The sequence below is a fragment of the Lucilia sericata genome, unplaced genomic scaffold (assembly GCF_015586225.1).
Source record: "Lucilia sericata isolate MDLA Ls3-8-SP2 unplaced genomic scaffold, ASM1558622v1 Contig001331F_arrow, whole genome shotgun sequence".
In the NCBI taxonomy this organism is placed as follows: Eukaryota; Metazoa; Arthropoda; class Insecta; order Diptera; family Calliphoridae; genus Lucilia; species Lucilia sericata.
Genome location: NW_023995276.1, coordinates 22,353 through 94,441, shown reverse-complemented (window position 1 = coordinate 94,441; position 72,089 = coordinate 22,353). Strand labels below are relative to the sequence as shown.

Sequence of the window (72,089 nt, the reverse complement as noted above, 5' to 3'; positions counted from 1 at the left end):
TTATATGGTGGATAGGGTGGATAGGGACCGATTCTCATACAATTCTGAGAGATTTGTGCTCGTAAGAAACTTACTTATATCGAATTCCATCTTATTATTAAGCCGGTATTGAGCGTTAAAGTAATTTTCTTTACGGGACCTTATATGGGGGGTAGGACCGATCCTCTGTTCGGTAGATAGATTATTGCTTGTAAGAAACTTATATCGAATTTCAGCGCTAGTAATGGGCGTTAAGGTAATTTTTTGGAAGGGACCCTATATGAGGGGTAGAGTCAATTATGAACCGATTCTCATAAAATTCGTTAGAGAGAATTTGACTCATATGCAACTTATTTATGTTGAATTTCGCATTTTTAAAACTGCTATGACTGTTAAAGCTGTTTTTTGGGAGGCCACTTGTATTATGGGGGCTTTTCGCATAGCCCCCATACAATGGACCAATATTTCCCAAACTTTACTATAAGAAATATTTGTGGAACATTTTAACCCTCTAGCTCTTTCCGTTCGGACTTTAACGTGCTTTCAACAGACAGACGGACGGACATGTCTTAGATCGTCTTAGAATTTAATAAGGACCCAGAATATATATACTTTTGAGGGTCTATGATCAATATTGATTTTTAATTTTATTTATAAAGTATTCAGCTAGTTTAATTAAAACAAAAATTGTATACATTTACACATGAATTATTTTGCTAGCATTTGGAGTGCATTTTACATTTTACGCATAATTACAAATCGAAAGGAAAATGTTACATTAAAATGATGATATATAAACTTTTGTTACAATATTTTTTTGGGACATAAATTCCAGTAGTACACAATTCCCTATTTAAATACATATCGACATGATTATGCAGTAAACCGGCAACAAAAAATTTATTTGGAAAATATTTTCAATGATCTTAAATAAGTTTTTTTTTTCACAAATTGTAAGATCTGCAACTAAATATACTTTATATCCAGAATATCGTTATATTGAATGTTAATATGTTAGTAATTTATCTATTTATACCCTACACCTCTATAGTGGGGAGGGTATTATGCGTTTGTGCTGATATTTGTAACACCCAAAAATATTGTCCATGTAAACTTTGTGCGCACTCTAGATAATTTGATGAAATTTGGCACATACTATTCTCTTGGCCCAAGGATAATAATTGAAAATGGTTAAAATCGGTCCATTATTTCGTATATCTCCCATACAATCGTACCCCCCAAAACTTAGTTTTATATAAGTTTTAATGATACTACTGATTTTCGTAATGATCAGGCCTCATTTGACCCTATCCTTATAAACACTATACTCTATATTCTAACTTGTTTTAATTAACCTTTTTGCTAAATTGTTTAAATTCTGAAATTCAGTACGAATTGAACTCGATTCAAGCCCATTTTGGTGTTAAATTAGGTTTTTACTTTCTTAAATAAATCTTATTTTTATCCCAAATCCCAAGTATGCATTTGAGATTGAATCAAACCGAAAATTTTCAATATAGTTATAATCACCTTGATCGAAACAAAGCTTAAATAAGGTTTTTCGTATTTAAACAATCCGTACTTGAAACAAGTATTTCGTACTTGATTTAAGTAAAACCGCATTTACCGTACTTCTGAAACCATTCTGGACTTTACTATTCGGCAGGCATGGCGGTAATGATTACACAAAGTAATTCACTACATGGTCAATTACAATTACTTGTAATGTGTAATTGAGAAATAACCAATTACAATTATTTGTAATTGTAATTGAAGTTTTTCCAATTACTTGTAATGTGTAATTAACAAACAATTACTTGTAATTGAAGTATTGCCAATTACAATTACTTGTAATTGCAATTAAAGTTTCCAATTAAAATTACTTGTAATTGTAATTTAGGTATTACTAATTACAAGATTACATGTAATTATAAAGAACAAAATTTACAATTACAAGTAATTGTAACTGGAAATTTTTCAATTACAATTAAAAGTAATTGGCAAAACTTCAATAACAATTACAAGAAATTGCGATTGGCGAAAATTCAATTAGAATTACAAATAATTATAATTGAATAAACTTCAATTACAATTACAAGTAATTGTAATTGGTGAATCTTCAATTACAATTACTTCAAATGTAATTATAATTTAAAATGTAGTCATTACTCCTCATGCCTGCTATTAGGGGTTTTTTAATGTATTGACAAGTCTATGGTCTAGTGACTAGACTCTAGTCTATGAACCAGTCTATTTACAAGACTTTGTTCCAGACTATTGATTTGTCTAGTCTATTGATTTGAAATATGGCTTGAAGAACTTTGAATATGAGTCCAAATTTATACATTATTTGATTCTAGATGAAAGAAATTTTCGATGTACCAATCTAATGTACATATGTAACCTACATGTTAGGTTTACAAAATTATTAAAAAAAAAAAAACTATCGACATAATTTCTCTACCACTAATGATGGCTTTTGAAAAGAATATAGTAGGTTATGGCAAAAACATGCTGTTGCATGAAATGAAAATAAAAAATTCTATAGAGCCATTCAAAAATAAAAGGAAAAAATCCGAAAAAATAATGAAAAATAATTTTTCAGAACTTCTTTGTTGTGGATGTAACGTTTTATGTGGGAAAGTGGGTGAATTCGAATATTAAAAAGTAATTAAATTCTTGGAAATACAAAACTGACATTATTATGATAACACACACATACATCTATACACATTTTATAACATATACTTATGAAAGTTAGTTTGTCATCTTGTTTTCTTATATAAAGTATAAAATATTTTTTTTCATAAATTTGAACAAATGTTGCCATAGTTTTTATTATACTATGATTACATTTATGTAATTGCTTTTGAATTATTCATTATAAAATTGATTTTGTTTAAGTAGTTTTGTTTTATGTAGAAATTAGAGAAGAACAATTTTAAAACAATTTGTTATTGTTTTATAACTACCTACAGATTTTGCAATAAATTATATTTGTCTTCAATAATGTTATTGAAATATTTCATTCAAATTTATGTAAAATATATGTACATAAGTGTTTATACAATTAATTGGTTTTTTTTAAAGGTAGAACAAAATTTACTATTTTATTTTAATGAGTTTTGTCTTATAGTCAATTAAAATAATTTAACAGTAATATCCATCTGTCAATTTACAACTGAACTATTCAATGTCATTGTCAAAGGCAGAGTTTTACTGACACTATAAAGGAGTGTAAAATAGAATAGCAAATATGATAGATCATTTATAGCTATAATCGTTTTATTTGTCATGGTAGGATTTACAACGTTGCGTTGTCAACATTACATAGTGTTGTATTACGTATGTATATACTTTGACAACGGATGATATTGAAAAATTATAAACAGTTTGGTGTCAATTTAGTACCAGGCGTGTATATTTCTTTTTCCCTCTGTGTAGTTGAGTTATTAATAAGTTGAGTTTTTTTTAGTACATAAGCAAGATCACTTTGACCCAAAAAAGGATTAAGTTAGGTTTTTTAAACTTAATGGATCCGTATTTGAATCAAGGAAAATCATACTTATCGTACATCTGATTAAGTACGGATTACTATAATGAATATTGAACCATGGACTATTCTATTTTCAAGCAAAACTCGTTTGTCGCAAAGCAAATCAGTTGAAAGGGATTTAGCGGATCCCAACCCCAGGTAAGATTTTGGCACTAAACTTAAAACTGTTTACTTTAATGCTAGCTCATCCATTAGCTAATATTTTCAGCATTTTTACCATGTAGATGAATTTCAAACAGACTGGGAGATGAACTCGATGGGAGATCTTTCCTCCAAGAAATGATTGCATTCTGTTCGCCATTTTGGCGAGAGTAAAATTGCTTTTGGTGTCGTTAACTTCTTTTCTCGATTAATGTATATCGAGCTTTCTGAATGATCGATCTATACGAGTTGTTGGAATCTAATCAAACGAGTTCAAGATTAAATCATGGATACCACATGGTTCTGTATTTTCTCCCACTCTATTAATTATATTTCTGAATGACCTTCGAGGTAAGACTTTTCTTTAAACCTTCAGGGAATTGCAGCAATAACTGTGGAAGTGCGAATAGAAACGGCTTTAATGTCAGCACGGGCCACGCGATGGCATACAGAAGAGGGTAAAGACACTTATCGGTGACAGTAGGGCATCCAACTTCGCTAGATCATCGTCAAAATATGTTTCACTGTTCTATCGGTTTTACAATAGGATGTGTTCCTTCAAAATTTTGGGAATGTGTTCCCCATACTCTCAGATTTAGACACAACATTCGTCTTTCTTCAAGAAGACTACCGTTTGTAGTTGATTGGCCAGTGGATTGTAGATGTTACTTGTAGTGACATCATTTCTATTTCATGAGTAGTGTTCTTTCCCTAAAAGCTGGTGTGAAAGAAAACAATCTATGGTACAGTCTATAGTAGAGGTTAAATTGAATTGATCAGTCTGTAAACTAGTATATAGACTAGACAATGATATATTCATTTGACTAATCTATGGTGAAGCTTATGGTCAACTCTATTGACTAATCATTGATCAGTCTATGAAGTAGTTTCTTGACATGTCTATAAACTAGGCTAAAGACTCTTTAGTCTAAAGTGTATGGAGACAAGTTTATTGACTGATAAATAGACAGTCCATGCGATTCTCACAGATTTAAACACAACACTTCAAGAAGACTCCTATTTGTAGTTGATTAGCCAGTGGATCGCAGATGTCACTTGCGAATGTTCACAAATACTACTTGCTCTATCCATCCCTCCCATAATCTAGTGACATCACAATCTACTGCATAAGTAGGAATTATTATTAAAATTAAAAGGACTAAGGATTAGTCTATAGTAGTGTTTAAGTTGAATTGATTAGTCTGTGAGTCATTGGACTATTCTATGGTCGATGGGTAACTCTATACACTATAGTCTATAGAGTTGACAAACGACTCTGGTATACAAACTAATCTATTAATCAATCTATGAACTAGACCATGGAATAGTCTAAAGACTCTATTGTCTAAAGTGTATGGAGACAAGTTCATAGACTGCTAAAAAGGCTAGTCCATATACTAAATAAATTAATTCTATGGACTAGGTTATGTTAGGTTCGATTGAAATTTAGATGTAATACACTTAATCCATTATTGGATCTATTGTGTGCTCCTCCACATGAGAAATGTTGGTAGAAACCACTTCTTGTGCCCTACGAAGGTATTATAGCCCGATAATTTAATTTCGACTAAAGCCTACAAATGAAAAAGATAGTGTTCAGAGTTCAGTGGCTTATCGTCCTCCTCTCGTTAGGGTCAAGCCATCTATATATATTAAAATCAATGTATGTATGTTTGTTTATTTGTTTGTACCTTATAGGAGGCTCAACGACTGAAGCAATCTTCTTGATATTTTCAGTGTATGTATGTTGAAATTTCAAGTGGGAATATCTCGGAACTTGGTACAACTAGAGTCCTCAAACTTTTTATGGGCAATTTTGACATACATATGATTATTTGGTGAAAAAATTGGAGGACTAGCAATAGGGGGCACCCCCATCTATATAAAAATGAATGTGTGTTTGTTTGGACTTTATAGACAGTTAAACGGCTGGACCGGTTTTTCTGAAATGTTTATAGTGTCTTCCTATATGTCTAGAAGGAACTATAGGCAACTTTTTACTTCAAAATTTCAAGTGGGTGCCACGCCCACATTCAAATTAAGCATATCTCAGAAACTGCAAGAATTGTAGTCCTCAAATTTTGTATGGACAACTTTGACATCCATAAGAATATTTTTGGATAAAATGGGCGGAATGGCACCTTTCATATAAAGAAAATCTTAAATCAGTATATCTGAGAAAATATAACAGATAGAGTCCTCAAATTTTGTCGGATCCACTTTAAGGTCAATATGATTATTTAAGGAAAAAGGGGGCGTATTATCAGTAGGGGCGTGGCACCCCCCATATGAATTAAATTGCTTATCTGGAAAACTATTAGAGTTAGAACCTTCAAATTTTGCACGAAGAACTTTAGCATCCATGTAAAAATTTTGTGTAAAAAATGGGCGGACGACCAATGTGGGCGTTGCTCCTCCCATATGAATAAAATATACAAAAAATCGTTTATCTGGGAAACTAATGGGCCCGCGTTACGTCGAACGGTTTTGTATTCGTCTTTTCTTTATAGCAAGTAGAGAGCTTGGTACCCAGCTTTCTATACAAATTAATGCGGTCTATTGTCTGTTTATCTTCTTATCTCCAGCTTTTGAAAATCTTAAACATTTTTATGGCATTTTATCAAAATGTTTGCTGTGTTGCACCTGCAATCTGACGTTTGATTATATTTAGAACATATTTAAATACAAATTCATAAATTCATGACTTAAGTAATATAAGATATAATGAATTTCACACAACTTTCTTTGTTTATTTAATTTTTTTATTTTAAAAATAAATTTATCTTATTTAAGTTACGTTGTGGGGTATTTAAAGTTAAAAGGGTGTTTGTTTTTGAGGTGACATGCAAAGATTTGGTAAATTTTGATAGTACTTTATTAAAGCATTTTAATTTTTTTAACTAGACAAAAATTACCCTTTACCTATTGACGTCATGTCATCACTGTAATATATTTTTATAGCGTTTTTTCTTTATTTTAATATTTATATTTATATTTAAATTCATTGTTTTTTTGTGTTTACACTTGTATTTACATATTTTAATTTACTATTTAAAATATTGTTTCAATTGTGTTTATATTGAGTTTATTTATTTGTTTTAATCAAACTATTTTAATACGTGGTCGTTAATACAATTCATTTTTATTTATCTATCAATTTGTTTTTTTCTCCTTTCATTACAGGTAAATAAAATCCAACTAACAAATGTAAAAAGTCCATATAAATTGTTTATATAAAAAAATTAAATTTTAATAAACTTTTACTCAGGTAATTGAAATTCAATTTGCATGATTAAATAATCAAATTTTATTTGTTTATTTTCTTTTACATTTAATAACAACAAATTTTAAATAAAATATTAATTGCTGTGTAGTAAATATTTAAATTACTACTAAATAACTCTTGAAAAAAATATGTAAAGTCTAGAAAAAAGTTAAATAAATTAATGTTGCATTTTTTATAAATAATAATAATCATAAAATAGTGGTCAGCATTTAAAGGTTTACATTGACAGCCATAATATGATTACATTAGAAGATGTAGTTTGAATCATAATATGATTACTTTGAATCATAGTATGGTTGTTTAAGATCAAGAAAGCAAGAAGATAGGTAAAGAGGATAGATGAATGGAAAACGGGTCTATTCCCAAGGGTATACAACCAAGAATATTTGTATAGTTCTCACCCTAAGGAATAAATAAGACAGAAAATCCCCCTATAAAGCCCAGTCAAAGAAGTGACTAATTCCCTTGACAAAACCTAGTAGACTGAGAGGGTTAAGTCCCGAAATTTCTACCAGTTCGCCGTGGAACCTATTACCTAGCCATTTCAGCTTGAGATTCTTTACCCTAGGACATTGGCAGATAATATGCTTCGTCGTCTCTACTTCCTCCTGAAATAGTCCAGTATACTATGGTCTCACTTACAAGGGTTCTAACTGAGCAATGCCCAGTTAAAATCCCTTGCAGAACCTTTAGACTGCGTCTATCCAGTCCTATAAGTATTTTGGTAGCATCCATATCAAGATTTGGCCAAAGGACCTTTTGTAATTCAATCTGCTATTCCAGGACTGGTTGATGATATCACGTATACTCTCCTATTATAGTGACAAATGGTTTTACCATCTTTCCCTGTCCTCTATATCAAGGTTCAAACCTAAACTATCTAGTTCGTCCGCAACCATTTTACCATGCACATTACGGTGCCTTGGCACCCAACACAATATGACGACAAACAGTCTCAGTCTAATGTTCCTAAGGACATTCCTATAAACTGCAACCAGGTACGAATGCACCGTGTATCAACAACATAGAGTCTGAAAGACCGTTCTATGTTGATATCAGCGATATAGACACCGGCACCCGTACCGGTATTCATCTTGTACGCCCACAAAACAGTCTGCACCGTGTATCAACAACATAGAGTCTGAAAGACCGTTCTATGTTGATATCAGCGATATAGAAACCGGCACCCGTACCGGTATTCATCTTGTACGCCCACAAAACAGTCTATCGGATACAAGCCAATCATCCCTAGTTGGAAATTATATCAAAGGTGTTTTCCCGAAATCTAAAGTCGTAATATCATAATCCGTAATTCCGCGAAGGGAATTACCCTGATCAAGTAGACCTACTTCGTACAAAATTTTTGTATGATTGTCGAGCTCCTAGCCGCCACAACCGCTACAAAATGTTCTATAGGTGACAGGCTCCGAATGATGTCTAAAGCCGCTTGTGCAGTACTTCTAATGGCACCAGTAATGCCAATAGAGGCATACCTTTGAGTTTTATTGAGCAACTTTCTGTAACTGACCTTTCTCAATGCCCTCCCACCAGACAATGCAACCATAAATAAGAATAGGCCTGACAACCGTTGTTTAAATCCAATTTACCATATCTGGTTGCAGACCCCAATTCTTTGCTATGGAATTATTTCATGTGTAGAAGGCATTGATTCATTCTTTCCTGAGTATTCTCCTTCCATGACAGCTTGCCATTAAGGAAAGTTCCTAAACACTTAGATCCTCTAGTTAAACTAAATTCGACGCCATCCAACTTTGGCAATCTGAAATTGTCTACCTTATGCGAGAAAGATTAAAAGAAGTAAATTTAGAGAGAGCTGAAGTGTCCGAAGTCTCACGCAAACTCTATTAAGGTGAAAATCACGCTTGATAAGCCAATTAAAGTACCTATAGGTATATATAGGCGTTGAGACAATCTAGACTAATGTCGAATAGCTGTAGGCATAAATAGAACCTTAAAATCAGCAGGTGTTATAATCATAATCAAGTTCATCACTACATATTTGATAATCCAAAACGTATTAGAGGTATTTACTTAATAATTTCTGTTTAAACACAATGTTATCTAAATTCAAAATTTGCGTAATTAACAAACTATTATATTTCATAAAATGCATTAAATCCAAAAAGAAAATGTATCTTCATATTTATGAGATTATTTAATATTAATTAGAACTCGTGTATCACTCATGTACGTCATGTCCATCCATATCACTTGTTTGCACAAATAATTCTCGGTAAATTTAAATGATAAAGAGAATGATTATGAAAATAAACAAAAAAAAAACGAAATCCAGTAAACATCCTTTTAGATAAAAATCTGGGAAAAAATGAACATAACCAGAATAACATTTTATTTAAAACCACAAACGCTATAATGTTATTGTCATTGTTGTTTTTGTTTTATAATTATTTTTGTGTTTTTTGTTATGGAACATATATGCACGTAAATAAATACAAATAAAAATTTGTTTGTCTATCTGTTCCCAGCAGTTCGGAGAGGACAGTCCCGAACAAGCAATACAACTTAATCATCACTCTATAGATTATATACTATCAGCAAGCTTGAGTAAAGGAGTCAATACATGGTAATGACCCTTCGTTTAAGTTTTAGGTGTATATTATCTAGATTACTTGGTGACAATGAAGTCTTCGCTCCTCATTTTCAAAAACTTCATTCGTGACTTAAGACAAAGTGGGAATGACTGTAATGCATTGACTCTATGTCATTGTTTCGACATTACCTTATCACTTTGTTAGCCATTGTTTTTTGTTTGAAATTGTAACATTCTGAACTGGTTTCTGGAAACATTATAAATAAATAAAGTAGGCGTGGTCATATCACCGCCCACATTTTTGTAGTGTTATAATTAACTTTATATCAAGTATGTGCATTAGATTAAAGATAACATCTTTAAAATTTAAAATACATTTTATCAACAAGGACTACACCCTACTATAATGGTGAGGGTATTATGTGTTTATGCTAATTGGATGGTACCATTTTGAACACCTCAAACGAAGCCAAATATCTTGGCGTAATCTTAGACTCTAAACTCACGTGGAAACGTAATGCTGAGATTCGAATGAAGAAGGCATTATGGGCCTTCTATATATGTAAGAAAACTTTTGGGAAAAGATGGGGTCTTAAACCATACATTGTGCACTGGATGTACACCGCGGTCATAAGACCTATTTTGAGCAACAGAGCTCTTGTTTCGTGGAGAGCGGTGGTTACCAAGACTTATCTCTCTCTATTCTAAACAAGGTACAAAAATTAGCATGTCTTGCAATCACCGGCTGTTTGAGCTCCACCCCTCAGGCTAGTCTAGAGACGGTGCTAAACATAACTCCCATCAAATGCATTTCTGCTAAATCTGCTCTACGACTAAAACAGTCGAACGGATTGAAGCACGACCGCATTGGTCATGGCACCATCCTACAAAAGATAGGCAGGTCAATCATGGGGCAGGAAACAGACTACATTCTATCTATACTGAATTTTATTAGGTCATTCAAGACCATAATACCGACAAGTGATGATTGGGCCGCAAATGCTGTCCTAAGGGACGACGTCATCTCAATCTATACTGATGGCTCAAAGACAGAAAGGGGCACGAGATCGGGAATCTTCTCCGAAAAACTAAATCTTCTACTGTCTCTTCGACTACCTGACACCTGCACGGTCCTTCAGCCAGAGATATATTAGAGATATACATATATATATCGACTATACATATATATTTGGTCAGCCTTGCATCAATCAAGGCTCTTAACTCCAATGTTATTAAGTCAAAATGTCTTCTCAATTGTATTCAATCATTGGCACAACTGACACAACATCACCTTGAGTTGATATGGGCTCCAGGACATGAGGACATCCGGGGAAATGAAATATCTGATGAATGCGCAACCAGAGGGTCGTTCCTGGATATTCACACTCCCTTGACGACCCTATCAAAACTGATAGATGAATGGGCTCTGAGTGAGACGGAACTCAGGTGGTCAAATATCAACAATTGTAGAATATCGGAACTGCTCTGGCTCACTCTGACAACAGATAGGACTAGGACTCTTTTGTCTCTTAGTAAGAACTCGATTAGGCTTCTAACTGGTATAATTACTGGGCACTGTATGATTGGACATATGTCGGAACGTATGGGCTACCCAAATCATAGCTACTGTAGAATCTGCTTAGACGAAGAAGAAATGGAATCGGTACAACACCTTCTATGTGACTGCCCAGCTTTACAAGAGCACAGACTACTCTATCTTGATAGAGCTCTTTTCCGTGATCTAGACTGTCTCAGAGATGCGTCACTAATAAACATGATAGGTTTTATTAAAAGCACCGGCTGGTTTACACGGACACCGAACGAACCGAGTAGTCAACGAAACTAGGGAACGAAACCATTCTATCAATATTAGGGAATGGTAATTATAAGGGTATCACAATGGGCCGCAAGGCCTCCTAGTGAACTCGCTTGCTAGCGAGCAACCCACGTAACCTAACCTATGCTAATATATCTGTAACCAACTTTAATTGGGAGGGCATTATTGCTCATGTTTCTAAGTATACCATATGACTTATACTCACTTTCTGATTTGATTAAGACGCGGCCGTCTCTCTGTCTGTATTATTTCACTTAGTCTCCATACAAGCGGCCTCTGAAAACTGTACTGCAAACCTCTAGCCCTAGCTGCTCTTAGAAAATAACTGGTACGCCCAGTCTTGCTATCAGATACTTATGTATGTCTCATTTTCAAACACTAATCTAGTTCCATTATTGGCAGGGTTATTACCGTAGTTTCTATGAATTTAATTTAATATTCCTAAACAAACATTATGTATGAGAAGATTTGTTTCATTTATTTGTTGCCCAATTCCAGTTGTGAATATTTATACTTGAAAAATATACTGCTACTCCTGCACAAACATATTTAAACATGCCCTATAATAAAGCTAAGAGCCATAACAGCTGTGGCAACTACAATAACGTCGACAACAACAACGACAACACCTGTATGATTTTTTTTTTGAAATCCTGCCTCGTGTTTCCTTCCTGTTTCATTATAAAAATGTTGAACAGGATATTTAGAAATTGTGAGTAGTTATACTACCACTACATAGTACATATTGTATATCTACTGCTGGCACCGCTTCTGACGTCGATTTATGCATTATAAATTGTGTACTCTATGTGGGTAAATAAATTTGTTAAATGCCACCACACTTGTATTTTATTGTTTTAAAAAATATTTATTTATTTATTTAGATGGTTAAATTTAGTAGTTTAAAAAAAGTATTTAAAATTTATTTATTTAGATTGTTAAATTGTTTAAAAAAGTATTTAAAAGTGGTTACTTTGAGCAATTATGTTGTTTAAACAAAATATTAAGTGGACATCTTATGAAGTAAGAAGATCTTTATTATAAATGTTCTAACTATGGTTACTTCTCTAGTCCATAGTAAGGCAACTAGTAGACTATCAATTGATATAAAAGTTTTCTAAAAGATATAATTCTCTTTTTCTCTAGTTTATTGTTAGTGATATTTATTAATATTGTGATAAATAGTAGTAGTGATAAATAAGTTTATTATGCGGAACCTTTTCTATATATTGATGCAAATTTGCCAACGCTTGCATTCGCATAAATATATCTTTGCAGCTGAAAATGTTCCGATGTTTGCGTGTAATTTAAACGTTTCTGTTTGAAATAAAGAAATAACCTGACTTTACAATATTTTTAGTCAAGTAAATGTTTTAATTTATTTGAGAAAGTTGGCAAAATTTTAGGGCATCTCGTTTCGTAAAAAATTTCTTTGCAAAATAAGATCATTTAGTCAGATAATAATATATATTTCTAAATTAAAACACACCTAAACTTATGTTAAGCATGCGCACGATACCGCATGATTATTGAAATTGAAGTTCGAACAGGTTCAGCTACAACTGAGTTCAAAAAGAAGCAAACAATTCAATTCAATATTGACTTCTCTTAGCGGTACCGATCTGTATATATATTTACAGCCTGTTGTTAGAATCTCATGATATCCTCATACATTAAACTCTGCTGCAATCGTAGTTTATTTTATTCAGTATTTTTAAAGAACATAGAAGTATTTCCCTTTCTTTATCTGATTTTCGAAACTTCTCAAAAGTTAAGGAGTCACAACAACAGAACTATATATTATTAGTTTTAAATCACAATACTATTCCCAATTAATACTGTTTTTACAAAAATTTCCTTTGGGTTATATTCTATCTAACTATGCCAGCGCGTCTGTCCTTCTGTTGAAAACGCAAAAAAGCAAAAACGAAAAATATTTTGAATTAATGCAATCCTTTTGGTGTTTTAAATGGTCAATATCGGTCGACGATTTCCCTTCAAACACAACTTTAACATTGACAACTGGCTTGAAAATATAACGATCAAATTCGAAATAAACACATTTTCTAACACTCTACGGAATTTCATCGGTTCCAAATGGACCCAACTCCGTCGGTTAATTAGTTTGAAAGGAGAATGTATATACATATGTACATCAAATCTTAGGCCTCTTTTGGGCCTGTTGTGCGCTCCTTTGGATCAGGTTGGAATTGAACCAACGATCTTCGGTCTATCAGACTAGAACACTAACCACTAACCTACCGGAGGCCAAGCAACTCCGTAGATTGTGTTAAGTAAGCTTACTGTCTATGTGTCTACTGAGAACACACTTGGGTCCACCCGTTTGAGATACTTGAAAAAATAGTACGGTCAGCATATTAATAAACCTCGAAGTAATTACACTGGATCTTATCTAAACCAGGCGCATGGAAAAAGGGGTTTATCTTTATTATTTCGTTCAAAAAGTTGCTATATAGCGCGTTGAACCTATTTTCCATTAGCACCGGCCATTGAGAGATGAAATAAGTGATATCTTCTTCCTTTTAATCTTGACATCTTCTGCAGAAGTCATATTAATTGTTGATTCAATCTTCTGTCATGAAACCCACAAGGCAAGTGGTTAGTTACCACAGCAAATGTGTCCCGTAGCTGTGTTTTCGGTATAAATAGCACGGCTTGAGATCTTTGTGGATTATATGACGGCTACATGATCATCGCCATTCTACTGGTAGCCTCAGTCGACGATCTGGATTGCATAAACTCGTGGTGTTTATCACGAATAGAGCGTTTGCAACTGAATATCGGTGTGACGTTGTTCCCACGTGTTAGCAAAATGACAAGTTTTGCAAGAGACTTCGCATGAGAATAATACCGAATGTTATTACCAGGTATTTGTCCTGGAATCTACAACATACCTATTGTAAAATGTTTTTTCATATCGTTAAGGAATGTCTGATATTCAAGAACCAAATTTGATGTTGTGTCAACTTAATTTATAGCCCTTAGGCCGGCTTTCATATACATAAATCCGTTAAATCGTACAAGAAATTTCTAGAACAAAATTTTATATTGTGTAAACATCATTTATAGTCCTTAGACCGTTAAATCGCACAAGAAGCTGTATGTTGATAGTGCATTCCGCCTTCAGCTTGTACAGAAGTCGTTACATGGTACATTCCAAGTACCTACCATTGCTATTGTGTTCCATTGCTGAGACCGAACCCTACTTGATTCAAGTGTTTTGTACTTGATTTAAGGAAACACGTACTTACACATCTTCTTTAACCGCTGCCGATCGATTTCAGTACATATTATTCAATTCCTTTTTTTTGGAGTGTATGTATTATGTAATTCATCAACAAAGTTATAATAATTTTTTTGTTTAAAGATAATAAAACTTTTACAGCTATTCCTAGAGTGTCATAATCTATATTTATCTAACAACTGTTACAGCATGTTTTAATTTATTATTTCTATGTAATTCATTATAATAAATATCTTATTTTCTTATATAAATTGTTATATTAATAAACTCAAACTCCCCGCTCTCATGGGTGTATATTTCAAAAGCAGAAAGCAATACTGTCAAAATGATAAATGATATTTGATGGAGAAGCTACTTGAAGGCCTTTCTGCCAACAACCATCCATCTCATCTATTCCTGGTTGCTAACAAATATGACATTAACATAATTTAATCACCCTCTTTTAGTTATTTATTTTATTTCATTATTATTATTATTTTTTTTTTTTTTTTGTAACCAACATGTCCATCATATAAGGAATATTTTGACAGATGTCATGGTTACATGTAATGAGAAATGAAAAGTAAGAGGGAAAGTTATTACGAAATGATATATTTTATTTAAGTTTTGTATAACTTTAATAACTATCTAATAACATACATTTAAGGAAAAAAATAGTTGCTGGATACCCTTACAACTGGAAAAGGATAATAGAATGTTTGAAATTTTGCCACACATTTATTGTGGCAACAACAAATACTACAACATAAATCCAACTTGACTTAATAAACCTGTATATGTTGTTGTATATTAAACTGATGTTATTTTATTTCATTTACCTTAACAAACCTTCTCGGCAATGTTCTTGAATCCCTTCCCTCTGCCCTGCTACGGCAACTAGTAACATGACTTGGTAATCATGTTCCTGTATTGTTTTCGTGTTCCTCCTCTTCTATGGTTGGTTACTTAGTGGCCTCATTATATTGTATTCTAAATTGCGACTTGCGACTGACTGCAATTGTTATTGCAAGTAAATTCATACACAGAAAAAATAGGAAATCGATTTCAATTAAAAAAGTCTTCGGTAGTAACAACTTTTTTTTAAAAATTCCGGTAGCAAAAATATTTGTATTATTAATCAACGATTTTGTACGATTGAGGTTTTGCCCTCTTTTAAGATTAATTGAACTTTTAATTGAAATGTAAATGCAAGTTTCAATTAAATGTGTAATTGAACCAATTAAAGATTTAATTAAAATTTTTAAAATTTTTCAATAAATATTTTAATTCGACGAATTAAAATATTAATTAAAGTTTTTAACATTTATCAATAAACAAGTTAATTGATTCAATTAAAAAAATAATTGAATTTAGTGATTTAAAAATATTAAAATTTTAATTGAATTAATTAAAACAATAATTAAAATTTTTTAAAAATATCAAACAAATAGATTGTTTAATTCAATTAAAAATTTAATTGATTTGCAGTTCTAAATTAATTAAATAATTTGAAATTGAAAGACAAAATATTTTTTTATTTATTTATTTATAAAAACATAAAAATTTCAGTTTTTGAATAATACAAGTATGTATTTATATTAAAATAAATTCGTATACAATAAAAAATAATCTTTGAAAATATAATAAAGGAATAATTACATTAAAGTATATATTTTTTCATTTTGTACATTTCAGGTATATATTTATAAATCTATTTTAGAAGAAGAAATTAAATATTTTTATATTTTTTATATACATTACTAATATTAAGTAAATGTTTTAAAAGAAAATTAATTATAAATAGTATATAAATACAAATACTAATTTTTCATCTTAAGTATCTCATGTTTAATTATATTTGATTTAATAAATTTTTTGCTTGTAGGCAAATCATAGAAAAGGGATTGAATAAAGTGGTAAAAAATTTCGGACTCACTGGGATATTCCAGGTTAAAAACAAAAAAGATTTTAAATAGAACATCAAATGCTTTAAGGGTTGAAACAAAAGGATACCTTAAATTATCAAAATATACAAAAATTTGTTTTACTTTCAACGTATCCCCAATCACAAGTAACTTTGGTTGAATTTTTCGGCCTTGTAATTTTAATAATTTTAGTTTTGTCTCTAATTCATCCATTGTACTGGCAACAACAGCAAATGATTCTTGCGAATCAGCTATGGTAAACTTTTTCTTATATTTTGCTCCATTTTCATCTGTGCTTATTTTGAGTTGGGGAGGAAATAAATTATGACAATACCACAAAATTGTAAACATTTTAGAATCTGTAAACATAAATAATATTTAGATGGAACCATAACGAAAATGTATGCGGTTTTTTACCTTCATCGATACGTTCAGTTTGCAGTAATTTTTTGGAAATTAATGAGCAGGATATTCTTGTCTTCAAAATAAATAACAAATCTTCTGCAAAATATGGCCAACGTTCCTCAAAGTTTTTCGCCACTGGATATTTTAGTACGAAATCGATATCAATCTGAAAACGAATACAAAATGAAAAAAATTAGTATGTATATGTATTATTTTAAATCGACTAAACTATATGCTAGACTGTAAGCTATGCTATAGACTACCCCCCTTATTCATAAAAACTTTAAATTTATAAACAGTTTATAAATGAAAATTCGTATAGGAATTTTGTTTTATAAGCCTTTTATAAAATACAATGTTATTTATGAATAAGGGGGTATATATCTACTGCCTTATTCATAAACATTGATCAAAGGTTTATAGAACAAATTTTGTATGAAATTTTGATTTATAAACCTTTGATAAAAGTTTATGAATAAGACCTCTAGACTATTGACAAGAATAGATTATGTACTAGACTAAATAACTAGACATGAGTAAAGTACTAAATGTTTTTGCATGGTACTTACCAGAAGGTGTCCAGAAGGTTTTGTGTATTCTGGCCATAATTTAAAAATTTCACACGTATTCTCAGAATTTGTAATTTGTTGGAAACGTAACGGAGCACACTTCTGCCAATAAATATCAAATTCATCTTGTTTTATTTTTGAAGATCTTAAAACTTCTATTATTAAAGTGTAATCTTCTACGCTTTCTGCAATAAAGAAAAAAATATTGTTAAAATATTTGTGATGAAAATAATGAAAATTATTATGTTAAAACTTACCAGACAATCCTTGCGTCACCTCAGGTTCATCTACTTTTAAAGCATTTTTAGAAAATCTCTTATAATTTGCTAATTTGTTGTATATTTTGCCCCGTTTTCCATTGGTATAAAATTCCTAAAATAAAAAAGTTAAATTATTTGTATTAAAGAAAATAAAGAAAGTATTCTTACCAATTTCTCTGTAGGAAAAATATTACATATCTGTTTTTCGATTTCCATACAATCAGATAATGAGCAAGTGATGTTTTTTGATTCAATATATTTTGTTATTGTGTTAATTAGTAAATTACGCTGCTCATCGTGCAACGTTTTATTATTATTATAATAATTTTGAATATCTTTTCCGTTACGTGTATTACTTAAAATTTCCGTCACTGTTGGTATTTTTTGTTCTGTGGTTGTTATATGTTGGCAGACAGGCAAAATTTCTGAACTGTTAAATTGTTTGTTCCATTTTTCTAGATTAAATTCAAATTTTGCCTGTTGGCCAATGGGTAAATCTTCGAATAATTTTGTTATATGATGTGTCTTCAAAATTTTTAGAACATCGATATCTATCATGTGCTCTGGAAATAAACATTAAAATTTAGTTACGTTAATTTTATATTATTTGGAATTATTAACGTAATACTTACTTTTAAAATGATCAAATAAGTGTTGTAAATTCCATTTAGTTAGAAGTAAGCTTAAATCATAATCAGAGTCCATTTCGGATGTGATTTCAAAAATTTTGTCTTTAATTAATGCTTTATAAAATTCTTTAGGTCTCAAAAATGTCTTTCTTTGTGAGGTAAAAAGTTTTTCAATTGGTGGTCCAACGATATCTTTTAGGTAAATTATGGTGTATTCAGTTGATGTTGATTCATACTCAAAAGCTGCAAAGTGTGTATTATATTCAGTACAAATTTGCTTGCAACAAAAAAGTAATTCTTTATTTTTAGGGTTTATAATTAAACATATTTCAAAAAATTTAAAGTCTCCAGAAAATGTTGCTACAATTTGTTCTGTTGAGTACTTATAGCCCCAAATTACTGCCTGAGAGTAAAGAGATAAGTTATTCATATCAATTTTAATTGTTTTAGAAACCATTTGTATTACATTTTTATCCCGAAATGGCATTTTTAAAACAATATCTTCTTTCAAATGTGGGTCAAGTAATATATTTGCGAATGCCAATTGTTGTTTGTATGAAAAGGTTTTAGAAACATTCTTCCTCGAAGTAATAACATGGGAATAAATTTTGAACTTTTTGTGTTTACCCTCATACTTAAAATTCCACAATTGACGAAGGGGGCCACATTGTTCGATAATTGTGGGATAATGTACAAGAAAATGGAACTTAGGCGTTAGATGTTGTTTGAATATTAATTGATAGTTTTTATTAAAATTTTGTATTTTTACTTTTAACCGATTTATAAGTGATTGTGATACATCATAACACAATATTTCATCAATAATTTCAAAAAAATCTAAAATGAAGATCCACACTGGGTCCTGGTTCATAATGAATTCACCAAGCATAACTGTAAAGTACTGATAAAAGCACATCATTTGGTGCGCTGACATTTTTAATTTATGATTATCTAACTCTTGAAAAGTTATAGAGTATTTTTCATTTCCTCGGTCATGCTGGTAATATTTAAACGATTTAAGTCTTTCATTTAAATCATTTAAACTAAAATATTTCATTGTTTTGATAAAATACAACAAGGCCTCGCAAATTACATAATGACAAACGCCCTCAAAAATATCATGCATGATATCCACTGAGTAGTTTTCAACACAGTGAAACGATGGTATATCATTGAAAATACATGTAGTACTCACTCCCGTTTCAGCCATTAACCCCTGTTCAAGCGACTCTCTATAATTAATTCTATTTCTTAAGATATTATTCCTTTCAGTTGATTCTACTTGAGCTTCGGATTTTTTAATCAAGCAAAATCTGCAATAGTAATTAGCTGAGAAGGATTTTGAAAAGCCGAGTATACAATTTAACCCTAAATTATCCCCCAGAAATAATGCCATAACAAAATGAATTTTTTTTGTACCATTTTTAGTTTTAATTAAAATTCCTTCCTTTTCTAATTTTACTAGAGTATCAACTAAAGGCTTAAAACAATCATTTCCATAAGTCTTTACGTCGGAAGATTTAACCGTCGAAGCTAAATAAATGTCGTCCAATTTTGATGACTTTTTTGGAATACATGCGAAACTATAATAGAAATTGCAAATAGAGTTCTTATTAGATTTTGACCCAAGGGGATTATTGATGCCGAAATCATCTGCGTACAGATAAAAAGGAATAACAATTTCATGGGGGTATAAACTTTTCTTCTGTCTCCACAAAGGCCCTTGAATATAATTTATGAATTTGTCATTACTTTGAATAAATTCCATATGTTCTAAAACTTTATCTATAAAGTCATCGTGCTCAAAAATTTTTTTGAATTGGAATTCTAATGGCATTACTATTCCATTCGATTTTGCGTTATTATTAATTTGAAACGAATGAACATTTCCAATAAGATCTCTTTCTTGTAAAACTTTATTTAATTTCGATTCGGTATTAACACCTTCAAACAACATTGTAACATCTTTTAAAACATTTATTAGACTTTTATTGGAATTGTTGTAAGGATTTTGGGATTGTTCAATAAATTGAACCACGGGATTTAAAATCAAAGTTTCGACAAAATATCGTATATTATTTACGTCTGAACGTGACAAATTATTGAATGAATGAAGTTTTGCAACGAATTTGGCAGCAGAGTTATAAACACTTAACATATTTTCTTGGTAATTGTAGCTATTTGAAATGTAGTTATTTGCAGTATCCGTCGCAGGGCATTGTTCATAATGTCTTTCAGGTACAATTTTACTTTCTTTTTCAGCATTTCGAAAATGTCTCGATACGTGTGTTTTAAAGGAATCTTTAACGGAAAAATTTTGGAAGCAATTTTCATATGTACATTTATAAACAATGTCTTTTGGTATAGCATGTTCTTTCAAGTGGAGAAAAAAATTGTTTAAAGAATTGAATGTATTAATACACAAAAAACATTTAAAGTTCATTTTTAAATGAACATTTAGAATTCTTTTTACGGAAACTGTTGCAATAATTGTTTTATGTATCTATATTTATGAAGAAAAAGTTATAATATACATTTTTTCTTTAAAACATTTGAAAATATCTATGTAATTTTATCCAAAAAGTAATTCTATTGATAAATTATTCACTTTATAATTATAAAACCAAAACAAACTTTTTTTTTTATCTTATTCCTCTACTCCCTTTACAAGCAATAACAAAAACAAATGTAGCAACACACAACAACAATGTACCAACATAATACACACCAAAACCACCTGCCGCGTCTTGTCGAATATATGTGTAGTACACACACACGTCTTGCTATGAAAACAGCAACAAACAACAACACAAATATTTTTTTTACTTAGTACGTTGCACACACACTTTTTTATAAACGTTTACCGTTAAATTTGCAAAAAAAAAAAACTTTAAAAAACACCGACGCAGACGATGTTGTCTGGTTGAGATCACTTTTAACACTGAATTAATTCTTTACTTTTTGTTCTTTCTTTTGTTCTAACAAAAATAGTGATGCTGTAAATGTTGCAAATCACCATGCAGTTTTCGGGTATTCATAAATTAATGGTTAATTGATGCTAAAATTTTTTTATTTTTTATTTTTAATAATAAAGCAAGTGAAAAAGTTGTCGGAATAACTTATAAAAATATATATTTTATACATTTTAAAATTTATTTCCTTAACATAAGCTATAAATAGCAACGAGTATTCATATTCAAAAAGATTGAGTACTAAAATTTAAGTAACTTACGGCTTACTTTATACACCACTAAAACAAAATGTAAAAACATACACACAAACCTAGAAAATTTTTAATTTCAATTAAAAAGTTAATTGACTCAATTAAAAAATTGTTTAAAATTTTTTTTAAAGTTAATCATTTTTTTAATTGCTTGATTTTTTCCTAAAATTTTTTCTGTGTACGTACGTACTATGTATATATGTATGTATACATACGTATTGTTGTAGGTGTATAAAAGTTGTTACTTTTAACATCCGGCGGTTAAAATAAATTGTTATTTAACATTTTGCCTGTTACAATAAATGATTTTGAAAATAAAAACTTGTGACATTTTAATTACAAGGTTGTGTTCAAAACACTTGCCATAGTGTTGCTAAAATAAATGTTGTTAGCCGTAAATGATATTAATGATTCTCGAGATTTAATAATGGTTGTAATCAGCAGCTATTTACAATTCAAAATTAATATATTAATTTATGATAATCACACCTTCTAAAATTAAAATACCGGAAGGCACAAGTTTTATAATTTTAATTAGATTGAAGTGCTAAATCTCACTGTAAATTCTACCTTAATTCTAGCTGTAAATAAATATAAGTTAGATATATGAATACATTTAAAGCGAGCTAGATTTGATCGAACCTTGTTATACAATTTAAACAGAATTTTAGACATAACAGTAACCATAGAGTTGCTATCATTGAGGATTATGGACTACACTATAGACTAGACAATAGACTAGGCTATAGTCTAGACTATAGACTAGACTATAGACTAGACTATAGACTAGACTATAGACTAGACTATAGACTAGACTATAGACTAGACTATAGACTAGACTATAGACTAGACTATAGACTAGACTATAGACTAGACTATAGACTAGACTATAGACTAGACTATAGACTAGACTATAGACTAGACTATAGACTAGACTATAGACTAGACTATAGACTAGACTATAGACTAGACTATAGACTAGACTATAGACTAGACTATAGACTAGACTATAGACTAGACTATAGACTAGACTATAGACTAGACTATAGACTAGACTATAGACTAGACTATAGACTAGACTATAGACTAGACTATAGACTAGACTATAGACTAGACTATAGACTAGACTATAGACTAGACTATAGACTAGACTATAGACTAGACTATAGACTAGACTATAGACTAGACTTAGACTAGACTATAGACTAGACTATAGACTAGACTATAGACTAGACTATAGACTAGACTATAGACTAGACTATAGACTAGACTATAGACTAGACTATAGACTAGACTATAGACTAGAATAGACTATAGACTAGACTATAGACTAGACTATAGACTAGACTATAGACTAGACTATAGACTAGACTATAGACTAGACTATAGACTAGATATAGACTAGACTATAGACTAGACTATAGACTAGACTATAGACTAGACTATAGACTAGACTATAGACTAGACTATAGACTAGACTATAGACTAGACTATAGACTAGACTATAGACTAGACTATAGATAGACTAGACTATAGACTAGACTATAGACTAGACTATAGACTAGACTATAGACTAGACTATAGACTAGACTATAGACTAGACTATAGACTAGACTATAGACTAGACTAGACTAGACTATAGACTAGACTATAGACTAGACTATAGACTAGACTATAGACTAGACTATAGACTAGACTATAGACTAGACTATAGACTAGACTATAGACTAGACTATAGACTAGACTATAGACTAGACTATAGACTAGACTATAGACTAGACTATAGACTAGACTATAGACTAGACTATAGACTAGACTATAGACTAGACTATAGACTAGACTATAGACTAGACTATAGACTAGACTATAGACTAGACTATAGACTAGACTATAGACTAGACTATAGACTAGACTATAGACTAGACTATAGACTAGACTATAGACTAGACTATAGACTAGACTATAGACTAGTCTGATAGAATTATACAAAATTTTGATTCCTGAGATATCACACAGACATACAGACGGACATCGATTTCAAATCATATCATTGAGGATTATGGACTAGACTATAGACTAGACTATAGACTAGACTATGGACTAGACTATAGACTAGACTATAGACTAGACCATAGACTAGACTATGGACTAGACTATAGACTAGACTATAGACTAGACTATAGACTAGACTATAGACTAGACTATAGACTAGACTATAGACTAGACTATAGACTAGACTATAGACTAGACTATAGACTAGACTATAGACTAGACTATAGACTAGACTATAGACTAGACTATAGACTAGACTATAGACTAGACTATAGACTAGACTATAGACTAGACTATAGACTAGACTATAGACTAGACTATAGACTACACTATAGACTAGACTATAGACTAGACTATAGACTAGACTATAGACTAGACTATAGACTAGACTATAGACTAGACTATAGACTAGACTATAGCCTAGACTATAGACTAGACTATAGACTAGACTATAGACTAGACTATAGACTAGACTATAGACTAGACTATAGACTAGACTATAGACTAGACTATAGACTACACTATAGACTAGTCTGATAGAATTATACAAAATTTTGATTCCTGAGATATCACACAGACATACAGACGGACATCGATTTCAAATCATATTTTAAAATGGATATAAACATTACTTCTTATGTAGTGAACAGGAAGCAAAAAAGAAAATAATCGTTCCTGTAACAAACTGATTTGAAAATCATTGTAGTATATTTTACATCTTTTTCCATTTTCGTATGTATTTTGTCTGCTTACTTAGAATAAAAAAGTTTATTTGGCAGATTTGTGAAGTGTTAAAATTATAAAAATGAAAATATACAAACGGTTTTAGTTGCATAAGGTAAAGCCTTTTAAAGAAGTAAATCTTTTTTGCAGCAGAAAATTGACCCTTTATATTTTATATTCCTAATTTTAAGTGTTCTTAGGAATATATTAATTATATGACTGATTTCATAAAATGTTAAAATAAATATAAAAAAAGAAATTGTATCATCATTGTCTCAGTTGACAACGTGACAAAATTTCATTTTATACGAAAATAAAAATGAAACCATTCTTTTTCTTTTGAATCTTTTACTAAAAAAAAATTATAATACACATTTGCACAGATATAAAAGCTTCAATTTGGAGCCATTTAATGTTGTTTTAGACACATGTTTATTTTTTAAATAAACATGTGTCTTTGCTATAAACGTATTTGCAGTGTAGTTTTTTATGATTGTTTTAAGATTTAGTAAAAAATTATAATAAATAAACAATAAAAATAATGTACGTATTGTTCATTTACTTCTAAAATGTTCTAGTGTTTAATTTATTTTAACTATTTGCTAAAGAACTTTTTGATACATGTGTTTTTATACAACACGATGGAGTATCATAACTATAATTTGTACGTGTTGTTGTGTAAGGATTTTTATAAAATTCATGTTCATAATTTGTTGTCTGTGTTAATTATTCAATATATGAAAAAATTATATATGAAATGAAATAATATCTAAGACACGTGTGTTATAAACAATAAAAACACAGATTTAATATTTAGTTAGCAGACATTTTCTATAAATTTTGTCTAACACGTTGTATGAGTGATATTAATAACACTCATACGCAGTGGAGATTTAATACTGGTGTTTATAAAGGAAATTTTATGCATTTTGAGGATTATAAGATGAATTATTGAGTAGAAATATAATAAAATAATAGTTGAGTTAAATAGATTAGTGATAATCCCTGATTTGAAATGGATCTACTAAGTGATATATTTAAATTGTAATTATTGTTAAAAAGAAATGTTGTTAATAGTTATGACGACTAACAGTTGTAGTCTTGTTTAAATTTAATACAAAAGCATTTGAATTTCTTTCAATTTACTTTGGTCATTGAAATTTCTCTTATGTACCAATAGATTAACCTTTAGTGTATAGTAGTTAGTTAGTTAGTTAGTTAGTTATTTAGTTAGTTAGTTAGTTAGTTAGTTATTTAGTTAGTTAGTTAGTTAGTTAGTTAGTTAGTTAGTTAGTTAGTTAGTTAGTTAGTTAGTTAGTTAGTTAGTTAGTTAGTTAGTTAGTTAGTTAGTTAGTTAGTTAGTTAGTTAGTTAGTTAGTTAGTTAGTTAGTTATTTAGTTAGTTAGTTAGTTAGTTAGTTGGTTAGTTAGTTAGTTAGTTAGTTAGTAGTTAGTTAGTTAGTTAGTTAGTTAGTTAGTTAGTTAGTTAGTTAGTTAGTTAGTTAGTTAGTTAGTTAGTTAGTTAGTTAGTAGTTAGTTAGTTAGTTAGTTAGTTAGTTAGTTAGTTAGTAGTTAGTTAGTTAGTTAGTAGTTAGTTAGTTAGTTAGTTAGTTAGTTAGTTAGTTAGTTAGTTAGTTAGTTAGTTTAGTTAGTTAGTTAGTTAGTTAGTTAGTTAGTTAGTTAGTTAGTTAGTTAGTTAGTTAGTTAGTTAGTAGTTAGTTAGTTAGTAGTTAGTAGTTAGTTAGTTAGTTAGTTAGTTAGTTAGTTAGTTAGTTAGTTAGTTAGTTAGTTAGTTAGTTAGTTAGTTAGTTAGTTAGTTAGTTAGTTAGTTAGTTAGTTAGTTAGTTAGTTAGTTAGTTAGTTAGTTAGTTAGTTAGTTAGTTAGTTAGTTAGTTAGTTAGTTAGTTAGTTAGTTAGTTAGTAGTTAGTTAGTTAGTTAGTTAGTTAGTTAGTTAGTTAGTTAGTTAGTTAGTTAGTTAGTTAGTTAGTTAGTTAGTTAGTTAGTAGTTAGTTAGTTAGTTAGTTAGTTAGTTAGTTAGTTAGTTAGTTAGTTAGTTAGTTAGTTAGTTAGTTAGTTAGTTAGTTAGTTAGTTAGTTAGTTAGTTAGTTAGTTAGTTAGTTAGTTAGTTAGTTAGTTAGTTAGTTAGTTAGTTAGTTTTTTAGTTAGTTAGTTAGTTAGTTTTTTAGTTAGTTTTTTAGTTAGTTTAAAGGGAGAAATACACCTAGGCCTCTATCGGGCCTGTTATGCGCTCCTTAACCAGTGCCTCGGGTGGGAATCGAACCCACCACCTCCAGTCTACCGGACTAGAACACTAACCATTAACCTAACGGAGTGTATAGTAAGTTCAAATAGTTGACGCAGTCTGCCCACTTATTATTTTCAAATTATATTCATAATTATGATCTGCAACTCCATCAGAGAGACGGACATTACACTATGGGCGAGAGAGTGAGGCTGTGTTAAGGAATGTTATAGTAATTATGTATCTTTAGTTAATATTACAAAATAAAATTGCGGCATAAAATATTAAATAAAAAATATTAATATATTATTATTTGAAAATGTCATTGCAAAGATAAAATAATGCAGAATAGCTTGAAAACCACCAATGTTTAACTAAAATGTAGGGAATTAAATTCTTTGTGGAAATTATAATAGCATCAAAACGCATACGACGTATATTAAGTGAGATATTCGTAAAAAGCTGATTTTTTGTGATCTTTGACTGCCAATATCTCGCTTAGCACTCACGATGATAAGTATAAGATATGTGCCAAGGAGAAGATATGTGCCAATTTTCATTTAGCTATCTAAAATTCCTCAGTAAAACCCTTTTTTTCCTGGGCTATTTAGTTAGCAGAAATTTTCTGTAAAATTTTGTCTAACACGCTGTATGAGCGATATTAATAACACTCATACGCAGTGGATATTTAATACTTGTATTCATAAACAAGGGATTTTTTTATAAGTTGGATTATGACATACGATGAAAACAATAGACTAGTCAATAAACTATTCCATGTACTAGTCTATACGCTAGTTCATTGACTAGCAATAGACTAATCACTTGTATAGTCAATAGACTAATCGATAGTCTGGTCCATACACTTGTCAATAGACTAATCAATAGTCAAGCCCTTATACTACACCATAGACTAGTCTGTAAACTAGTCCATATAGTGTGGACTAATCAGTATAATAGTCTTTTTCATCTTCGAAAACTTTATAGCATTTTATAGGAAGATTAGCGTACCACTGACTGTCCAGGTGATTAGCTATTTTAAGATTAGCTTGTCGTCACTCCTTAGATTACCGAGAAGCAGTCAGAAATCTTCGCTTAAGTTCTTTTTTAACCTCAAAGGTAAGGGTATCTCAAAAGAAGCGACGAAAAATTAGAAAGAAGAAGCTAGACAGTGAAAAGGGAAAAGAGCTTCCATCTTACGCTAAAATTGCCAGAAGAAGACACCGGGACGATCTCTGTTAGGCAGTTTACGATGCCGCTAAACCGACAGGCAAAATTCCAATAGACCAACCATGTGAAATAGAAGACCTGGTCAACAGTAAGATAGTTGACCACGCAACCGCTTCTGGAGAATCTAGACAGTGGAAAAGAGCCGCCATCTTACGCTAAAGTTGCCATAAGAAGACACCGGGACGATCTATGTTATGCAGTTTACGTTGCCGGTAACCCGAAAGGCAAAATTCCTATAGACCAACCGAGTGAAATAGAAGACCTGGTCAACAGTAAGATAGTTGACCATGCAATCGCTTCAAAGAGCAAACAACCAATAGAGAGCGTGAGCTGCGAGTTCAGCATGAGCGTGATGTTAATGAAGTGTTTACTCTCTACTTGGCGACGGTAAACAACCGACTCCTTCGTTCTTGCTAACAAATGGGACACTAAAGTTTTCACTTTCGTTTACAAAGAGAACATTTGTGATGAAAGACGAATTAGATCCAATCAGGTGGTTAGACGTTAGTATAAATTGCTGTAACTTTCTGATGCATTGACTATTTGTAAAACTGTTGGGTACTCCGAAATTTGAGCTTTGTGTATGTTTTCAACCCTCAGTACGTATACTTGATATTAACAACACTCATACCACATGTTGAACAAGAGTGTATGTGTTCATTAGAATAATTTTCATATTAAGAATTATAATTTAACCTTTTTGACTCTTGAAACATTTTCCTTGTAAATGCAAATAAAATTTTAAAACATTTCCAGCAATTGCATGATTTTCTAGCAATATTTTCTAACTGCCTTTAAATTTAAATTGCAATCTTTTGGTCATGTTTTGCATCAGTGACTTCTTTTTGGATTTCTTTTTTAATGGATCTGCTGTAATATGAAATGATTTTGAAATTTTGTACCCTTTTTAAAATCTTGTACAAAAATGTTGTTTTTTTTCAAAATTGTCATATTTCGTTAGTATATAAGTACAAGTAAGTAAGTAAGTGAGGCTGTGTAGATATGCATGCATACATGTATGTTTTGGTTATTTCCATTGAAGTATGTAGGTCAACATTTATGTGACAGCTTGCCATGACTGATGGCACTATAATGAATAAAACAGAAAAAAATAACCAACTATAGAGGAAACCTCATATAAAATATGTTTCATACATGCATGCGACTTTCATATTTCATTTATCATATTTTTACGTGTTTTTTTTTTAAATATTTCACAAAAAAAAACATTTTCATTTACAAAAATAAATTGTAACCACAAAGTAAAAAAGACACATTCCACACATACACACCAAACAAAACCATTAAAACTGAAATGTTTTTAAAAAAGTTTTATTGTTTTTAATGCATCCTTTTTTAAAAACAAAATACATTTTTTGTAACTAAAGCTTATGGAAATCAGAGGAACATCCCTGGGGTGTTGCAAAGGGATTGATATTTAAAACTTTTTGTTGTTTCGTTTTTAATTTTTCTGTTTTTAGTTTTTTTCCCAGAGAAATTCATTTGCAGTTATTTTGAAATGTATGTTTGTCTGTGTTTGATATGTTTTTTCTGTGTAAATTTGCAATTAAAAGGTATTTAAGTATTTTGTTCAACAACTATATATTTGTTTATATTTGTTGGTATTACATATCAAAATGATCTTTATTTTTTTTAATGCTGGGAGGAAAATATATATGTACATTTGGTATGTGGTACGTTTCTCGAAAAAACTTAAGTCCATCACCATTTACGAAGCCCCAGGTGTCCTTTTCATACCCTTCAACTACGTGAGAAGGTTATATGTAAGTTTGTCATTCCATATAAAATCATTATAGGAACGATTCAGTCTCCTCGTGTCATGTTAAGTCGGGCGTAAATGTCCGCAAGCGCTTTCGTGAAAGCCCTATCAAGTTGGAGTAAAGGGACCAAGTTAACCTCTCCGCTCTAGCTGCTTATGCCATTTCTCACCGAACAGTGATTTTGATCAATTGATATTTCAAAAGCATTAATCTCCAAGATATTTTCGTTTGGAATTCCACCTCTAATGCAATATCTTACATCGTAGACAATAGTAATCTGTCCCCAACACTGTTTTTAAGTTTCATAAACAAACTTCTATTAATCACCTCTAATTCAATATTCTCATACGAGGACTGATTCCGACGCGATCGAACTTTTAAGTTTTATCGTCAATGACGATTCACAAACAACATGAGATAACACTTTAACCAACATATGCATGGATATAGTGAACGTCGAAGCATTAGGTAAACTTTCGATTTCGGGAACGACAATACAAAACCTCGGCCGATGGAAAGCCCATATCTTTGCTATTGCAAAAGAAATACCCAAATGTTTAGGAATTTTAAGACGCCAGGCTGGAGCCTTGAGTTGCAAGGTCAGGTTCAAAGAAGAGTGTCTCTATTGCACGTGAGGTAGTTGCCATACAAGTTTGAATCACTCCACATAAACTTAAACGTCCCTGAGTAAAAACTCATAATAGGGGAAATGTTGGTAAATTGTAACATTTTTATTAAGCTTATAAATTTACCAAACACTTAAATTGTTTTAAATGCATTGTTATAACTAAACCTTTTTCTTTATTTATAACAAGAAAGTTAAAATTTCAATTACATATCAAGTTCTAGGTAAATTTTCTTTTTGTAAATTTTAAAGATTTGCATTTGTACTGACATTTACTTGTGTTATGAAATCAAGCAAATCTTTGTTTTTGTAAAATAAAATTTGTCTGAAAAAAATATTTATACTAAACTACTACCTTATTTGAGAAAGCATTATGCATTTGTGTTGATTTTTGTAACACCCAAAAACATTGGTTCAACAAACATCTTTTTGATTCAGTGTCACTCGATTCATGTCCGACAAGAACAAACCCATTTACAATATGTAATTGAATTCGACTCATTATTTCCACAGTTTCTGAGCACTAAGTATAGACTAGAATGTAGACTATAGACAATAGACTAGACTTGACTAGACAATAGATAATAGCTAATAGACTAGACTGGACTGGACTAGACTGGACCCGACTACACTAGACTAAAATAGACTATAGACAATACTATAGACTAGACGATTGAATAGGCTATAGACCAGACTATAGACTAGACTATATACTAGACTATAGACTAGACTATAGACTAGACTATAGACTAGACTTTAGACTAGACTATAGACTAGACTATAGACTAGACTATAGACTAGACTATAGACTAGACTATAGACTAGACTATAAACTAGACTATAGACTAGACTATAGACTAGACTATAACTAGACTATAGACTAGACTATAGACTAGACTATAGACTAGACTATAGACTAGACTATAGACTAGACTATAGACTAGACTATAGACTAGACTATAGACTAGACTATAGACTAGACTATAGACTAGACTATAGACTAGACTATAGACTAGACTATAGACTAGACTATAGACTAGACTATAGACTAGACTATAGACTAGACTATAGACTAGACTATAGACTAGACTATAGACTAGACTATAGACTAGACTATAGACTAGACTATAGACTAGACTATAGACTAGACTATAGACTAGACTATAGACTAGACTATAGACTAGACTATAGACTAGACTATAGACTAGACTATAGACTACACTATAGACTAGACTATAGACTACACTATAGACTAGACTATAGACTAGACTATAGACTAGACTATAGACTAGACTATAGACTAGACTATAGACTAGACTATAGACTAGACTATAGACTAGACTATAGACTAGACTATAGACTAGACTATAGACTAGACTATAGACTAGACTATAGACTAGACTATAGACTAGACTATAGACTAGACTATAGACTAGACTATAGACTAGACTATAGACTAGACTATAGACTAGACTATAGACTAGACTATAGACTAGACTATAGACTACACTATAGACTACACTATAGACTAGACTATAGACTAGACTATAGACTAGACTATAGACTAGACTATAGACTAGACTATAGACTAGACTATAGACTAGACTATAGACTAGACTATAGACTAGACTATAGACTACACTATAGACTACACTATAGACTAGACTATAGACTAGACTATAGACTAGACTATAGACTAGACTATAGACTAGACTATAGACTAGACTATAGACTAGACTATAGACTAGACTATAGACTAGACTATAGACTAGACTATAGACTAGACTATAGACTAGACTATAGACTAGACTATAGACTAGACTATAGACTAGACTATAGACTAGACTATAGACTAGACTATAGACTAGACTATAGACTAGACTATAGACTAGACTATAGACTAGACTATAGACTAGACTATAGACTAGACTATAGACTAGACTATAGACTAGACTATAGACTAGACTATAGACTAGACTATAGACTAGACTATAGACTAGACTATAGACTAGACTATAGACTAGACTATAGACTAGACTATAGACTAGACTATAGACTAGACTATAGACTAGACTATAGACTAGACTATAGACTAGACTATAGACTAGACTATAGACTAGACTATAGACTAGACTATAGACTAGACTATAGACTAGACTATAGACTAGACTATAGACTAGACTATAGACTAGACTATAGACTAGACTATAGACTAGACTATAGACTAGACTATAGACTACACTATAGACTAGACTATAGACTACACTATAGACTAGACTATAGACTAGACTATAGACTAGACTATAGACTACACTATAGACTAGACTATAGACTAGACTATAGACTAGACTATAGACTAGACTATAGACTAGACTATAGACTAGACTATAGACTAGACTATAGACTAGACTATAGACTACACTATAGACTAGACTATAGACTACACTATAGACTAGACTATAGACTAGACTATAGACTAGACTGTAGACTAGACTATAGACTAGACTATAGACTAGACTGTAGACTAGACTATAGACTAGACTATAGACTAGACTGTAGACTAACTAGACTAGACTATAGACTAGACTGTAGACTAGACTATAGACTAGACTATAGACTACACTATAGACTAGACTATAGACTAGACTATAGACTAGACTATAGACTAGACTATAGACTAGACTATAGACTAGACTATAGACTAGACTATAGACTAGACTATAGACTAGACTATAGACTAGACTATAGACTAGACTATAGACTAGACTATAGACTAGACTATAGACTAGACTATAGACTAGACTATAGACTAGACTATAGACTAGACTATAGACTAGACTATAGACTAGACTATAGACTAGACTATAGACTAGACTATAGACTAGACTATAGACTAGACTATAGACTAGACTATAGACTAGACTATAGACTAGACTATAGACTAGACTATAGACTAGACTATAGACTAGACTATAGACTAGACTATAGACTAGACTATAGACTAGACTATAGACTAGACTATAGACTAGACTATAGACTAGACTATAGACTAGACTAGACTATAGACTAGACTATAGACTAGACTATAGAGATAGAAGAACAGTACTGAAGAACTAAATTTTCCATGCCTGTTTTGTGTACAAATGTATGTATATCATTTTTATTTTCATTATTTTCTCCCGCTTCCTAAAATTTGCAATTTCATGCTAAAAAATGTATGTCAGGTAAATATTTTAATTGTTGTTCTAAAACCTAAAAGTATACTTTACAAATTTAAAAAGAAAATAAATATTTCAAAGGTTTGCTTAAAGTACATGCCATTATTTTTGAATATAAAAATTTTAAAATAAAACATTTTTAACATTTTGTAATTTATTATCATATTTGTTTTTCCATTCAATTACAGATTCACTTCTTTAAATTTAAACGAAATTTATACATTTCAACATAGAATTTTCTTCTCAAATTACGGTAAGTCAAACAATTTGTAATTTTCTCTATCTGTTATTATTTATAGTCCATGTTTTTTAAGGTTAAATTAAGAAAATAAAAGAAAGAAAAAACAACAAACAAACTGTCATTTCATGTTATTATTGCATTTGTTTACCTGTTTTTAATACCTTTTTTATAGTATTACGTTTTTTTCTTTGATTTTTTTTTTGCTTCAAATTGGATAAATTACGTATTAAATTACGAGCTAATTAAAAGGTCGACTGACAGCTGTCAATTAAATGAAATTAATGAGTAACACATAAACATTGTATAAGTATAATGACAAGTACAACCGCAATGTAATGATATATGGTGTCATGTATCTAGCTCTGAAGTTTTTCAATTGGGTGGTATACATATGTTTTTGGAGCACAGTTATATATAGTTTTAAGTTCTATGGAATAATCTAACGGTTTCAATCAAGTTGTATATGTTTCTAAATAAATTAAATGTTAATTGCTGTTGAAAGCCTTTTGAGCCTATTTTGTGTACATAAAGATGGAGCCATCCTAATAAATATGAGACTTTTAATTTCTTTATGCATATGTATGTGTATTAGGGAAGTTTTTATATTCTTTGACATTATATTTGTAAAACACCGCTATATTGATTTTAGACTCACAAAAGTATATTGTGGATCCTTATAAGATTCTAAAACAATCTAGAGATGTAGGTCTGCCGGTCCAGAAGCTAGAAGACATAAACTTTGATAAGGTTTGCTAGTATAATCGGTCCACGATTCCATCTAGGCCCCCACATAAGTGGTCTCCATAATTCAGTTTAAACATGTTGATAATGTATCAATAAGGCTTGGGTGGTAATGACTACATTTTCAATTACAATTACATTTGAAGTAATTTTAATTAAAGCTTTACCAATTACAATTACGTGTAATTGTAATTGAAGTTTTGACAATTACAATTACTTATAATGGTAATTGAAGTTTTCCAATTACAATTACATGTAATTGTAATTGAATAATTACCAATTATAATTACTTGTAATTGTGAATTTTGTTCCTTATGATTACATGTAATTTGTAGTTAGTAATACCTTGCTAATTTGTAATTAGTAATTCCTTACTTACAATTACAAGTAATTGTAATACGTTATTGGTCGATTACACATAACAAGTAAATGTAATTGGAAAAACTCCACTTACAATTACAAGTAATTGTAAGTGGTTATTTCTCAATTGCACATTACAAGTAATTGTAATTGACTGTAATGAATTACTTTATGTAATCATTACTCCCATGCCTGGTAATCAATCATGATACAATTTTACAAGAGTTTGGTTTGTTTCAAATAATCGCGAACTAGGAAAACAACCCATAGATCAATCCGAAAAATTCAATTACTACGTTTTACCTAGAATCACTAACACTTCAATTCTATGATTCAAAAGTTCGAATTCTTGAGCTACTTGTTCTCTGACCACCGCAGTCCCTTTGTTTCTTGTCCGAAAATCTTTCGACGATATCTGAAGCACTCCTAGACAACAATATGCCACCACACTGGTGGAATGGTCTCTGTTTATTCGTCAACATCACCTATAGACGTATTTGGTAGACTGAAGTGCGATCACCATCAATAAGTTAAGACTTCGTTTTTACTTATAGGGGACTCACTGCAGTACGTCTGTTAAAAACAGAGTAAATCCTTAATATAACCTGACAAAGGTGGAAATACCACATAGGAAATACATAACCATTCCAACCTTTATAGGCCTTAACGACCCCTTAAAGGCCTCTTTTATCCGACACATTTACAGAGAAAAACATCCGACACATTCACTTGCGAAGCGGGTGAAGTGAAAGACACTTAACGTGATGCAAAATCGTAAACACTACATTGTGGTTATAATACGTATTCTTACCTATAGTTCACTAGTCTGGTTGAAGGTGATAGAAACTAATTATAAAGTACAAAGACTGACTTGTCTTTCTACAGCAGTCGCTATGAGCTCTACGTCTCAGTCCAGTCTAGGGGAATATAAGACGAACCTGTGTACTTGACACCAATATTGCTTGCATTTCTGTTAAATGAGATTAGGCTCCGAAATCAGGCATATGCTGCAAAACGTAGGTAGAAATATTCTCACGTGGACAATTTTCCTCCACAAGGATCTTGCATTTCTAATGGCTCCAGCCTTGAACATGATAAAGTATGACTAATGTTCATTAACAGATCATTCATTAATAGGTTCGCACGAGAATTGGATCTTCACTTAGAAACGACCAGAGTCTTTCTTACTCGGCCAAATATTGTCAACTAAGCGACAGCTGTATCAACCGAAAGCATTTCCCCAGGAAAGAACTATGGGCCAGAGTTGAACTGTTACAACAACCACGGATCGTCGAAAAACAATATTTATGTATATTCCCCAATCTGAGGTTTCCAGCATGATCGACGAATAGGAATTCTAGTGATTCACTACAACTATTTGCTCTATCTTTCAGGGAAAAGAATTTTGACCCTCTTGGGACTTCATAGAATTGCATGCACATCATATCGTTCTTGTTAGCCACGCATCTCATAGTTATAGCAGATGTTGTATATGGGAATAAGAACAATCGTTTTCGGTCCTGTTCTACAATAAGCCTTATTCTTGAGGTGGCAAGTTTCAAGGCTGTGTCAATAACAAATCAAATTTGTTAGAAGTATCGATTGATTCTCTTTGGGACCACAGGAAGGACAACTTAAATTAGGAAGGAATAATTTTAAGACAACATGTCAAATGTCCTCCGAGTGACAAAAATCATACCACATTTGACTTTCATCCCCATATAAAGTTCCCTTCAAATAATTACTTTAATAATCATAACTGTCTTAAAATACCATTATTAAAACTCAAATTTCTCCAACAAATTTCATGAGAATTGCTTCACAATTTCCAGAATTGCTCTGAAATACCGAGTCTCATATCAATTTAATTACTTTCTTTCGAAATTCGGGGAAAACAACCTTAATATATTATTATAATATTAAAATTATTTCACATGAAATCAGATACATCATGACGAAAAAAAAAAACAGTATTTTCATACAAAAAGAGATTTATTAAATTGAAGTGGGTGTTTATTAAAATGATGTAAAATTTTTTAATGGAAACAAAGAGACGCTTAAAGCCATAGTAACGCTCTCATAAAGGATATACATAAATCTCATAAAGAATTTATACATACAAATAACACAAACGTAAAAAAATATTAAAAATGCACAAATTTCTTTAAAATGATAAAAAAAAAGTGCAATTCAATACATTAAGATTTATTTAAGTTTTAAAGTATGTAATAATCCTTACTGATAACTTTTTGACCTTAACTTAGAATTCCAATGACTTAATAAAATTACGAAATTAAATTTACCTTTAAATATCGCAACTACAATATACCCAGCAAAAAACTTTTATTACCAAGTATAACACCTTGCAAAATGCTAAAACTTACTTACACATTAGCATGTTAAGTCATTATTTTATCACGACGGTAAGTACTAATCATGTTCGCTCACAAATAGGGAGTTAAAGAAGTACTTACCTCGACGTCTGGCTTATAATGAGTTAAATAAGTAGTTTTGTTTTTAAAAAAATAGCCGCAATAATACAAAAATACAACAAAATACAAAACAACAAAATGTCTAGACTTAAAAGTATATACTTATATATATAGTTATTTGTAAGCCATTAATACACTTCTTCGAAGTAATGAACTACAACATACCTAGTTGAAAAGTAAGTTTTTGGGTAATTTCAATTTATTAACATGTTTTTGCTGGACATGAATATACAACATACATATGTATGTATGTATGTATGTATGTATGTATGTATGTATGTATGTATGTATGTATGTATGTATGTATGTATGTATGTATGTATGTATGTATGTATGTATGTATGTATGTATGTATGTATGTATGTATGTATGTATGTATGTTCATGTTAAATGTTAAAATATATTAATAAAATTTAAATAATATATAAAATTTCCATTAAACTGAATGTCATTTTCATGGCATAAAACATCACTATATGATTGTGAATTATTCATTATGAAATAACTGAAGGACAAATATTAAAATATTTTGACATTAAAAGAGAAATGTAAATTTACTTGTCAAGTGGCTTTCAATTGAAATAGTATTAATAGTAAGAGTTCTATATTCGGCTCTGCCGAATCTTATATACCCTACCCTTATTACAAGAAAAATTAAAGAAATAAGTACCAGTTAGAAGACGAAAAAGTGCCAGAATGAACCCTAGACTTTCAATACCGCTCTTACCCGCCCGTATACCTAAAATGAGTGTGTCGGCTAGAAGTTATTATACTATTAGAAGTATGCTGGGTTGAATGGTGATGACAGGTATCTTATACAAGTGATACATTGAATTTTTCTGCCTTGTCCAGGCATGTTCAGGAAAAATTCTGTTCATACTAGATTTACCACAATGTGTTCTCTGTGACTAAGAACAGTCCTCGGTTTATTTGATGGATTCATACCGCTCTTAGACTTTCAATACCGCTCTTACCCGCCCGTATACCTAGAATGAGTGTGTCGGCTATTGTTCTCTATAAGTGTATCGGATGATTTAGAAGTATGCTGGGTTGAATGGTGATGACAGGTATCTTATACAAGTGATACCATTGAATTTTTCTGCCTTGTCCAGGCATGTTTAGGAAAAACTCTGTTCATACTAGATTTACCACAATGTGTTCTCTGTGACTAAGAACAGTCCTCGGTTTATTTGATGGATTCATGTTTCGGATTACCGAATGCCGGCTCAACAGAGGCCATCCCATTTGAGTGGTTGTAAACAGAGGTGATGTTTTACAACTCAGAAGTTAAGCAACGGGGCAGCAATGGTCAGAGATCAGAGTGCTGGTACATGGACCGGAAGAACCATGTACAAAAATTACCACCCGCGTGTAAGATTCACAAAGGGGCGTTGGTGAATCGCCACAAGAGCTCACCGTGTGCTTGAAAAAGACCACCGTAAAATAAGGCAAACGACATTCATACAAACAAACGGACAGATGGACATGGCTATATCAACTCCACTACCTATAATGACTCGGAATATATATACATATACATATGTGTACTTTATAAGAATTTAAGACCATCAAAGTTTCTTAAAATTTTGCCAGAAAATCCATTAACCTTTAACTTATGTACTTCACAAACATCAGCATATTAATCAAACATAATAAATCAATATTCTATTTTAAGAAATTCCATTATTATTTCAATCTTAAACTTTATTTTATGACCTTAATTTGAATTTTATTCTGTCATACTATATTTTTATAAAAAAGAAACACAAAACACTGAAAACTAAATGTGTACACAGAGGGAAAAAGAAATATACACGCCCGGTACCAAATTAACAACAAATTTTTCAATAACATCTGTTGTCAAGTATATATGTACATACATACAACAACAACATGTAATGTTAACCACGCACTGTTGTCAACATTGCAACAATTCATTGTTGAAATCTAAATTTTATGCACATCCGTTGTCTAAAAGTTAACAAACGTGGTTAGCTCAAAATCCGTTGTCAATAGTGAGCTTACCACGTTTGTTAACTTTTAGACAACGGATGTGTATAAAATTTAGATTTCGACAATGTTGCTTTGTCAACATTACATAGTGTTGTACGTATGTGTATACTTTGACAACGGATATTATTGAAAATTTGGTGTCAATTTGGTACCAGGCGTGTATATTTCTGTTTCCCTCTGTGTACTACTTACGTTTAAGCATTAATTTTTGTACTTATGCTAATGATTATTACCAGTATTTTTTAATATAATTATTATTTTATTTTCTTAATAGACAATATTTCAAAGTTTTTAAGCACAAAATTTGCTGCAACAGCAAATTCAAATTAAATTAGCCCACTTTTTAATTTTTTTTTTTATTATGGAAAACTAAAATGAGCTTAAGATAAGACAAATTGTTGGCAAGGAAAAATAAATACATACACATACCCATTGAAACACTTGTTTAACAAACAACAACAACACGACTAGAAGAATAATTGTCCTTAAACCAACAACATATACTACACACAACAGAGATAAGTAGCATAGCAAGCAGCTACAATAATAACAAACATGAAAAGTTTTTTTTACACTTAAAATGTCTTTGTTTTCTTTTCATACTCAGCATGCACCATCAAGCACACAATGACTTTGTACTCATTCTCTTTGTGGAGTCCTTAAACACCCACTCACAATAATAACTCTCAGTCGCTTACTCCCATTTAATCAAACACATTAAATTTGATTTGTTGTTTTTTTAATTTTTCATGTCTTTAACACCAACGTTATTAGAGTATAGGAGTTTTACATTCGAATATGACATATCTTATACACCCAGTTTGAAAACGCGAGTCCTATATTTAAAGTGAATTTCGAAAGATGGGTCTATTAGTGGAATTGAGAAAATATGGGTCGATCCTTTTGGGATTTTATTGTATTTTCAATAAAAACCTTTAGTCGGTGCTTAAGATAAGTATAGAGAAAACTATGCAGAATTTCGGAAGATGTGCAATCCGTTGCTGTGCTCTCGCAGTGTTTATTGAGATCTTTGTGGTTTGTATAGAGAGGTCACATGATCTTCGCCAATCTGCAGTTCAGATGACCACTTGGATTGCTCAAGTTCGTAGAGTTTATAACGAATCGAGCGTTTGAAGCTTGAAAGCGAAATGCTAACGAAGTTGTCGGTATGCTCTCTTGCTAGTAAGGAGCCTCATTTCACACGAAGGAAGATCGACAGGAAACCTTAGTAAACCTACCTTGTTACTGAAGCGACTGCTGATTCAGAATAACAACAATCCTTCTAAACTTCCTACTGGTTGAAAGACCCTGACGACCTTCCAATCCTGTGTTGTAAGTTCCGGATTTCCAACCCCCTCCAATATCTCCGCCTTTTTACGGATTCTTGACTATCCCAACAGCCAGCTTCAAGAGCGAAGCTGAACGCTCGTTGGAACAAGCCATTAGTTTCACTCGACCTTCCAATTCTGTGTTGGAAGTTCCGGATTTCCTACCCACTCTAGTATCTCCGTCTTGCTTCAGTAGCGAAGCTGAACGCTCGTTGGAACAAGCCATTAGTTTCACACGATTGTGAAATCAACCGCCGTCTTGACACTGAGAGGGGGGATGGGGGTGGTTCCGGGTTCTGCTTAAGAACTTTCCCATCAGCTTTTTGAGCACTATGTCCCACCTAGTTGGAGACATTGGATGTTTTGTCCCGAGCTTCTGGGCCTAAATGGTAGCTTCCTCCTCAGAACGTTGCGCGTCCTCAAACCTGAGGAAGGGGGCCTTCTCCAAAACAGCCGGTTTTCCCTTAGCCCATTTTTGAGAGGACTTTTCCTCTTTAGTGAGCGACTCAACTAGTTTGGCAGTTAAGGTTGCAGGTGTCACGTGTCTAGGGGTCTTATTATTCGCCAAGTTGCCGTTAAAGAATCCGAAAGAAGCCGCAGTTCCCTCGTGCGTAACTGGCACTGGCGTCGATACGTTGCTTTTTCCCAATGCGGGCCTCAGCTGCTTGTCACGTACTTGGGGTGAAGTCCAGAGATACCTCGCTTTGGAGCCAGATACTGATTTTGTATTGCAACTTACAGATTCAGGCTTCCACAGCTTGCTTCCTTTGGCGTGAGAGTATGGTTTTCGTACTTGCTTCCAAGTATGTTGTTCTGCATTCAATGTGTGTACAGACCACCAAGCCGCCTAAAATAGGAATCTGGTGGACTGCGCGGTCAAAAAGTTCCTCATCTTAATTATGAGCGAAAGTCTTTTGACAAGTGCAAGGACTGGTAGCCACTCCATCGGTGAGAAACAGATGCTACCAGTCGTGGAAGGGTAGTTCTTAATATCTGCTTATCATGAGCCCCTCTGCCATGGGTGGCCCTACCGACATGGATCATCACACATAAGTCTTCCCATCGTTTCAAGATGATTATCCATTGCGAAGGAAAGTCTGTTTTAAGTCTCTTATAAATATTCTTCTTCAAGAATATGGATCCTTAAAGATAGCGAAGTCGATTAAACTATGGCCATCTATCTGTCTGTTTATATATCGGATTTAACACTCTTACTTATTTGCATTAACTTGCCAAAAGGGACAAAAGTCAAATAAAATAGGAAAAATGGAATAAAATCACAACATAGTATTTATTTGATTGCCTTTTTCTGCATACAAATTTTATTTTTTGGTTATTTTAATGTCTTTCTTCTTCCAACATCTTTTCATGTGGAAACAATAAGACACTTAGAAAACCAACAGGAAATTATACTACTTAGTTGCACACCAGGGACAATAAATAATAGAGGAAGTTATTTTAAAGACATTTAAAATAGAGGACATTGTGACACTGTTGCAACCCTTTTAAGTTAACTATAAAACATTGTAAATAAGCTAGCAAAAGTTTTATGAAAGTTTGGCTAAAACCAAATCCGGCTAAACTACATTATTTAACCATTAAACGATTTCCGACCTTTAGATGAATTCTATGGAAAATACTGAAACACTAAAGTTTATTAACTTAAGACATTTAATTGTGTTTTTTAATACTTACCATCACTTTTTTTATTAATCTTTTTAAATCAAATAAACGGTTCAATTTTAATAAAACTAAACTTTAAGAAAAAAATAAGAAAACTTTAAAAATTTCAAAAATTTCCAAATTAATTACAAAACATAATATTTGTCAATAAGCTTTAAAATTCCTACAAACAAATATCTCTAAAAGTTATAAGAAAATTTGTCTAGGTGCCAAAATGTTGTTGTCTCTATTTTGCAGACATTTCTTTAAAAACTTTTTTTCGAGAAAAAAAAATCGTTTACAGGCCATTGCCTGCAACTTGTCTTTGAGACTTAATTGAATATACTTGGAAGGAAACAGTAGCAAAAAAATTTTGTTCGTAAAAATCAAATTTAATTTCAATTTTTGTTTGTAACTTAGTTTTTGCCTTTTGCTGTCATTTATTATAGGTTGTAACTTGTAAATTTTTATTGTAACTTTTCATATATATAGTCATGTGACTTGGAAAATCTTTAGAATTTCTTTGGGTAATTAATCATTATACTATGATCTGGATAAGTATGTAGGTACCCAGCAAAAACTCGGTAATGTCTTTCAATTACAACCACTTATTTATTATAATACTTTCACTGGCTTCTACATTAATCATCATCTCCCTGAAGCAATAGGAGCTCTGTGGTAGTCTAGTCTATAGTCTAATCTAGTATATAGTCTAATCTAGTATATAGTCTAGTCTAGTATATAGTCTAATCTATTCTATAGTCTAGTCTATTGTCTAGTCTATTGTCTAGTCTATAGTCTAGTCTATAGTCTAGTCTATAGTCTAGTCTATAGTCTAGTCTATAGTCTAGTCTATAGTCTAGTCTATTGTCTAGTCTATAGTCTAGTCTATTGTCCAGTCTATAGTCTAGTCTATAGTCTAGTCTATAGTCTAGTCTATAGTCTAGTCTATAGTCTAGTCTAAAGTCTGGTCTATAGTCTAGTCTATAGTCTAGTCTATAGTCTAGTCTATAGTCTAGTCTATAGTAGTCTAGTCTAGTCTATAGTCTAGTCTATAGTCTAGTCTATAGTCTAGTCTATAGTCTAGTCTATAGTCTAGTCTATAGTCTAGTCTATAGTCTAGTCTATAGTCTAGTCTATAGTCTAGTCTATAGTCTAGTCTATAGTCTAGTCTATAGTCTAGTCTATAGTCTAGTCTATAGTCTAGTCTATAGTCTAGTCTATAGTCTAGTCTATAGTCTAGTCTATAGTCTAGTCTATAGTCTAGTCTATAGTCTAGTCTATAGTCTAGTCTATAGTCTAGTCTATAGTCTAGTCTATAGTCTAGTCTATAGTCTAGTCTATAGTCTAGTCTATAGTCTAGTCTATAGTCTAGTCTATAGTCTAGTCTATAGTCTAGTCTATAGTCTAGTCTATAGTCTAGTCTAGTCTAGTCTATAGTCTAGTCTAGTCTAGTCTAGTCTAGTCTAGTCTAGTCTAGTCTAGTCTAGTCTAGTCTAGTCTAGTCTAGTCTAGTCTATAGTCTAGTCTATAGTCTAGTCTATAGTCTAGTCTAGTCTATAGTCTAGTCTATAGTCTAGTCTATAGTCTAGTCTATAGTCTAGTCTATAGTCTAGTCTATAGTCTAGTCTATAGTCTAGTCTATAGTCTAGTCTATAGTCTAGTCTATAGTCTAGTCTATAGTCTAGTCTATAGTCTAGTCTATAGTCTAGTCTATAGTCTAGTCTATAGTCTAGTCTATAGTCTAGTCTATAGTCTAGTCTATAGTCTAGTCTATAGTCTAGTCTATAGTCTAGTCTATAGTCTAGTCTATAGTCTAGTCTATAGTCTAGTCTATAGTCTAGTCTATAGTCTAGTCTATAGTCTAGTCTAGTCTAGTCTATAGTCTAGTCTATAGTCTAGTCTATAGTCTAGTCTATAGTCTAGTCTATAGTCTAGTCTATAGTCTAGTCTATAGTCTAGTCTATAGTCTAGTCTATAGTCTAGTCTATAGTCTAGATTCTAGTCTATAGTCTAGATTCTAGTCTATAGTCTAGATTCTAGTCTATAGTCTAGATTCTAGTCTATAGTCTATTCTATAGTATAGTCTATAGTCTAGTCTATAGTCTAGTCTATAGTCTAGTCTGTAGTCTAGTCTATAGTCTAGTCTATAGTCTAGTCTATAGTCTAGTCTATAGTCTAGTCTATAGCCTAGTCTATAGTCTAGTCTATAGTCTAGTCTATAGTCTAGTCTATAGTCTAGTCTATAGTCTAGTCTATAGTCTAGTCTATAGTCTAGTCTATAGTATAGTCTATAGCCTAGTCTATAGTCTAGTCTATAGTCTAGTCTATAGTCTAGTCTATAGTCTAGTCTATAGTCTAGTCTAGTCTATAGTCTAGTCTATAGTCTAGTCTATAGTCTAGTCTATAGTCTAGTCTATAGTCTAGTCTATAGTCTAGTCTATAGTCTAGTCTATAGTCTAGTCTATAGTCTAGTCTATAGTCTAGTCTATAGTCTAGTCTATAGTCTAGTCTATAGTCTAGACTATAGTCTAGTCTATAGTCTAGTCTATAGTCTAGTCTATAGTCTAGTCTATAGTCTTGTCTATAGTCTAGTCTATAGTCTAGTCTATAGTCTAGTCTATAGTCTAGTCTATAGCCTAGTCTATAGTATAGTCTATAGTCTAGTCTATAGTCTAGTCTATAGTCTAGTCTATAGTCTAGTCTATAGTCGAGTCTATAGTCTAGACTATAGTCTAGTCTATAGTCTAGTCTATAGTCTAGTCTATAGTCTAGTCTATAGTCTAGTCTATAGTCTTGTCTATAGTCTTGTCTATAGTCTAATCTATAGTCTAGTCTATAGTCTAGTCTATAGTCTAGTCTATAGTCTAGTCTATAGTCTAGTCTATAGTCTAGTCTATAGTCTAGTCTATAGTCTAGTCTATAGTCTAGTCTATAGTCTAGTCTATAGTCTAGTCTATAGTCTAGTCTATAGTCTAGTCTATAGTCTAGTCTATAGTCTAGTCTATAGTCTACTATAGTCTAGTCTATAGTCTAGTCTATAGTCTAGTCTATAGTCTAGTCTATAGTCTAGTCTATAGTCTAGTCTATAGTCTAGTCTATAGTCTAGTCAATAGTCTAGTCTATAGTCTAGTCTATAGTCTTGTCTATAGTCTAGTCTATAGTCTAGTCTATAGTCTAGTCTATAGTCTTAGTCTATAGTCTAGTCTATAGTCTAGTCTATAGTCTAGTCTATAGTCTAGTCTATAGTCTAGTCTAGTCTAGTCTATAGTCTAGTCTATAGTCTAGTCTATAGTCTAGTCTATAGTCTAGTCTATAGTCTAGTCTATAGTCTAGTCTATAGTCTAGTCTATAGTCTAGTCTATAGTCTAGTCTATAGTCTAGTCTATAGTCTAGTCTATAGTCTAGTCAATAGTCTAGTCTATAGTCTAGTCTATAGTCTTGTCTATAGTCTAGTCTATAGTCTAGTCTATAGTCTAGTCTATAGTCTAGTCTATAGTCTAGTCTAGTCTAGTCTATAGTCTAGTCTATAGTCTAGTCTATAGTCTAGTCTATAGTCTAGTCTGTAGTCTAGTCTATAGTCTAGTCTATAGTCTAGTCTATAGTCTAGTCTATAGTCTAGTCTATAGTCTAGTCTATAGTCTAGTCTATAGTCTAGTCTATAGTCTAGTCTATAGTCTAGTCTATAGTCTAGTCTATAGTCTAGCCTATAGTCTAGTCTATAGTCTAGTCTATAGTCTAGTCTAGTCTATTGTCTAGTTTATAGTCTAGTCTATAGTCTAGTCTATAGTCTAGTCTATAGTCTAGTCTATAGTCTAGTCTATAGTATAGTCTATAGTCTAGTCTATAGTCTAGACTATAGTCTAGTCTATAGTCTAGTCTATAGTCTAGTCTATAGTCTAGTCTATAGTCTTGTCTATAGTCTAGTCTATAGTCTAGTCTATAGTCTAGTCTATAGTCTAGTCTATAGCCTAGTCTATAGTATAGTCTATAGTCTAGTCTATAGTCTAGTCTATAGTCTAGTCTATAGTCTAGTCTATAGTCGAGTCTATAGTCTAGACTATAGTCTAGTCTATAGTCTAGTCTATAGTCTAGTCTATAGTCTAGTCTATAGTCTTGTCTATAGTCTTGTCTATAGTCTAATCTATAGTCTAGTCTATAGTCTAGTCTATAGTCTAGTCTATAGTCTAGTCTATAGTCTAGTCTATAGTCTAGTCTATAGTCTAGTCTATAGTCTAGTCTATAGTCTAGTCTATAGTCTAGTCTATATTTTAGTCTATAGTCTAGTCTATAGTCTAGTCTATAGTCTAGTCTATAGTCTAGTCTATAGTCTAGTCTATAGTCTAGTCTATAGTCTAGTCTATAGTCTAGTCTATAGTCTAGTCTATAGTCTAGTCTATAGTCTAGTCTATAGTCTAGTCTATAGTCTAGTCTATAGTCTAGTCTATAGTCTAGTCTATAGTCTAGTCTATAGTCTAGTCTATAGTCTAGTCTATAGTCTAGTCTATAGTCTAGTCTATTCTAGTCTATAGTCTAGTCTATAGTCTAGTCTATAGTCTAGTCTATAGTCTAGTCTATAGTCTAGTCTATAGTCTAGTCTATAGTCTAGTCTATAGTCTAGTCTATAATCTAGTCTATAGTCTAGTCTATATCTAGTCTATAGTCTAGTCTATAGTCTAGTCTATAGTCTAGTCTATAGTCTAGTCTATAGTCTAGTCTATAGTCTAGTCTATAGTTCGCTATAGTCTAGTCTATGTCTAGTCTATAGTCTAGTCTATAGTCTAGTCTAGTCTAGTCTATAGTCTAGTCTATAGTCTAGTCTATAGTCTAGTCTATAGTCCTAGTCTATAGTCTAGTCCATAGTCTAGTCTATAGTCTGGTCTATAGTCTAGTCTATAGTCTAGTCTATAGTCTAGTCTATAGTCTAGTCTAGTCTATAGTCTAGTCTAGTCTATAGTCTAGTCTATAGTCTAGTCTATAGTCTAGTCTATAGTCTAGTCTATAGTCTAGTCTAGTCTATAGTCTAGTCTATAGTCTAGTCTATAGTCTAAGTCTATAGTCTAGTCTATAGTATAGTCTATAGTCTAGTCTATAGTCTAGTATATAGTCTAGTCTATAGTCTAGTCTATAGTCTGGTCTATAGTTTAGTCTAGTTTTTCGTCAATAAATTGCTTAAATAAATCGGAATCAAGGTAATATTCAAGATAAATGCTTTATTATGAAAAATAAAACACATCTTATATTCATAAATGGTGTAGGGTATCATATGGTCGGCCACGCCCGACTATACATTCTTACTTGTTCTACATGTGTATGTGTGTTTGTATATATACTACTATTCGACTCAAGTGTTTCCATTTAATTTGACATTTAGTAAAGCGTAAACATAACGTTAAAAGAGTTCAAAACTTAAATAGACCAACCAACAGACCGAACATCTATCAAAAATGTAAGTAAAATTGATGGCTTTGTTGGTTTATTGAGGTTGTTTTCTTCATTTTTCACTTTATTTTTTTTTAATTTTTCTATGCTAAGTTTCAGTTTTTACAAACTAAACCACATTTCTGTAATAAAAAAATTTAGGTGTGGTGTCATAAGTTTAAAATGGGGAAATGTACTGAAATATGTAAAATTTACACACCAGTAAAATTTACATTACCAGCGTACATTACAATGGATGTTTTAAGTTTGTCAATATTCGAATGAGAGAGAAAAGAAGGATTGAAAATTAAAAAGTTTTAGTGAATCGGATCAACTTCGACTCAATTTGGCTTTAAGATCTTAAAACATTTAATTTTCAACGTCTTACAAGTAAAGTATTCGTTACTAGTCACTGTCTCATATTTTTTCCATACATACAAAATCGTTAAACAGTGTTAAACATTCATTCCAAAATATTACCTCTCTTAAGTATTTTTCCACTAACAAGTGTATTAAGTTAATTGAAAATAATGTTCATTGAATTATTTTGAAATCCTTCTCTATTAACCTCTACATGCAATAAATTTTTGCAAATTTCGCATAAAATACATCTTGACGCCCTCTTACGCCTCAATAATTAAGATCTTTTAATTAATCTTTATATATATGCATGTATGTGTGCATGTGTGTGGTTAATAAAACCACATTTAATCAGCTAAAAATAAAATCTTACGTTTCATTTTCCATAAAACATTTGTACGTGTTAATAACTGCTGGAGACCATGTTGAATGTGCGACAGAGGATGTAGAAAATCTAAATTTCAAAACAAAAACTTTTGAGACACAGCAAAAACTGCAAAATTCGCAAAAAAAGAGAAATCATACAATACAAACATGTATCTAAATGTAATACAGTCACATTTGCACTAAATACTTGTTAACATTTGAAACATACATTTTGTGGTTTAGCCACATATGCAGTCAACTAAAACATACAAAACATAAGGATTTTCATCCTTATTTATTCTTCCACATGTTGTTCATATGTTAAATCGTCTTCAATCTCTAAATAGAGTCGAAAACGCGATCTCAGTCACCCTCTGAAAATTAAGAATAGAAAGACAGAACAAAATTATTGAGTTAAAGAAAAGTATTGTCATTCACATCATTCTGGCAACATATGGACTCCGTGTCAATGGAAATATTTATCCATCGATGTCAACAACGAATCAAGTACAGCATTCTGCATCGATCGTCGCAAACAGTAGTTGGAACGATCAAGTCCTGGATATAAGGTGGGATGGTCTCACCAGATTTCTGTAGATAGATAGATAGATAGATAGATAGATAGATAGATAGATAGATAGATAGATAGATAGATAGATAGATAGATAGATAGATAGATAGATAGATAGATAGATAGATAGATAGATAGATAGATAGATAGATAGATAGATAGATAGATAGATAGATAGATAGATAGATAGATAGATAGATAGATAGATAGATAGATAGATAGATAGATAGATAGATAGATAGATAGATAGATAGATAGATAGATAGGATAGATAGATAGATAGATAGATAGATAGATAGATAGATAGATAGATAGATAGATAGATAGAGATAGATAGATAGATAGATAGATAGATAGATAGATAGATAGATAGATAGATAGATAGATAGATAGATAGATAGATAGATAGATAGATAGTAGATAGATAGATAGATAGATAGATAGATAGATAGATAGATAGATAGATAGATAGATAGATAGATAGATAGATAGATAGATAGATAGATAGATAGATAGATAGATAGATAGATAGATAGATAGATAGATAGATAGATAGATAGATAGAGTAGATAGATAGATAGATAGATAGATAGATAGATAGATAGATAGATAGATAGATAGATAGATAGATAGATAGATAGATAGATAGATAGATAGATAGATAGATAGATAGATAGATAGATAGATAGATAGATAGATAGATAGATAGATAGATAGATAGATAGATAGATAGATAGATAGATAGATAGATAGATAGATAGATAGATAGATAGATAGATAGATAGATAGATAGATAGATAGATAGATAGATAGATAGATAGATAGATAGATAGAAATCAGTTATAAAGCGCTACTCATACACCACTCACATGTTATCAAAAATTCATACAATTCCTTTGCGAATCTCGTGACAGTGAAAAAGATTTGAAAGTCCTAAAAACGACCTTTTTATCATCTGACCCATATTGAGCACAGAAGAAACATTTTGAGAAATGGTAACTTAGATTGAACAAAGTTTTCATTTTTTTGATCTACATACAAAAGGGGACCGCCCTAATGTACATGTGTGGGTTTAAGTTTTTAAACATTTAGATTTGTTATTCTACAACAAAATTATCACTTGTATATTTATGTTTTATAGAACTAAATCCTTGGATTTTCTTGGCATCACTATGTGGTGGTTTTTTAATAATATTGTCAAAACTATTTGACAGTGTCATATGGGAACACAAATTGCAGATATGTTTTATTTAAATTTGAATATATTAGAGATGTTAAAACACCAATTTATAGCGTAAGACAGAACCATAAATGTATTTGAATTAGTTAATTATGACTCTGAAATTGAGCTCAAAATGGCAATAATCGGTTTAGTCATGTGGGCCTGTTTACATGTTGGTTAAAATGGGTATATTACATGTGTATATAAATATTCAAGTATTGAATAACTTTGATACAACATAGACCCTGAAGTAATAAAAATTATTTATTTTTTTATCGCGTATTTTGCAGCTGGCTCCACTGTTCGGTATGCAGACATTCATATAATAAATATAAACACTTGGTAAATTCTAATTTTAATTTCACCAAAAAAATTCCAGAGACAGATAAAGCCACAAATTTATATTTGTTTTTCACAATTTAAACAAAATATATATTTTTAAACCTAAGAGCAGAGATTATTTAAAAAGTTCAATTAATAGATAATGAATTGTTTTCTAAAAATATATACATTTCAAATGTGAAATAATTTAAACAATTCTTTGTGGAAAACCAAATATAAACAAGGAAAAATATAAATTATTTAAAGAAAATGGATATTTTATTGTCATACACATACATACAAAATTAATCAAATTGTTTATAAATAAAATATTTAATATATTTGGGTAGTTTTCTTAATGAAATCTTTTATGGTCATTATACATATTAACAATAGATACATTTTATTTAGACTTCGAATAATAACTTGGTAATTACTTTTATTTGTTGTATGCATTACATAGAAGTAGACTAGTAATGTGCTATATAAGCACCTACCTATTCATACTACTTACATATTGGCATTTTAACACATTTTTTTTATCACGACGTTGTTATTTAAGTCAAGTAGTGACCACACTCTCTTACAAGTAAGGAGTTAATTAAGACGTTTACAAATAGGCAGTTTAGTAAGTTGTTTTGTTATACTTGGGCGAACGTAGTCTCATGGTTGTTAGTCTCCTGTTGTACTCACAGTACACTAAATAATATTTCCATTCCTGTGGTGTTTTTGGACGCAAGAAGTTGCTGCAATCGCTTATAAATAGGGAGTTAAATAAGTAGTTAAAAAAAATCTTAAAGCTTGTTCGTATGAAATGGAAATCAGTTTAAAATAATAACTTATATATCAGATTATATGTACAGAAGTCACTACTAGACTACTTCTAAGTAATGGTATGGAATCAGATGGCATGAAATCGTCATGGAAAAGTAAGTTGTTGAGTAAGTACAAGGCATTAACAAGTTTTTTTCTGGGTAAAGCATAAGTCTTTCTTTGTAATGAAAGTTTTTGCTGGGTTTTATTTATACATTTCCCCAAAAATAAATTAAAGCTTTGTCAGATTTATTTAGAATGTTTTGCTATTTCTAAAGAATTTGGAAAATATTTTTCCTTTAATTTTTTTTCATTTTAATCCTGTTGACAATAAAATAGTTTAAGTTTTATTAATTTTCAAAACTAAAGTTAGTCCGGCAGTTGTCTCATAAACACTTTACACTGGCCATAAATGAAAAAATAGAATCAAAAGAAACGAGAAAAATATCATTTAAAATAGGAAAACATTTCAAAAACTATAAATAATAAAACAAAATGAAAACTACAAACTACCAACGTCCAACAGCAGCTGTATAATGGGAGGCTAATTGAAGCATAAGCGGCAAACTCCTGTTTTAAAACTATATATCTTCAACTCTAGACCACTAAAAACTCCAATATCCAATTAGCTTTTAACATGGAAATGTTATTTATTTATAAAACTGAAGATAGCTGACTTTGTTTCTAAGCCACTTTAGTATTATTTATGTGTACATCTGCTGCTGAATAGCTTTAAAGAGCATGTAAACGGATTAAATGGATTAAATTCAAACAAGAAACAATTGACAGCTTTAGACAAAAAGACTTGTCTAATTTTATTTATTTCCTATATTTCCTAAATGACGATTTAACCAACTAAATAATGAAATAAATGTATAAAACACAGGAAACAATATAGAACGATTAGTTCGATATCAACAAAAGAGATTAAATAATTGCAAGCGAATCATCAAATGAAATAAATACAATAAATTACAGAAAACTAAATTATAAAGAAGAATATCATATGAAAATCAAGTCTGTCCAGTATACGGTAAATAACTACTAATTAGGAATGTATTAGTATTTTAATTATTCATTATCCATATCGATATAGTAGATATGTATAAATTTTGCAAGTCGTAATATTATAATCCTATAGACTATACATTAACGAGGGTTGATCATGTATGGACTGGATTAAAGAGAAAGAAAGTTATTTTTAACAGATGAATATTACAAATTCGATAAAGTGTACGGGCATGGAAAGTCGAAGTGCGAAAGACCAATCGAACCATCTAGTAGCTGGTTCCCTACGATGTTTCCCTCAGGAAAAAAATTATATAAAATAAACTTATCTGATAAAGCGAATGATCAGAACTTTAGGGTCGAAACGATCATAACCTATTCTCAAACTTTAAATGTATAAGAACCTCTACATTCTTTGTATGCAGGTTGTGGTTGTGATGATGAACCAAAAGTACATTAACATTAGATGACTCACCACTGCCCCTTTGTGTATCTTACATACCTATGGCAATTTGATTCGGCAACAACACCTAGAGACGTAATCGGTTGAACGAAATACGAATCCATCAAATAAGATGAGGACTTGTTCTTACTCACAGAGAATACAATATGATAAGCCCAGAACATACCCGGTCAAGGAAGGAAAATTCAATGCTATGAAGTGGTGCACTTCTCAATCATACCACACACTCTAGGTATACGAATGGGTGAGGCCCTCATACCCCTACATCCGATGCTCAGTCGCTCCTCTGTGGGGTATATGTTGTCTCGGCAACAGCACTGAAGTTTGCCGTGTATCAGTCTTTCAATCAATATTCTCTTCCCGCGATTTCGGATTTAAACCACAACCACCAAGTGCAAACCAAAGGAAACTCTCCAATAACCGAGACAAGACAAAGTGCGATACTCTGCCCTGTGGGCTACCGGTTAACGTGGTACCACATTATGTGGTTTTCTGGTTCGACCCCTTGTCAAATCATTCCAAGGAAATACAGAGGATACATTTGATCATCACCAGTTCATAATCCGGGCAGACTATAGGTATTGGTAGCACCTCTTTCCCCTCGGATTACAATAACAGCAAGATGAGGAAAAATCATTAAGATAACTTTCCCGGAGGGGAAAATCGATTATTCCCTGTTCTAAACCTGGCTAGAAATTAATGATTTCGTTAGGAATATAAATATATTATTCACTCTCTCTCTCTCTTGTTGTTGAATCGAGGTGTGTAAATAACAAATTACAAATAACTGTACCTGTACCAACTAGTGGGCTTTCAACAGCTACCTCACTAATATTACTGAAAAATGGTCATCTGTAGTGTCGTGACTTTAAAATATAGATTGAGGGACTGACAAACATTATTTCTTCTTCTTTCAATTTAAAAAGTTGGTGTTAAAATCCCCATATAGCGATCTTTATAAACAAATATTATTCAATGTTCAGAAACTCAGTTCCTTAGGCTTTTTCGATCAATATTCTTAAAGCATGAAATCAAATAACATCGCTTCCAAGATATTTGGATCTAATTTCGACGATTGCTTCACTGTCCTCTCCGCATGTCCTACATACGTCTGAATACGTTCATTCAATTTTGTATAGTTGTACCTATAGTCCCGAGTGTCCACTTAGAGTACGTACCATCATACTTACCTCGGACTTATTCATTCTAAGGAGGCTTGCTGTACTGTTCTCGTTGGGATCATCCCATAAGATTTTTGCGGTCCTACCCACCGTTTCATTATTCAAAGTATAGGATTCTCTCACCCCAGTTTTTAATTGGGTCATCGTTGCATGGAACGGGTTTGCATTCGTTAGGTTAACTTCCTTATATTCCTTTCCCTTTATACGTAGTACATATAGGGTCCAAATGCACAGTTTACCGATGGAAGATTATTTGGTTCTTGCTCTCTAAGCTTTAACTAATTGCCTTATCGTAAGATTAGGTTTCTTGAAGAACTGCATCCGAGACGTTGGATATCTCGAAAACAAGTCTAATATAAAATTATTTTCCTAAGGCAGGGACCGAAATGCTGTATTCAAAAGGGATCAAATTTTTATGGATATTACAAATAGATCACACGATAGCAAATTGTTAAAAGGTATTCATATCTGCATCCGAAGGAAAATAACAACCGAGAAGTTGAAGATCTCGAAAACATGTCGAATATAGATTTATTTCTTTAAAGCAGGGACCAATTCCTGCATTCGAAAGGGATAGAAATATCAATGGAATTTTAAAGAGTTTATATGGAGATTTCGATAGTTTTCGAATGCCTTAATCCCCCCTAGGTTACTGCTGTGATTGAACAATCATACTGATCCGACGAGGACAGCATCCGGGCGTTACAGATCTTGAAAACAAGCATATTTTAGAATTATTTCCCTCAAACAGGAACCGAATGCTTTCGAATGCCGTAATCTGCCCTAGGTCACTGCTATAAATGGTTGATCAAACGGATCACAAGATGTCAAATTGATCATTGGATTTTGTTTAAAGTCGGTTTTTTATTTTCTCACGATCTGTAACCGCAGTGTTGGAGAATTTTACCTCAAGGCTAAAATATAAAGGTTTTCTAAAACCAAAAAAACTCCAGAAAAGAGTTGTGATTATGACGACTTAATTAAAATTGTGTCTAAATCTATACGAAAATTCTTTCCCTTTGACAATATTTTGGAATACATCCGTTACTATGGAAAATTTCATCTTTTCCGGTACTAGCACTATACGTAGTAACAAAGCTCACATAATTTTTGTTGTGATGACCGAACGAGGTCACAATAGGTTGAAAAGATAAAGTAAAACTCTCTGGAACCTCATTAATTATAATCTATCCGTCCGCTTTTTTGTTATGAACAGAGACCGGATATAGATAGTTCTATTCTACTAGAATATGATTAGATCTTTAATTATAAATTTCTCATATTTTTTGAATTTAATGGCTAATTTTCAATAAATATTATTTCCTCCAAAAATAATGGAGAACCTTGATCTTTTGTTAGGGTTCATTAACCTTAATCTTTTGTTTGGGTTCATTAACTTGTTGATATGTATGTATGTAACTAAATACTACTAAAATTCCTCTACACTATAACTTTCGCATAAAGTTTCATCTATAATTTATTAACTTTAAACACCAACTGATCGAACGAAATTCTTAACATTACATTCTAATCCATCTAATCAAACATTCCTCGTACAACCAATAACTGCGAGGCGAATAAGAACAATAAATATAAATGTTTGAGCACGTAGTAGAATATATAATTGCCTCAGCAAATGTGATAATTTGTTGGGAATAGATTTTGCATTCAAAACGTTACAGTTCATATACTACGATTTTACGACTACAAGTTACATGCATGTATGTGTAACTACATACATATAGCGATTAACTGCCAATACACACCCATTGTTAAATTGTGGGTGTTTAAAGTCATTTATCTTCTCACAACTCTGGTTACATTCTAACATTCTATTCTATACTCTCAGACATTGTTACTGTGTTCTTGAACCTCTAACTAACGTTCAAAACAGTTCATATAAAAACTGTCAATTTTAATAATAATAAACAGCAGCGCTATTACATAACAAAACCAATAGAATACTGGTATTTTCTATTATCATGTCATGAATCTTTGTTACAAAACAGTTAGGATTAAATTAATTTTATTAGAGGAATTTAGAAATCTCATCTAAGTAATGCAAATGGTAAGCAGTGGTCATTACAAATCATGTACATATAATAGTAACTAGCCCTTAACTATTATAGATGTTTTGTAATGACCATGTTTCTTTTATGGAATTATAAAGAACGTTATCATTACTGCTATATTTTTAATCTACATTGTAGCTGTATTATATGTACACCGATAAGCCGATTTCATGTACTAGTAACTAGACACGATAATGTGTAAAACGTGATCATCAATCAGTATTTTTTAAAATATATTAAAATCAAAAGAGGAAGATTTAAATGTAAATTTTGTTTAGAGCAATAATTCAATTATTTATGTATATCAACTAAAACATAATAATAAATGGAATTTTTACACAGAGGGAAAAGGAAATATACACGCCTGGTACCAAATTGACACCAAAGAGTTTATAATTGTTCAATAACATCCGTTGTCAAAGTATATGCAGACGTACGACAACACGTTTGTCAACATTTAGACAACGGATGTGTATAAAATTTAGATTTCGACAACGAATTGTTGCAATGTTGTCAACATTGCATAGTGTTGTCGTACATATGTATATACTTTGACAACGGATGGTACTGAAAAATTATAAGCAGTTTGATATCAATTTGGTACCAGGTGTGTATATTTCTTTATCCCTCTGTGTATATATAAGATATTTATTACATTACAATTAACCATTAACTTATCGGGCAGGTTGACGGCGACCACACTCCCGTTATTGAGAAGCAGACCTGAGCTTTTAGTATTAATAGAACCCATGATCTTTAGACCAACTATTCTACCATTGCACTTCAATTTAAGATATATATTAAGATATATTTTCATAGTTATTTTAGAGAATTTAAACCAGTTCTGTGTGTCCTGATTCAAAGTCATCTGCTCCAAGTTTTTCATATTGAAGCTTAATAAGTATCAATATTGTTTTATCTTTCAGAATCGGAAGGGGGACTAACACTCTCAGGATCTTTTGAAAGCGATCTATCTTAGAATTAAGCCAGAATCGATCAGATTTTATGAAATCCTTGCTATTTCTAATAATTTTGATACGTTTGTGGGTCCTCATCCAAGCGTCTAGTTCTCTACTTTAAGTTCTTTAATCGGACGCCAGAGTTTGATTGAGTCAGAGTTCTCAAGGTGTTGTGAAATGCTGGGGCCGTCCCACCTTTAACACTTTAACAATTTGGCAACTTCGAACGCAGAAAAGTATTTAAACTAACTCCCGCCAACTTGTCTCTTATAAAAAAGCAAAAATCTTTAATAGCTTTACCCTCAAGTTGCCTAATTTCAATAACCTACACTCAGATACTTGATCACTGCCGATTTATATTAAGTCGCTTTGCAGGACCTATCACCTATTGCTAATTCTCAAGTGGAGGAAATCACAGACAATGTTTCTTGTTGGTACCAACGACTTTCTCATACATTGATCATCAACTAAAGGTCATGAACAGAAACAATTTGAAAACCATTGACTAGATTTCCATTCCTTTTAATGGTCTGAGTTTCGCGAAAATCCATATTTTTTAAACTTTAGGTTAAGATAACTCAAAGAACTAACAAGAAATGACTCAGATTAAACATCCAGTTTTCTTCTTATATCCAAACCGTATCCTTCCGGAGTAACCAGAATTCCACAATAATAATTGTTGTTGTAACAGTTCGTAGCCAATAGTTCTCTCCCTGACAATCTGTCGGGTCGTTACGGAGTGAACATGAAATTATGGTGGGAACTTCGTCCAACGAATACCACGACGCCATTCAGTTTGCGCTAATTGAACTCTGGATTTGGAATATTCAGAATGTTATATCCAGAAACATAGTTGTAGAGTCTCTAGAAAGTAAGAGAGTTTTAACGATAAGTTCTCTCCTCCTCTGATAAGCTGTGTTCTAGAATTCACCCTTTGCCACCGAATTTGAGATCGGTTTTCCTGAATTGTCAAAAACTATAATATTTCACTATATTCTCCTAATATCATTACACCCTACAGAGCAATTCTAGGAATTTTATTAAACATTAACTTTTTCAAATGCATCATTTATTTTAAACGAAATTTCTTCACTTTTCTTTCAATTTCAGATCAAGCTTTTTATTATATCGGACAACAATATGGCTATCCAAACGATTTCAAATTTTAGACTGCAATGTATGTCGATTGCATGGAAATTAAATATCAATGATTTAACATTCGAAGTTATTCAAAATTTAAATGATGAGACCACCAGTGCAAAAAAGTGCATTGCAGCAAAATGAAGCAAATCGTTTGCAACATCATCAACAGACACATAAGCATTTACAACAACAAAAACAATTGCAACAGCAACCGGATATTATAGCAACAAACTTTAGTGATTTACAGCAAACCGAAACAATAGCTCGAAAATCAAAATTAGAACAACGTGAATTACTTGTTGAGAATCATTTAAATAGCGCCTGTTTTGCTCAAGTGCATCATCAGCAGCCTACAACCAGGCAACCACCGCCGCCACCACCGCCAGTAACAGCCAGAACAATAGCACGCAAATCATTGCCAACTTATTACAACGATTGTTATCAGCAGCAGCAACAGCAACATCCCACTCCCCATTTAGCTAATAGTGGTGGCATTCAAAACAATAGAAGAGATTCTTCAGCGACTGTGAAATTACTTGATCTCAGTACATCGCCACCATCACTAAACGAACCACAGTTTCGAAATCAAACAACAACTTCAGCTGAAGTATTACAGAATCGCATTTCCTCCAGCAACAATACAAACAATAGCCAGCAACGTTTCTCATTTGCCAGCCAGTATTCATCACGTTCATCGTCCAGTGACGACAGTAGCAGTATCAGCTTAACAACTGCCTGTGCTAGTTCAGCAGCTGCATCGGCAGAAGTGGGAGCTGGCCATTACAATACCTACAACAATACATTCGATGATGCAGCAGAAAATTTCATTATAAATTTTCCAGCCGATACTTCACCCCTGCCAGCTCAACCGTCACTTGTTGTTGCGGCACACTCTGACTATTGTCTGCCATTGTCCGAAACGGAACCGCTGTTGACGAATATTGAGTCAACTGTCAACGATAAACAACGTTCGATTTATCTAAATAAGAATAGTGCTTCCTTGATATTTACGCGCAAGGACTTATCAACACAAACAGCAGCAAAGACTGCAGCAGCCAACACATATCAGCAACAACAAAAGCAACAGCAATTTAAATCACAATCGAAAACAAATAATAATTTTAATGGAACGCCTGCTTCGCTCAGCTCCAAATCGTTTCCAGGTACAACTTCAACAGCTACAAACAATAGCGGTGGCCCAACCAATGTAAGACGTCAAAATCATTCCACGTTACGTTCATTTTCCGAAGAGAATTACAAGCGTAAACCCACAAAGCATTTACCAGCAACATATCATCAGCAACATCGTCGTAGCTTACAACTTAATTACAATAATAATCTTGTGACTACAACAACTTGTGGCACACACGCCAATAACAATCACTGTTGTGGTGGCAACAGTAACAGCGGTATATCCAATTCAAATTCAGCAGTTTTGCATAAAACTCATCATAGCAACCAACAGCCGTTGCAACGACAACAACAACAACAACAGCCCTTATTTAAGCAGCAGCAACAGCAGGGTCATCACTATCAGCATTGTAGTTTAAATTCAAATACAACAAACAACACGGCAACTGCAACACGCAAACAATACGCGTACTCTTGGTACGCTCCCGTCTATAGTGCTCTTGAGGAGGAACTAGAACAAGATTCTAGGGTAAGTAGTAGCAGTTGTATGAGTTAATTATGCAGAAGCACATATTTTGATCACACTTGTTTCTATTAATTCACATGTCATCATCATTCGGTTGTTGTAGTTGCTATAGTTATTAAGTTCTTCATTATTCTGTGTTGCAGTGAGTAGTTGAAGAGATTTTAAATTAAAACGTAATTTTAGGGGAATTTTTTATGTATATTTCTGAAGTGGGTAAAATGAATTGAAGAATACCTATTCGAGATGTAGACCATGGATTACACTTGGGTGAAAAATGTTTGTAGCACGAATCGAGATAGGAATGGGAAAGAACAGAAGTAGAGCAGTACAAGATACATATATCCCTCAATAGTAGAATAATGATTGAACCGTATTCGACAAACACCATTTAAAGCTCTAGGAGAACATCAAATAGATCAGAGAAATCAAAGTAAAACGCTCAACTCAAAGTCTTCTCATGAGGAAGATCATGATGCCAATCGATTCAGCGAAAGAAAATTGTTGGCTCTAGATATTTCCAAGGCCTTTGATAAAGTGTGACATGGTGTTGATAATTTCACTCGATTTATTTCGAGCTTTCTCAGAGATCGCACCATACAAGTTGTTATAGATGGATAGTAACGCAAGTCTCCGTTCTCTTCTCTACTCTGTTTCTAATTTCCATAAACGACATTCTTTATCAAACTTCTAATTCTATCTACTCTTTCTCCGATGTCAGCAATATTTTCCATTCTTATTCACTTTGATATTGGGGCAATGAGTCATAACCAGAAAGAATCGCTCAAACACGACTTAATAACAATCTCTGAATGGAGTCGAGCTATTAGAGTCGATCTCAACGTCCATTAGACTTAATGTTGCTTCTTGACTCATATGAAGCATGGTAGATTCTGTTGTTCCATCATACCCAGAATATCAATCACAAACTTTGTATATTCTGAGAATGACAATAGAGTGTCATGTCCGCTACACTAAACACATTTTTCAAGACGGTGTAAGACATACTTCACTCCAAACTGAAACTGGCACCAGGGTGTGGCTCTTCAATCGACAGGGATTTAAGAGTTCTAAAGTTTATTGCAGGAAAAGGTTCCTTTCTAATTTCGCAGGGATTTCAAAAGATTCCTCATTTATATCGTAATCCATTGAACAGTAGTTCCATTTGCCAATGGGAATAAGTTTGCCTTAAGTAAGAAGTGGGGTTGATTTCAAAATCTTTTTAGGGAATAGGCAATTTGTACACTGGAAAACAACATTTAAAACATTATTGACAGCTTCAAAATACAATAACCCGGATTATAACCGAGTAATGCCATCATGAACTCTGTAGTTCTCGAAAGTACATTCCTAATCAATGACGATTTTCTATGAAAAACAAACAGATATAATGACTAAATACAGACACATTTAGGGCAGATTATTATCTCTAAGACAAAGTTTCCATGGAAATCTAATTTAATAAGAATACCATTTGTATACGAATCCTATAACAGCGGAGAAATCTCGCGAACTTATTGAGCAGTCGTGAGAGAGTATTCCATGGAAGTATTCGTATTCCAATCTCTATAACATTCTCGACGTAGGCTCCAGTTATCGATACTGTTATATCATCTGCATTGAAAATGTTTAAAGTTGAGGAAATCCAATTTTTTTCAATGAATTCAATATTATAATGGATTGATAGATGGCGCGTTTATGAGACTGTAAGAACTTTCAAAAGGTATACATACTTTGATCCTATTGGTGAATAAGCGAATATTTAGACCCATTTGCTCTATACTGTTAAAAATATCTAAATAGAAGTCACCGTATCTATATTACTCTAGATAACGTAATGATCCGCATACAAGGATATTGTGAGTATTGTTGGATTGGCCAAAAACTGTCAAGTGGTATCGTAAAGACCCCATTTTGATAAGCCCTCAATAAGTCGTTGAATCTGGTGTTACATATTAGGTATCTTCATAGTAAAGTATACCTTTCGACAGCTAGATCAGAGCATTCGCAGAGAAGGTGGAAGAGCGTTTCTTCTTTAACTCTTTCACGTATACGGGACACCGGTGTTCCAAGAATTTTTTTTTTAAATTTTTCTCGATTTTGAGTTCACAGCTACAGTAAATGATTATTTCCAAAGAAAAATAAGTTATTTTTTAGAATTTGATGTTACTACATGCTAAAAAGGACAATATCCTTCGAAAACACTTTTTCCGTGTTTCATCAAAAATTATCAATATACGTCAAAATAAAGCGTGTGGTGAAGTCATATCCATAAAAAGTCCATCGCACAGTGGTATAGGAAAAAAAAAAGAGGGAAATAATTCGGTAACTTCTAAACGGTTAATCCGATTTTAATGAAATTTGGTATGCACAAAGAGGAGGTGTTGTCGAGTTTAGGTTTTGAATTTGGACCTTATAGGCCAACCAGGGGCCCGGCGGGGGGTCCTCAAATTAGGACACCTCGGCTATGTTAAATTTTTAAAACGATCCTATTTCTTCATTTGAGTTCCGATTTAAAAAAAATTTCGTATATAGAATCTCCTCACTATAAAAAATGTCGTCGTAGCAGTAAATTATCTCTTATAGTTTAGGAGATATTCGCATTTGAATATTAAAATTTTAAAATTTTTACCGTCCTTACTTTAGTTTTTTTGATAATAGCAGGTCCAAATATTTCCGATTTTCGCCATTTTTTTTATTTGCTTAACAACAAGTTTATATACCAAGCAGTGAAAGAATTATGTAAAAATCATGACTGAGTCCAAAGTTATAGGCATTTAAATTTAAAAAATTAAAAAAAGGCGATTTTTTGTCATTTTTTTGGGAAAAAAGTATCTTTTTCTTTTTAAGTTATCTAAAAAGTTTCTAAGAAGATGTATATAGAATTTATACTTTTTGGAAAGCTGACTTTACATAAAATACGATAAATGAAACAAAACCTAAAAATTTTTGATACCGAGGGGACCAGGTCCATCCAAAAAAACCCTATTTTTTATGGAAAATTAAATTTTGAGCAAAAATTCTCAAATCGCATAGTCGATATCAAATTATAGTGACCTGTTTTATATGACCCAATAAGTTCTTAATCATTTTGTAACGGGTTTCGATAACCCCGCCCCTGGTATGGATATAATAGGCAAAAAACCAAAAAATCCCATTTTTGGGATTTTTAAAACTTTTTTGGGAATTCCGGGATTTCTAATAAGAAAATTCGAAATTTTTATTTAATTTTGGATTTTGAGTAAAAAAATCTACCTAACTGTAAAATTTCATCAAAAAATATTCATAAATAAAATTTTTATTGCAATTTGAAAAATTTGTATCTTCGCAAAAACTGAATAAAAAACATTTTTTAATTTTTTTTAAAAAAAGTATTCAGCGAATTTTTTAATTTTCAAAAATTATATACAGTTTTGAAAAATAGACAAAATTACCTTTCCATTGATATATAACATGCCTACCTAATGTTTTTTAAGTGACAAATTAATTAGGGAAAACTCAACATCTTTTAGAAAATTTGCCTAGCACTATTATTTTCATCCATAAGGTTAACTCTTAAATTTGTTACATATATGGATGAAAATAATAGTGCTAGGTAAATTTTCTAAAAGATGTTGAGTTTTGCCTAATTAATTTGTCACTTAAAAAACATTAGGTAGGCATGTTATATATCAATGGAAAGGTAATTTTGTCTATTTTTCAAAACTGTATATAATTTTTGAAAATTAAAAAATTCGCGGAATACTTTTTTTAAAAAAAATTAAAAAATGTTTTTTATTCAGTTTTTGCGAAGATACAAATTTTTCAAATTGCAATAAAAATTTTATTTATGAATATTTTTTGATGAAATTTTACAGTTAGGTAGATTTTTTTACTCAAAATCCAAAATTAAATAAAAATTTCGAATTTTCTTATTAGAAATCCCGGAATTCCCAAAAAAGTTTTAAAAAATCCCAAAAATGGGATTTTTTGGTTTTTTGCCTATTATATCCATACCAGGGGCGGGGTTATCGAAACCCGTTACAAAATGATTAAGAACTTATTGGGTCATATAAAACAGGTCACTATAATTTGATATCGACTATGCGATTTGAGAATTTTTGCTCAAAATTTAATTTTCCATAAAAAATAGGGTTTTTTTGGATGGACCTGGTCCCCTCGGTATCAAAAATTTTTAGGTTTTGTTTCATTTATCGTATTTTATGTAAAGTCAGCTTTCCAAAAAGTATAAATTCTATATACATCTTCTTAGAAACTTTTTAGATAACTTAAAAAGAAAAAGATACTTTTTTCCCAAAAAAATGACAAAAAATCGCCTTTTTTTAATTTTTTAAATTTAAATGCCTATAACTTTGGACTCAGTCATGATTTTTACATAATTCTTTCACTGCTTGGTATATAAACTTGTTGTTAAGCAAGTAAAAAAAAATGGCGAAAATCGGAAATATTTGGACCTGCTATTATCAAAAAAACTAAAGTAAGGACGGTAAAAATTTTAAAATTTTAATATTCAAATGCGAATATCTCCTAAACTATAAGAGATAATTTACTGCTACGACGACATTTTTTATAGTGCTCGATGAGGAGATTCTATATACGAAATTTTTTTTAAATCGGAACTCAAATGAAGAAATAGGATCGTTTTAAAAATTTAACATAGCCGAGGTGTCCTAATTTGAGGACCCCCCGCCGGGCCCCTGGTTGGCCTATAAGGTCCAAATTCAAAACCTAAACTCGACAACACCTCCTCTTTGTGCACACCAAATTTCATTAAAATCGGATTAACCGTTTAGAAGTTACCGAATTATTTCCCTCTTTTTTTTTTCCTATACCACTGTGCATCGGTTTATTTTTGTGCGTGAAAGGGTTAACAGACTTGCATGTGTCCAGTAATTACTGCCCCGTGTATTTCTCACTGAAAGAAGGCCTCATGTACTTGACCCCCGTACATGTGTCCAGATTATTCTATCAATTCTCATTATATTTTTAAGAAAGAACCAGAACTAGTTTTAATCCCTACGGAGTTGCTACTGAAACGGCATTGGAGGTATCCAGATCAGATTCCTCTCTTGTTAGATCATTGGCTATTCATTTCCATAGTAGCGCAGGGTCCCAGAGGATAATAGGGAAGATTTATTAATGATGTCATATTACGTCATATATCTATAGTTCTTACCTACTGACTATCCGACTTTATGTATATTGCTTGATACATTAGAAGTTTTCCTCACGATCTTGTGAATGTGGCTCGTTTCTGAAGAGCGTTCAACAATTTCTGTCTTTCACTTTTCACCTCTTAGCCTCTTTTATGGTCTCATCATAGAGGTTTAATCTTGTTAATTCCTTAAACTACGCTTCAGCCCTACATCCCTATTATGCATACGGATGAACATATCAATTAGCCTACTTAGCCTAAAAATATATATTTTCATTACGTCAGACTATTATTTACATAGTATATTAAAAAACATACATATGTATTTTTTATAGAAATTTATATTTTCTGATTACAAACTTTTCAGGATTCCTCGCCAATTCACAATCTGGCCAATACAAAGAAACAGCACATCAACCAATACCATCAATCTCACGATCTTAATTCTTCGCTAGCACCAACAACTGATAACGAGACAGAAGCACTACTAGAAACCCGCCATAATATTAATATACAAGCTCATCTGCCGGCCAACAATCTTAAGAAAGAATCGATAACTAAACAACTTCATCCCGCAAAGTTATCACTACAAAGTACACGGAATCCCTTGGGCAAGGGGAATCATCAAGCGACCAAAGGAATTGGCCACAGTGGTGGAGGAGACGTTAACGCGGTCGAAGGATTTTCAAATTATGACTTGGAGGGCCCTCATGCAGGCTCGTTGGGGCTTGCTGGGGGCCCACAACCCAGGCGTATACGTTTCGGCAATTTTCTTAAATCTTTGGTCGGTCTGCGACCATCAGTATCAAATCGTAATGTTAATGGTGTGGTTGGTGCAAACACTTCAAATTCTACGGCAAATGAACCATACGAAGATGATGCTGGCAGCCCACCATTGGCAATACCATCATCACCGGAAATTACCATTACGCGTACGCCTTCCGAACAAAATATGGTCGTTATGCGAGATCCTTCGGGTTACCGCGAGTACAATGCCTACAGTAGTAGGGAAAAGTTAGCAAATTTCCATCGTGAGAGAGTTGTCAAGTCGGGCAGTACGTCATCCCTAAATGTTATGCAACAAAAATTGTGGAATATTATGCGTAGAGAGGGAAGTGCAATAAGTCTGCATCAAGAGAAATCACAGTCTATTGTCCACTATACGGGTCTTAGGAAATGTGAAACGGTTTTAGCCCTAACACGACAAACAACATCTCCTTGTTCACCCACAATGGGTGCGGGTGCGGGTGCTGGAGTTACGAGTAGTAATTCCAGAAATCATTTAAGTGAAAGTCATGCAACACGTCTGTCGTATACGGGTAGTGGTATATTCAGTGCTAGTGGTGTGGAGCAAATACGTCCATTAAATCGACTGAGGAATAGTATTTCCAGTATGAACAACACTTGCTCAAGATGTTCCAGCCTCCTGTCGTTGGCTGCCTCCAGTTCAAGATATTCTTTGAATAATACAACAAATCCTATGGCTCATACTTCCCAACAGCACCTACGCCAATCTAGTAACATAAGCAGTAGTAATATTAGTAATACATTTAGTCGCAGTCGCGATGGATCTGTCGAGACCGGTCTCCATTTCGCCGTTAAGCGTAATAGTCGAACATCAGCCTTGGGTTCACAACGAAATTCCACCTCCGGTGCCAATAGCACAACCAGCAGTCGAACACCATCAATAACCTCACCCACAACAACCACCGCAACTACCGCTTCCACAATAAAGCTTACAACACCACCCACCGATAATTCTTTGTCCGTACCTCTTCTCTCGCCGCCAACAACCAACTCCATGTCTTTAACATCAACTGTAATGGCACCAGTCCTCAGAGAGAGTGTAAGTTTTCCCGCTGAATCAGCGTCTCTGTTAAAAGTTGCCAACAAAAAAGAAACGTCAACCATCAAAATCAATGATGAGGGTGATATTAGAAATGTGGACTACGATGTGATTGATGGTGTCTATAGAAATAACAGTAACAACACCAGTGGCGGCAGCATTATCAACAAACCCTGTTCTTCATCTACATCCTCCTCCAACTCCACACTTTTACCGATTTCACAAGTGAACGTGACTTTATCGACAAATCCAAAAACATCAGCTTCAACCACCATCACAGAAACAGCTGCAGTTGCATCCACAACAACTGAATCTATAATGGCAACAATAATGCAACATTGCAACACTCCAAATGACTCCCTCACCCCTACTACTACACCAACAGCAACACAAGCACCACCAGCACGTCCATTCGAAATGTTCACGTGCAAGTTGTGTCTTATCGATGTCGAAAATGCCAGCAATTCAACTATATTACACCAGTGTGGCTGTCAGTTTTGTACCGAGGTAAGTTACCTTTTTTTTCCTTTTATATTCTACCTTTGTTTACTTGTTCTTCCACTTTCACATTTTCTTTTTTTGGTGCCATTCAGTTGTGCTCCATTGAATTACTGACTCCATAGAGTGTGAATTGAACACAAGGATTTATGTAGAGAAAACATGTTTTCCGTGTTATTTCTATGTTTGTGGAAGCATAAATTCCATTTATATTCTATGGAAATGAAGAAGAGATATTCTGTGTACTTTTTTTTTGTGTCCAAATACACAAATTGAATTCATCCAATAAGTTTATAGTTTTTGGGTGTGTAAATAATATTTTGTAGTTTTCATTTTTTTCTTTGTTTAAAACAAGATTTATGTATGTCACGGTTGTATGTGTGGATGTAAAAAGGATACTCACCTTACAAGGTGTATATGAATGATGTTAATGAATACTAATCGTTTTTGTGTTTGAAATGATTAAGAGATCTCATAAATTCTTTCTGTACTTTTCCCATAGAGTGTTAGGGTTAGAACTAGCTTAGATTTGACAGACTACATTTATAGCACATATGGGTTTTTTGGGCTACTTTTTGATAATATTGAAAATATATAGAAGTATAAAGAGAGCAACAGATAGAAGAAGGAATAGAATTTTAGAGTATAATTTTGAAATTATTCGCAGAGTCCTAAGTTGTAGACGAAAATAGATGAGAGTGTTAGAGACTCATATAGACATCATTAGGAATTATAAATTTTGAACCAATTACAGTATCTGATATTACTGGTAAGGTGTTTAGCATTTTAACTATGACTAGTCATTAATGACTTAATGTCCTACGAACTTTTGAATAACCCATAATGCAAGGAAATATCCGAGAATATGGTCAATCGGTTCCTTCTTATCAACAACTTCCATAGAAGTTATTATGGGGTAGACTTCGTCGAAGATACTTAGTTGTGATCTTCCTGATTATGATAAAAAGATAGTTCATTTTCCCATATAGTTTCAGAACAGATATAACATCGTTCATCTATTGGCATATAGTGAAAGGAATTTCTTCGAAGTGATGAATATCCACATCGAACATCAAGGCGCCTGCTTTCGCTAGTTCATCAATAATACAGTCGCTAATAGAAACACCGTATACTCTAACAATACCTGATACATCCAAAATCGTTTTCTGAATGTATCAGGTTTCTGTTCTTCTTATGGCCCATATTTCCGTCTGAAATATCCTAAATTCCGATATAAAAACGAACCCTCCTGACGCCCTATAACTTGTTCTAAATCATTATAGTTTGATAGATAGGATTGGCTTGTGATTTGAAATCGGGCTTATGTAGTTTTCAGATGTTGAACAATTTGATTTTGAAAATTTAAAATAACGGTCCCTAAATGATCGAAATTCTAACACTCTTATGGAGTGCCAGTTGAATTCGAATTAACTGACAGACAGACAGACAGACGGACGGACATATTTAAATCGACTCAGAAAATGATTCTGAGCTGATTGTTTTACTTTGTGGGTGGGTTTAGGACTAAGATTTTTGGGTGTTACAAACATCACCACAAACGCACAATATCCTCCTCACTATAATAGTGTAGGTTATAACGAAAGTGATCATAGATTGGAATCCTTTTAGCCCTAGCTCCACTAGTTTCCCAAGGAAATGTTTTTACCCAAAAAGCCGATATTTGTTGCAAAATAAAAGTGATCACAGTTTTAAATCCCTTTAGACATAGCGCCTTGTGTGCTTTTATGTTTTAACTGAAAAAATTGATTTTCATAGGAAATGAAAGTGATCATAGCTTTCACTTCTTTTAGCCCTATCGACTATAAAATGCCAAGAAACTTGACTTTATGATTTAAACGACATAGCCACAGTATTTGAAATCAAAACTAATTAATTAAAGTTCTTGTTATATGATAGAGAAAATGCAATTCGAAATATGATAAAACTAACAATTCCATGTTGAATATTCTTCCTTTTATAATACCATTGATTAAAATGCAGTACAAACTAATCCAGATAAGAAACAAATTCCTTTGATTATTTTTTTATTTACTTACCTAACTTTTCTATGCAATCTAATGAGTTTAAGTAATGACATCCATATCAAAGATACACATTCATATTATTTTTAGAATACACCTACACACCAAATTCCGGGAGTTATAACTAACCATAGAATACAAAAAACTTGAATAAATTTTAAATTCTAGATTTTGTTTCGTGACTTAAAGTCTGGTCATGGAACTATTTTTCTTTCAGTCCACTTCTCGGCTAACATTTTAGATTATATAAATTTCCAATATTTATATGCTTATGCTATATACATAAACTATGTTTATTATATACATATGAATACCTACTAATTTAACAGAAAGTATGTTATTGTATTTGATCTAATCAACTATTTGTCCTAAGGCAAACATTTTTCAAATAATGAATCAAACACGATTTTTATGTGGTTATCGATGGAAGGTTTTTTCCGTGAATTTAGTTTATGAATTTTTCCCTGTCAATCTTAATGATTGTTGTTGAAGTGTGTTTTTTTGTTTTATTTACCACTACACACACTCGCATACATTTTCATATATACATGTTTGTGCATGCTTCTACCCAACAGTTTTGATAGTGGCAAAGTTCGACCTTTACATAGACAACTTTTGCTTGATCAAAAAGTTTCCTTTTTTACCACTTCCAGATCCACTAATGTGTATACACTGTCTTCTTCTTAGAACCATTGTCCCTCTGCATGTCTCTTGAAATCACTGTTGAGCTACGAAACTGAAAATTTGTATAAATATTCTCATCTGATAATGTTTGTTCGGTATATCGGCCAATATCAGAACACGATTTTACCCAGCGCGCATAAATAAGCCCTTCGAATTACAATTCAAACCAACGGTTTGCAAATAGTCCATAGCAATATTCTTGGCGATCTAGTAAAATCTCCGACATGACGGTTCTATGGACCGTAATGACCCGAATTAATCGGTTATCAACTCCTGCAAGAATTTAACAATTTAAACATTTTCGAGCTCTGCTGCTCCTTTTCTTTTTGGTGCCGGAATTGATTTAAATCTCGGACCATGGTTCTGCTTTGATTTATGCAGAAGTACAACTCCTCAGTCTGCACAGTAATAATGGATACAATATTCTCCGAAAAAAACGCACCAGAAGCAACGGTGAACGATTTGCCTTCTGCACCTTGAATAATGATGATGCCCCCACACGAATTACGGGTAACTGCTATAGTTCGCCAGATATAGCGAGTCCGTGTCTGATCAACGGCACAACTTGGCGAATCATAATTTCTTTAGTATCAAATCACTTACCCATAACGATTTTATCGTCTCTGAATGTCCTAATTACAGCAACCCAAAGAAAGTAGCCTGACATGACTTCAGAAAATACATCGATCGTATCTTCAATGATCTACCACCTCTCTTCAAAGTACGAATCGGCTGCGGAGAAACTATCATCGCCGCAGCCGATCGTTTCACTGCTGCTATTACATCATCAGAATGATGATGCCCCCACACAAATTATGGGTAACTATTCCCCAGATATAGCAAGTCCGTGTCTGATCAAGTGCGCAACTTGGTGAGCCATAGTTTCTTTAGTATCAGACCACTTGCCCATAACGATTTAATCGTCTCCGAATACCCTAATTACATCAACCAAAAGAAAGTAGATTCGCATGGTTTCAGAGAATACACCGATCTTATCTTCAATGATCTATCATCTCTCTCTAAAGTACACTAAGCAGAGGAAATTCCCCGAAACTATGATCGTCGCAGTTGATCTCTTTACTCCTGCTGGACGAACTTTTACTATCTTACTTCAGCTACAGCGAAACTAGCGGATGAACGAAATTATATCCATAGTACCAACCCTGGCGGCCCACGGCTTGTAACATCAGCTGTTAGATCAATGAGTACAAGCGGAATCAATTGTTAGATTATGGAAAACCTAATCTCAGGAGTTGGTATATTGAGGTCCACGGCTCGGTCTCTTTGTTCAACCCGACATAGAAGGATCACTATAAAGTTTGCCGATATCAATAAATCCGAACTTTACAAAAGTTGTTTGAGTTATAAAAGATTGGAAAACTATAGAATCCTCGAAGAATTGGGCAAGAAATTTCTCTCGATGATTCTGAGTTCTGTTATCTCTTTTGTTTGTATTATTCCTCTTTCAACATCTAATGGAAGACATATACATGTCTGATAAGTTATGCATACAATTTTACAAAAATGAAGAACTAATTATTGTAATAAACTCTGTAGAGTACAATCTGACGATTGACCCAAACATATCTTCTCAAAACAAGTCTGAATTAGAATAGGTCCTCCTTCTGAAATTTAGCTTTAAATATAGTAGACAAGTTTTTATTGGGTCTAGCTCCTGGTTGATCGTTTTTTTAATAAACTAATACGACCCTCGCAGAAGCCACCCTAATGTTCAGTTTTAAACGCATGTGTTTGTATATATTAACGTACATTTACCACCGATTCATTCACTTAGAAATTTTAGTGCTAGCGTCGTTATTGTTGATGTATATTAGAAATCCTCCAACAAAGGACGTGTCTAGTTTGCAAACAAAATACTAATAACAACAACAATCAGTTTTGTGAATTGTCAGCATTTATCATCATTGTAAATATTTGTTGTAGTTTATTGTTTGTTTGCGTTTTTATCACAAAGG

The 72,089-nt window shown here is 32.3% G+C and overlaps 2 protein-coding genes across 11 annotated transcripts; one reads left to right on the top strand and one right to left on the bottom strand.

The window, feature by feature from the left end:
• Positions 1-16,332: 16,332 nt before the first annotated feature.
• LOC119610989 lies at positions 16,333-21,332 on the bottom strand. 10 transcript variants are annotated; one of them, XM_037966433.1, is made up of 7 exons: positions 21,117-21,332; positions 18,407-18,646; positions 17,943-18,337; positions 17,772-17,886; positions 17,515-17,699; positions 16,958-17,111; positions 16,333-16,899 (listed from the first exon to the last, which is right to left on the bottom strand). In XM_037966433.1, exons 2-7 carry the CDS (start codon positions 18,477-18,479, stop codon positions 16,436-16,438), a joined length of 1,386 nt encoding a protein of 461 aa, XP_037822361.1. In that variant the 5' UTR covers positions 18,480-18,646; positions 21,117-21,332; the 3' UTR covers positions 16,333-16,435. The 10 variants fall into 10 exon arrangements, with proteins under 10 accessions (XP_037822361.1, XP_037822358.1, XP_037822359.1 ...); XM_037966430.1 differs by having other exon boundaries at positions 21,121-21,332; XM_037966431.1 differs by having other exon boundaries at positions 18,407-18,700; positions 21,132-21,332.
• Positions 21,333-33,685: 12,353 nt separating this feature from the next.
• Positions 33,686-67,556, top strand: LOC119610988 (serine-rich adhesin for platelets-like). Its single transcript, XM_037966428.1, has 3 exons — positions 33,686-33,750; positions 58,202-59,894; positions 65,411-67,556. Exons 2-3 carry the CDS (start codon positions 58,332-58,334, stop codon positions 67,502-67,504), a joined length of 3,657 nt encoding a protein of 1,218 aa, XP_037822356.1. The 5' UTR covers positions 33,686-33,750; positions 58,202-58,331; the 3' UTR covers positions 67,505-67,556.
• Positions 67,557-72,089: the final 4,533 nt, after the last annotated feature.

Excerpts from the sequence above, each read along its gene's own strand:
- LOC119610989 (XM_037966433.1), bottom strand. The coding sequence starts at position 18,479 with ATGGACTCTGATTATGATTTAAGCTTACTTCTAACTAAATGGAATTTA. Across the intron at positions 17,112-17,514 it reads AACCTTCTGGACACCTTCTG|ATTGATATCGATTTCGTACT; the intron begins GTAAGTACCATG and ends ATTCGTTTTCAG. Across the intron at positions 16,900-16,957 it reads AACTGAACGTATCGATGAAG|ATTCTAAAATGTTTACAATT; the intron begins GTAAAAAACCGC and ends TTATGTTTACAG.
- LOC119610988 (XM_037966428.1), top strand. The coding sequence starts at position 58,332 with ATGATGAGACCACCAGTGCAAAAAAGTGCATTGCAGCAAAATGAAGCA. Across the intron at positions 59,895-65,410 it reads AACTAGAACAAGATTCTAGG|GATTCCTCGCCAATTCACAA; the intron begins GTAAGTAGTAGC and ends CAAACTTTTCAG.